This window comes from Amblyomma maculatum, chromosome 6 (assembly GCF_055883805.1).
Source record: "Amblyomma maculatum isolate TAMU_Amacu chromosome 6, ASM5588380v1, whole genome shotgun sequence".
Lineage (NCBI taxonomy): Eukaryota > Metazoa > Arthropoda > Arachnida > Ixodida > Ixodidae > Amblyomma > Amblyomma maculatum.
In genome coordinates, this window is record NC_139349.1 from 131259067 (window position 1) to 131331155 (window position 72089).

At 45.8% G+C, this 72089-nt stretch overlaps 1 protein-coding gene and 1 pseudogene across 1 annotated transcript; one reads left to right on the plus strand and one right to left on the minus strand.

Moving 5' to 3' along the window:
* Nucleotides 1-11464: 11464 nt before the first annotated feature.
* LOC146186750 (glycine receptor subunit alpha-2-like) lies at nucleotides 11465-39207 on the plus strand. The gene is made up of 7 exons (XM_084608110.1): nucleotides 11465-11539; nucleotides 15364-15593; nucleotides 16590-16672; nucleotides 17297-17431; nucleotides 25935-26056; nucleotides 35913-36164; nucleotides 38862-39207. The coding sequence occupies exons 1-7, from the start codon at nucleotides 11465-11467 to the stop codon at nucleotides 39057-39059; spliced, it is 1095 nt and encodes a 364-aa protein (XP_084464236.1). The 3' UTR covers nucleotides 39060-39207.
* A 12578-nt stretch (nucleotides 39208-51785) lies between these two features.
* LOC146186751 (putative ATP-dependent RNA helicase DDX5 pseudogene) lies at nucleotides 51786-53384 on the minus strand (annotated as a pseudogene).
* Nucleotides 53385-72089: the final 18705 nt, after the last annotated feature.

A 72089-nucleotide genomic window follows, 5' to 3' on the forward strand; every position in this document is an offset into this window, starting at 1 on the left:
GGTCCTCCTAGGAGTGTTTATATTTTTTTTTATTTAAAGAAAGTTTTTTTTCCTCCTCTTTCTCCTCCTCACGATTCCCCACGATCAAGTGGTGCCGCACGCCCAGCGATGAATCACATCGCTCGCTTCATACCTTATCACGCGAGGACGCCCTCCCTCTGAGTCCGTGAGTTGCCTCGAGCATCGGGCCGATGCTTTCTCACCGGGTGAGGTAATGATGCCAGTGTGAAGAAGACAACGAAGCGAAGCAGACCCATCTCCAAGCTAACAGCATAACTCCTTTACAGCAGATTTCACGTGTGGCCAATTCCCCTCGTGGGTATGTGCCATTATCTGAGGGCACAACAACAGCAATAACAACAAATCTCGCGCTCGGACCGGACGTCCCTGGACTACGCCAACACCGGCTTTCTGTGCCACCGGCTCTGCGGCCTTCACACGCCTTTGTGTCAACGTGACACTAGGATGACCAACACCGTTGGGAAGCTACCGGAGTTCCAGCCGGACTGCGGCGACTTCGAAGTGTACTTGGAGCGCTTCGAGTTACTCGCTGTTGCCAACGGCATCAAAGATGACAAGAAACTGCAAGTTTTCTAAAAGCTATCGGTGAGAAAGCTTATGTGGCACTCCGGAGTTTACTGCTGCCAACGACGCCGGCAACGTCTTTATTCAAGGAAGTGGTAAGTGCGCTTAAGAAGCACTACGCCCCTAAATGCTGCTTGTCACCCAACGATATCGGTTCAACCAGCGCAGACAGGATACACATGAGAACATAGCGAGTTTTATAGTCGAATTTAAGAGGCTAGCGCCAACCTAAGCAACGCTCTGCGGGACCGGCTCATCCCGGGATTACGTTCCGAAGTCATACGATGCCGACTGCTGACGATGAAATAAAATGTGGACCGAGAGTGTAGTGTGGCCATAGCCATGAAAGCTGCGAGATAGAACACTAAGGACATACTGCAATCATCGAGAAACCAAGCAGCATCTTCGGACTGTACAGAAGTATACTGGAAGCAGGAGACAGTGTAAGAATGTAAAGCGTATAACGGAGAAATGCCTGTCAAGCCAGGAGCCAAATCAAGCTCGCATAGGGAGGCGTAACAAGGGACGAAAGCACCCTGTCCCCAATGCGGAGGCCAACACGCACCTGTGAGTTGCCCTTTTGTAAACTGCAGCTGCTACAAATGTTAAAAAAAGGCCACGTTGATAAAGTATGCAGAACTAAAGTAGTGCACTCTGTAGTGTCGGGTGATAACAGTAAAGAGCTGCTGACTTTGTGCCACGCTAACCAGACGGCTGGCGCGCCTGTCATTGTCATTGCGGTTACAATAAATGGCAGAGCGATTCAAATGGAAATAGATACGGGTGCAGCTGTATCAATTATGTCAGAAACAGAGGGGGCCAAAACACTTTCGTAATGCCTGGTTGTGGAAACCAAATGTGAAATTGGTCACATACAACGGCATGACTGTGCTTATTGCTGGAGTCATGGACGCCAAAGTGCAGTATCAAGATCAATATTTTGAGCGGCCTCAGGTTATTTCTAGAGAAATAAAGGGTCCGAGAATGGCCACTTTATTCAGTCGAGACCGGCTTCCAGAATTAAGCTCAACTGACACGAGATATTGACTGTGCAGACAGTGGAAAGTGACAATCCCCTCACAAAAAAAAACAAACAATAACATCGCCATGTGTTTGACTCGGGTTTTGGCGTTATGAAAGGCTTCAAAGCAAGCATTGTTTTGAAAGAAAATACGCGCCCAGTGTTTGCAAATGCAAGACCAGTTTCGTATGTTGTATCCGAGCAAGTAACGCACGAGTTAGCGAATTTAGAGAAAGAAGCTGATATCGTGTATTGGGTCAGGCATAGTAGTTGGGCAACGCCCTCGTCATAGTCCCCCCCCCCCCCCCCCCCACTACGAATTCCTTTACAGAGAGCAGTCAGATGCCTGCAGACAAGCATGCACCCCAATTTGACTTTACCAAGCAAAACCTACCTAATTATTCTGAATAAAGAATTGTTTTGCAGGGAACACCACCTTACGTTTAATAATATAAGACGGGGCTCTCAGAAAATAGAGGTAGCGCTGATAAACCCCACAAAACCAGAGCAATGGGATTGGAGGTGGCGCCATCCTGTTCGACGCCTGCTGACCAGCGCCAACAAATGTAACTGACGACCTAGAGGGAGACCCCAACCCACACCGGGATAATGATTGGTATGATTGGCTCGCAGCTTCGGCTGAGCGAGCCAATCATACCGTACCAGGCGCACAACTCAAGCCACCCGCCGCCTCGCTTTCAAGTTTGCTGTGAGACTCCTTTCGCGGCCCTTATGCGGAAATAAGCCACTTATGTTAAAGGTGCCGTGTCGGTCGGCCCTCATACCTCATGGTATATAAGATACCATAAGCGCGCGTTAAGGTTCGAGTCCTAGCAAAAGCTATCCCGCTGCCACCTCTCCAGTCCCTTGTTGAATGTTGCTGGAGCAAATTCAATATAAAAGAGCCTCCGATAAGTCGAAACCAGAAGCCCTTCGCAGGATGCAGCTTGTAAGGTTAGGGAGCATGTGTTGGTATCAAGATGGTGGTCGGGTAGGGACTGTCTCATAGTGAGAGCTCAATCGCCCTGCTAGTTGAAAAGCTTTCAATCGATCAGTTAGTATCAAGCAGAGCCTTGCTCAGGCCCCAAGCTATGAAAGATACATATGTGGGATCATGTTACTTTGCATTCTCTACATTTCACTTCCGACGTCTTGATTTTGCCAACATGGCACATGTTGTGCCCTGCACCAATATCGGAAAGCTACCACCGCGTACTGACGACATGCCAGCAGATTATATTTAGCTCTGAGACGGCAATTTGCGCGTCATAGCTATCAATTTTATGTCGAACTGAGTTGAATTTCTCATTTTGATGATAACCTTCTCTTGTTGACCGATTAAAAGTAGACTCATGCAATGCATCACCTGAATCGTCTTGTGTATATTTTATCTTCAGTAAACGTTAACCCCCCTTGGGTTTAGTAAACGCCCCCGCCTACTCATGTCTCTTTGTGTCCTCCGTACGTTTTTGTAGTCCGCCCGTAGGGATCGGAAACCTGCTACGCTTCATCTTAGCGGCAGTCAACGCAAGCATTTTCATAATTTTACAGAGTAATTGGATGCCATTTATCCCCGCACCTCCTTCCCCTCTTACTAATGAGCTGTCCGCCCAAGAGCACTGTACCCGGTACAGTTACAACGTCCCGCACCCCTCAGTGACATCACTGCCAGTTAAATTGCCGAAATGAATTCGGAGTCCAGTAGTCTTTTCCACCGAATCCGGACCTCGCAGCACACGCAGGGCGTGACTGAGGCACTGGAAGTTCTACTGAGCGCAATATTTGGGAAGAAATGAAACACAATGTCCGCTTGTCTATGCTTAAATTGAAGAGAGTAGTACATTATTTTTCTTTGCGAAAATGTGGGGTTCAACGTTACACACAAAATTTAACACCATAGTGAATACATCCTCAAAAATGTATGCAACTCAGCGATATGAATGCCTCCAACAAACAACAATAAAACAAATAAATACGGCATCGCCTTTTGTTGTCACGTCTGGGCAGTGCGAAGGACGATTTCGACATCTTTTTCCGGTGTTTGTTCGTGCACCGTCAGTCGTCTCTAGCACATCCGTTTCATAAAATCTTCTGCAGAGAATGATTCGTTGAACAACGGCGCATTTGAATGCGTGAGCCTTGTGGAGTCCAGAGCTCGCCATGGAGCGATACAACACAGACAACGGGAAGATTTTCGCGTGGTTATTAATTTTAATTAGTTCAGGAGTTTTGAACGTGGACGCCGGCAAGTAAGCGCACTTAATTTTTTATTATAGAAGCAAATATGAGATCAGGCTTCAGAGAAGTACATTTTGAGGAAATGTACAGTGTGAACAGAGACCATGGACGAGGACAACACAAGCGCTTGTGTTGTGTACTTCCTCGTCTGTCGTCTCTGTTCGCGCTGTATATTTCCTCAAGAGGAACATAATCAAACTAGCCCAACTTGCCATCCTACTGCAACAAATTTTAGGGAAGTAACCTAAATGCAGCTCAATATGCTATACTATCCAGCTAACCTAAATATAATATTCAAGCCTTCACACCCTGCGGAGGCTGTTAAAGGCCGAAGAAAATCCCTCCAGGAGGCTGATGGACATTTAGCGCTGTGATCCAGAAAACCAGCATGGCCTGAATAGCCAAGCAGAATCCATAATTAGCAGCGACCACACTTCGTTGTTTGTTCCAAGAGCACATGTGTTACGCTGTTAACGCATTTTTTCATCAATGTTTTTGGTAGTCCGTTTTCCGGCGGAATCATAGCAGAGATTCTACTCATACCTCCGAGAACGCCGAGCAAAAACATGAGCTTCATTGATGACATCTTTGCCGACTACGATAAGAGGCTCTGGCCGACGTACGGAAAGGGTGAGTTTACAAAAATAATGCATGGGCTTTCAGCGCCTTTCTTTATTTAGTTATTCTTTACTTTTAAACTGTTGCATATAGGAGTACTAGCTACGACGCAGGTGGAAAACAGGGCATTATTTGCTCATGCAGAAAAACAAATAGAAGGCAGTGATTTTCCACAGATTGAAATGAAAAAGTTCATGTCTCTATGTACAGACACTGTAATTCTCCGAACAGCGCTGTCTTGTTTTTCTGTGCGTTCACTCTCTAGGAAACTATCAAAATGAAAAAAAAAAAAACAGAAAGAATATGCAATCAAGTTGAGGAAAGAAACGCTGTTAAAATGCATGAACCATGGATAAAAAGATGCAAAAAAAAAAAAAACGGAAGGGAGCGACATGGACGCTCAGGTCAACCCAAGCAGTGCAAAGTAAAAGCATTGTGGCAGTAGCACTTGAGATAGAATCATGTTCAGCACATACTGAAATACAGGCTCTTATATTTGGGACCGAGACACCTGTCGCTTAGAATGCACTGAAGCTAATATCTTTGTAAGAGCTACGAAATACAAAACAATGAATAGGCATTCTTCGGTCTGATCGATGCATATCTGAAGTCCCAAAAGCCGTTACTCGCGATTTGACCTTTTATCCACTGCACAGAATAACCGATGGTTAAGGTATCGATTATGCGCGTCAACGTATGAGTATTTATGACTCATTCAATATTAATTATGAGATACACCTTTCCTGCATTCCAAAAACTACAGCTCTGCAACAAAAGTATATATTTCCAAAATTTGTGCACTGGAAAAAGTGTCTCCTACGTATTATCAATGTCAATTACTAAGCCTTTGCAGATCATCTATTTTAACGCTACTGTAATACACCAGTTTTTGGCTTGCACAAATGATACTCAGGAACAATTGTGCTAAAGAATTCATGCGGTTTTCGAGACCTAACTTGCTTCAGGAAAACACACGCACATGCACGTCCCGTTAAAACAGGATTCATTCCCTTTTGTCTAAACAAATACGGCGATAGATGGTACGGTTCATTATTTATAACTTATGCTTACATAAATTATATATATGTTGAGTGGAATGTGTATGGAATCTTTCTTTTTCATACGGTGTGTAGGCAGTAGGCCCTGCTTTCTGTTGGATGTATTGTAATTAAGGTTTTGAGGTCGTGAACTTTTGTTTCTTTTTTTTTTTTCACTTTGGCCTCGTGCCAGTTACATCAAAAGCATCAATAAATATTTCGAATCATAAAAATAATTTTTCGTGGATGTCTTTCTCGCAGAAAACGTTCTGTCCCCTTTTTTACAACTGCAACTACATTCCCTTCTGCCACTTTGCCAAAATAAAGAACATTTTACGGTTACATCCATCATCTGAAATATTTCATTTGCAATAATGTGGCCACTCAGTAATGCAGAATATGAGCAAGTGAGTACGATTTTTCATCTGACATTCTACTGCAAATCTCAGACGAGCCAACCCTGGTTGAAGTTGAACTCTGGGTCAAGAGCTTCGGACCACTGGATAGCTCCAACATGGTATGTATCATTTAAACTTTGCGTATATGGTTGCATAGGATGTCGTGCCTAACAGGTTACTATCATTTAAAGGCCTCTGAAACAATCACTTCGTTGATATCCCAGAGTGATAGATCCAATAAACTAGTATTACTGGGTATTCGATAGAAGTTTAAAAGCTGTGCTCAGAGCCGATCATTTAAAAACAGTGCTGCTGAAGACCGCTCGCAACCTATTAGGACGACACTTCACCACGTACCCGCTTCCCTTTGATGAGATCTGGGTTTTCCGGGCGCGCCCGATCATTGCAGGCTCAAAAGTTACGCGGTCGCAGTGAGAGGCAGCCGCGATTTGTTTTCTTGATCCGTTCTTGCACGTCGACGTGTACTGATTTTAGGAAGAGAGAAGGAGTATGATTTTTGATCACCCATATGTTTGCAGTTGTTGAAGCTAGCTTAAAAATTATTTCGCTGCGGTGAGCACTGATGGAATACTTATTGCTCGTGTGCTTTTTGTAGTTGCTTTTCATGGTCTCTTTAGTATGTTTCGTTGAGATATTTCTCATAATTACTCTGTTATTGCATATAGGCCGAAAATTGTCGAAATGACTGGACAATGTTAGCTTCGTTTTAGCACTTGGCCTAACCATTCTTGTTTGTTTTATTTTTGTTTTGCCGCCCTCTGACCGGCCCACTCAAGTGATGTTGAGATGTCTAGGAACCACTGAGATTGGCACAAAATGAGACCTGGCACCAAAACGTCAGGCATCCTTCCTTCTTTCGCTCTTACTTTAATTGCGAGGCTGAAGGAAATCTCCGCCTGGTTTAGTCTGAAGACTGAATTAGTCTCCTTTGCACTTCTGATTGGAAGACATGAATGACGAGACAGAGGACTGTAAAAGTTCACTCTCGTTCACTGCCGGCACATCGACACGTCGCCTTCAGGTCGCACGGATTCTAAAGTGGAGCACTCAAACCTAATGGTATCACTATTACTTTATGAACATAATGTAAGATGGAGTCCAAGGACAGACTCCTCCCGCACCACTAACTTCTTCTGAATGCGCGGGAGTGCCGTGACAATATTGTTTTGCTCTTGAACCGTTTTTTATCTTTCGGAAGGCCGCCTTTTCAATAGTATTCAAACTATTTTAGGACAGATTTGCCGATTAGCACGTCTCTCATTTATATCCCTATTTGTTGAAGCCTGCAAGAAATAGAAGCACTGAAGCACTGTCGTCGCGAAGGGCTGGCAACATACTTGAGCGACGACTTGTCGAGCTCATGTTGGGCGGGCGCGACGCAAATTATGTGAACAACCGCGATAGTAGAATACAAATTTAAATAAAAAATACAGCTGTTACAAACTATGAGCAATGGTACGTGGACCTGGCGTTACTCCGCTGAACACGGAACAAAATCAGTTTTGAATATTTGACAATACCAAACGGGAAGGAGAATTAAAATTCTTGAGCTTATAATATGATGTCATGGCCTGATAGCGTTTTCTTTAGTTTAACCAGAAAAGCCTTAACAGCAGACTGTCACGGAGCACTTCTGTGTGGTGGTTACTGCATAATTGAGTTATATCCGACGATAATCTTCTTCGGCAGGAAAAAGATAAAGGCTTTCTTTTTAAAGACATCGATCAAAGCATCCATTCATTTGTAGCAGCGCATTGCACAGTAAATGGTAAAATAAGCGCTCTCAGCGCTCTTTCTCCTTTCATACGTTGAGCTCCGTCGGCCTTCTGGTGCTGTTAGATATTATGATAGGCGACAGGTAAAGCAAAAACGGTATAGGCCCCTAAAGGAGGAGCTTCAGGCAATTGCGTCAACAATTTTGATGATTCTTCGGTAGCTTCAATTATACTGTGGTGGACTCCCTTTGATCTGCATTACCCTGTGTTGCCACGCTAGCAGGCCTGAGGGGATAACCCGTTACGTTATGAGAATCGGTCGACGCCATTGATTGCAGGGGGTCCTTTGAGGTGCAGAAGCCGCACTTTCATTGAGTTGTACCTTGTTATAGGGGTTAGGAAGAGGTGAGCAGCCGTACACGAGACACCATCGCGAGTTTCATGACATGCGTGCCGTATAAGACTGCACTACAATTTAAACCCGATACTTGCGACGAGGAAAATGGGCTCTTGTTTTTTTAAAACCATTTTTAGTTGAGATCAGAAGTTAGGTGTATTCACAGAGTTACTTTACGAGTAATGATCCTAGTATTTTTTTCTCCTCATGGTAATGAGAACGACAACCTTTTAAACGTATTGGTCACGCGTGAGAATGTTCTTATTAATAATGAATTTTAACCGTTACATCACGCGCCTTTTCAGCACGGCGCACACCTCTGTCACGCTAGCAGATATCAATCAATGCGTCGAACGCCATTCAGCATCTCTGGGTGCTACGCAGTAAAATATAATGCCATTCTCAAATAGTGGCCATACAATCAGTAATATAAAATACTGCAGTTAAGGAACATTAGTGTGCATAAAAGACATTTGTAATCATTGTGTAGCGTTTTAAAGAGGAATAATACATTTCTGTACGATACTTCACACAAACAAACAAAAAAAAAAAACATTATTTCTGGCTATGCTGTAGCACTTTAGCCTTCAAAATCCAAACCAAGTATCGAGCCACCCACAAATCCGATAAATGTAAACAAAAGATATGGCTGACACAGCAGAGCGCATATACAGAGTGCGGAGGCGCACGTAGACACGTAGAGCAGGCAGTTGACGTCCAAAAGGTTAGGCGCTCAGTTGCAGCTTTATAAAGGTAATGGAAGAAGCAGTCATGAAGGAGCACAGAACCCAAAATAATCGCGAGTCGCGTGCATGACTGAGCCGCTGCTATACCCGAGAGTAATGGCGTTCCACAAGAGCCTGCAGTACAAATAGATTTACAACTAAATTAACAGTTTTAAAAACAAAACTCAAAGAATATAATTTTTACCTTTCACTGTGCACAGAATATTTTGTCGCGTTGCTTGTTCCTGCTGCTTATCTGGCGTCGAGAGTACACATTCGGTTCGCGATCGAATGCGAAGTTTTCTAAACTCAATCGATGGCGAATTTGATTCAAACCTAATGAGATTAAATGTTCTCTTGCAGCACACGAATATTTGATGGCATTAGATGCTAGTGTCATACGAGTCGAATGACATTAAATTCGCTAGTTGAGATGTGTATTATTCGACAATGCACGCTGCTTTGAGGGCCGGGTTACCGTGAGAGTAGAAGGAAATGAAGTTCTCTCCTACCAACAGCTCTAATCGAAGAGATATGTGTTCAAAAGTGATTCAAGAGTATTCCCCAAATACTGGAGCCATGATCTTTGCAGCATTAAATGAGGCTAGTTTGAAAGTAATTAAAGAAGGAACGATATTAGAAGAAATGATAGGCTTTCAACATAACTAAAATAAGCAGGACGTGGGTTAGTTTTTGCGCACAGATATAGAACGACTTTAAATATTGTTGAATTGACGATAATTCGTAATTCATAAGTTCTATATTACGACTATACAGTTTATCCAGTTTATATAGTTATACAGTTAAAGTCAGGATCATGTATTCAATTCCTGTACCTGTAGTGACACGTTGCCATTCCTCCTCGGTGGGTATACGGCATATGTACTGAGCCGAGAAGATGAATGTGTGTGTTGCAGTCTACTCCCCTCTGTAATGCACCCTGGCCAATTCCCTGGCGTGGGTATGTGCCATTACAACTGAGAACATCATCATCATCATGGTGTACACGCCGGGTGATCGGTTGCGGTGATAGCTATGATGATGGGATAGCTGAAGTCAGGGAAGAAGTAGTGAGTCGTTTGGGACGGCCCTATTCTGCTCTGGGCTGGAAACAGCGCATCGGCCGTTGGCTAATCTTTTGTTCCTTCTGAAGACGTCGTGGACGTGAACAAGGTTGTGCTGCCTCATCTGCCATCCCGTAAGGCAGTGATCAATACTGTATTTTTGTATGGTAACTTAAATGGCCGTCCATATGTAGCGCCTTACCTCAGGGATGCCCTTGATCGTGTCATGAACCTTCGGGGTATCGTCGCCATTGGACAATATCAAGTCAGTCATGTTTGGATGGTGACCAGTGAGAATAATGTCTTAAAATAGACACTCGCGGAATTGGTGGAGATACAGTTTAAATGGCTGAAATGCATCGCGTTTGATCAGGAAACAAGAAATATTATATTCAAGCTGCTTTGGCTCCCGCACCACACGGAGCATCACCGAACGGGGGAAGCTTTGGAGCAGGACGTCACTGTTCAGTCCGTGAAACGTGAAAAGTGGCAGTGCCGAGGGATGGACCACATTAACACGTGAAGACGGGAAATGCCTATGACGCTAAATGACGTGGTTTAATCTTCCAGCATTCCTCACGTCTTGGGTGTATTCGGGACACACCCCTTGGTAGTCGTACAGGGCAGACCTCCACTCTGTCTTCGGCGAAACAGAGTTAGACACGTCCAATGGCAGTGTCATACCTTCTCAGTGCAACCAGGGCGGGTTCGGTCACTGAGTTGATACTTGTATCCTGACTTATGCTGTGCTGTGAAACAGACGGAAACACCGAACACAGACACATGTAACGGCTGAAGGCTCCGTCTTCCCAGCCAGCAGCGAGCGACCTTCTGAGAAGAAGCGAAGCCGAAAGGGAGCCTCGAACACGAAAAGGGCGTTCCCGGTCGTAGGAAGCAACGGGAGCGCTTTCCACGAAGGCTACTCACCAACGCCGCTCTGTAAACAGCCGCGCTCATAATTTGTGAGGCCGCGGCGCCGGCGCAGGGCTGTCGGAGCTCAAGAGGAGAGCGCCAGGGAAATGAGGAGGAAGGCGGCCAAGCGTTTCAAGTCGGCGACACAAGCCAGAAGCTCTTTGTACCCCGTCCTTTTCGGACGTACCATGTATTCGACTGTAATGTAGTCCTTTGTTTTCCTCAAAAAAAAAAAACGTAGTTGTCTCTTCACTTTGGTCTAATGTCGAACCCAAGCTCAAAAGTTATCTCGCATGTCGATAGGTCAAGTCAGGCCTGCTGGACCAAAGAAGACAATGTAGCGTGAGAGCAGATCATGGACATTCGGACATTGTGGACACTTCAGGATAGCTAAACACTGCGGTACCAGGTGAAGAAATTTTATTTCACAGGACACACTGCCGCCGCCTATTGACCCTCCCGTCTCTAAGTCTCCGGATTTAGATCAATTTGAGAATGGTACATTAGACCTTCAGCTGGATAAAAAGCCGTATTCAACCGAAGAAGCATCTCGAGATCTGACACCGACGACTGCTGAGGAGCCAGCGGATGTGCGCCCAGGCTACTCCATTAGTGAGTCACTGGGTTGTACTGCGTCGCGTCTAAAGTAAACCACCAGCGTCATCAAAGAGCTGCGAGTGAGGGTAGGCTCTAGACATCATGAGCGCAAACCATAGCCACCTCAGTGGTCTGCATGGTCAGCAGCGGGCCTCTGAAGCATCCCACAGATGAGCTCACTGTCAGCGAAGATGCGAACATAGTATCAAAGGCAAAGGGGACAGGAAGGTTGTTTTCTGTAAATGGGCTATGACAGCTAAAAAGGCCGCGAATCAGCCAGCGGCTCTCCCCAATGCGATGATGGAGTTGAATAATGTAAGTACGAAAAATGGCCGAGGTTACAGCTTTTGAGGTCGCTACCTTTAACGTTGTGGTCTTGCTGAATCGGCGCCGCTAAGACTAGTTATTTCATCTGCTCTTGAAAGCTGCAGCGTGAAGGTAGCTGCATATCACGAAACTAAGTTGACTACCGATAAGGATACAAGCACTTGAAATGTTTGTGTCGCAACTTAATGCAGCAGTCAGTCATTCGAAAGCTTTGCCTCTATAGGATTCATGCTTTCTAAGCAATTGACTGACCTTGACTGACCTGTTGTATTGCGATGATGGTGAGGGGCGACTCATATGCCGTGACCGCGGCATTTTGGATCAACAGTGGCGAATTATTTGTATGCATGCGTCTATACAGCAGCAAGAAAGGAAAGTGCTTTTCTTAAGCCCGAAAATTTGAATGCTTAGAGATTTCAGTTGTCTATGTAACAACGAGGATCGATCAGTCTTGCTGTTCTCACTGGCCTATATAGCTTGTGAACATAACCTTTTTGAGATTTGCCGACTAAAAACCGATGGTATACATTTCCCGCATTTAAAATCCTCTTCAAATTCCCGACTAGACAGGATCTACATTTCTGATAGCACATTGCCTGCTGTCCATGGATATTGCCGCGAAACCTTCAAAACAGTATTTGTTGTTTTTTAACAGCCGCCGGCATACAGGCTTATCACTCTGATTCTGGACCGCGTATCAGTTCCGTGATCTTTGTTTGTTAATGCTCGATGTCGCGAGTCACACCTTTATCAGTTTTGTTGTAGCGCAAGATGCACCGAGATCTGTTTCGAAGGTTCCGGCCACTCGGGTGTCTTTCCACAATGTTCCAGCCCGTGCTGGTAGCTGTTTGACACGTTATCTAGATTGTTCTGTGCAGCCTTTAAATTGAGCGTTAACGAATGTGACGAGCATTCTTTGTTCGACGATCGACGAGCACGTTTGTTTCTATCGCCGCCGCCTAGTTGCTTAGTTCTTTTGCGGGCGCAAGTGAGCCCAAATAAAGAGTTTATTTAGTGCAATCATCGACCCTTCAGTTCTGTCGTCGACCTCGTCCCCACTACGTGACAATATTGTGTGAGACTGATATTTTCCAGCTACTGGTGTATGATGTATGTTGAGATAGGAAAGTACAGTCGTGATCAAAAATGGTATATTCCATGCGCTGCGAGAAAACTGCCCGCCAGGGTTTTCCGACAGATAAGCAGTTACGTTTGAGATATGCATAAGGTATCCTCTTTGATATACTTGCCATCTTATCCAAGGAATTTTGTCTGGCACATCTTTTTATGACCTAAATGAATCATTACCTCATCTTGAGAATGAACAGCAAGCAATTATTGGGAGGGCTACAACATTAGCTAAGATCAACACAGCCATATCGTCCCTAAAAGGTCAGATGTCATCTGGCGCGGACGGTCTAAGTAGTGAGTTCTATAAAGCCTTTATGTCTATATATCTTAGAAGCTAGCTGCCATATTGGAGGTTTTCAGTGCTGCTTACGACATCATATATTTGCCTAGCTCTCACGTTCTACACTGGTCACAACATTCCACGTGAAAAGCAAAAAGCAGATCAGTTGAAAACGGTTAGAGAGTACCGTTCCCTATCTTTATTCAACGCGGATTATAAGATATTTACGAAGGGGTATTTCTTCTCGTCTGCAGCTAGTGGCATTAGATTTATTAGATCCATACCAAGAACGCAGGATGAGAAGCCGTAGTATCCAGAACGGTATCCCTATCGCACGTTCCGTATTAGAGACAGTGTCAGCAGATGTCAACCAAGTAGCCCTCATACAGAGTGATCTGGCAAAGCATTTTGACGAAGTGTGTCATGATTTCTGTTTTCTGTATTGGAGAGTGCGAACAATGGTTATTTCATTCTTATATAAAGGCTTCAAACTGTTATAGAGCGGCCACTGCAAGACTTATTTTTAATCATAACTTTACTAGACCTATTCTACTTAAATCATCTTTTCGACATGGGTTACCTATATCACCTTTTTTGTTCGCTTTATATCATGAGCCCTTGTGTCGTAGTATAATAAAGAGCACACCAGTTCGTGGCTTCTTACTATCGCGATGCGAAATCGAGATATTGGCTTTTGCTGATGACATTAGCTGTTTCTGTTTTGATAAAAAGAATGTTGTGAGGGTTTTTTTGCGACTAAGCAGTTTTGTGATAGTTCGCGTGCGTCTCTCTACTTCTTAATTCATAAATCAAAGAAGTTCTGGCTAGGCAACTGGGGTACAAAAACCGGTTTTCCTTAGCGGCATAAGTTGAGGCTCTGAAGGCTTACTGTATTTTGAGTTCTCTTGCATCAGTATCGCAAGAGTCGGTCTTACTGAGATTCCCACAGATTCGCAGCAAAAATTTGCAACATCGTCGATGTTTCGAAGTTTATCTATGTCATGCAGGTGTCACATTTCGACAGCAAACATCATTTTTTGTCTACTTGTGTTCTTTCTCCCTCTGAAAGCTAGCGAGGCTGATCTTCAGCACTTGTTTGACCTTCAGCTTGTTTCAACGTTTATCGTTTTAAAAACAGCAACCATCTCTTCCTCCTAGCTATGGTTAGCTCCTAGATAACTACACGTTTATGTTTCCATTTGCCTATTATGTCTGCGTCCACAGGAAATAGGAGATACTCTCCTTTATGGAGCTTTCTTAAGGAAGTTGCCAACACATTCCATTTCCTCCATGTACAGTTTTTCTTAGAATACATATACTGTCCATCTGGAAGACAGATGACAAAAGTTCTGATTGACATAATATTGTCTGTTCCGATGTATCACCTCTCCTTTCTAGACAACGTCTTACATCTATTTTCGAGACAACAGTTTATTAAAGCGGTTGCAGCTTTGTATATCAATCGGCCGCGAAGATTTTCTTTTTTAAACTTCACATGTAACCTCACCTGTCAAAACGTGGCTTCGTGCAAAAGTGACTTTAGTGTTATGGTCAATGGAGTGTCGCATGTGTTAGTAGTCAGGAAATAAGAATCATTGCTTTGTATATTGCCGTGATGCCATGTTTTTTTAGGCGGGGGGGGGGAGGGGGGGGGGGGAGTCACAAAAAAGGACATTGTTATTATGCCCTATACTCTAAGATGTTCGCCTGCAGTTACCGGTTCTAAGGTTTCATGTGGTCTCTTTGTGCTCGTAGGACTGTTTAACCTATAGAGGAGCCGCATGATAGGTTATGCGATCCGGTTTAAGTCGGGCTTGCATCCCGCCAGGGTTGGTGTGTTTCCGCGCAGTAAAGAAAAAAAGCAGCGATTGCTAGGAGATTTTGTACTCTCTTCATACGATAAATTCCTCAGTTCAAATTCGGTCTGCTCCTGACCTTTTCTTTTTTTTTTTCATCGGAGCTGGACAGCGGCAAACCTTTACATTCTTGGTTGGATTAGAATATGTGAAATAGTGGCAAAAATGGCGAAGTCGAATATCCAGGTGGTTATGTCGCACTATATTTATATTACCCGCGCCAAGACACGTGCAATGCGACGTCACGTTCTGGCGGGCCAATCACGAGTCAGGCCCGGCCCAATTATATTGCTCGGCTCAGATGCCCGTGTGAGCGAAACGAGCTACTATGTAGTTGATCACTTGCTGGAGAGCACTTTTTTTTTTCCTTCCTTACGGCGAGCATGAATTCTTGTAAGAGCTCTCTTTTAGCTTTGATTTCTGGCCACTTGCTATGCGTAGGACTACCCCGTCAACCTGTACCTGCGCGAATTCTGGTACGATCCGAGGCTCAGTCTCTTGCAACATGGAGTGAACGAAACCTTCGTGATCAACGGAGCAGACATGGCCAACCTCCTGTGGAAACCTGACCTAACTTTCGTCAACATGAAGGCGGCACGCATCCAGGAGATCACCGTACCCACCAGCCTCGTCAAGATTTTTCCAGACGGCCGAGTGCTCTACAGTGTCCGGTAGCTGCATAACACCTGTTATTCACTTCTAGTTAACTTTACGTTTTATACCTTACTGCAATCAATTGTTCAGAAAAACATCCTTCCCTGCATATTTTACGCTTCCAATTTTGTCGCTCCTATATATCACTCATTTCGCTCTCTGCTCCTTAATAGATAGATGTTTTTGATGCAATCAGTATAAAGAAAGCGTTGTAATACAAATAAGTAGAATGCACAGCAAATGCAACAGGTTTTTACTTGTTGTTATTATCAGCCTGTTGCTGTTGGAGACCATTTTCTTCTTTTCTTTTAAAGAATTAGCATTCTGCATAGCCCAGGAAAAGAATTTGCCCTGTACATAGGAACTATTCCTCTGAAGTCATAAGGCAGGCCTGCAAGTGTATGTTCACACATAACCTTCGCCCGTTACCAGTTTGAAAGCGGATTCTGTGTCTTCTCAGCCGGCCTGCTAGCGCGCCTGTGATAGAGCTGGCGCATTGCCAGCACTCATGCTTGAACACTTGAAAACGCTTTCGAAATTAGCTGTCTACCTCTGCATTCTAAGCAAACGCTCGTCCTTTTTATTCACAGGATAGCGCTCCCGGGACCTGAATGTACGGCGTTCTTTGCTGTGCCTTAAAGCTGTTGTTAGGAATTAAAACCATGATAAATTTTTAAGAACGACAGCAGGCAGTTCATCGCTATAGACTCGCCACCCATATTTTTTTGCCTCCCGGGTTCTATTCATAAGTCGTTCAGCATTCAGGGTCATGCCACCAATCCTCACCAACCAACCAGCTATCATACTGAAGGGTGTTAACTGGTGTTGAATTCCTTGAAAGAAAAGAACTTGCGAATGTTGAAAGCAAAGATTCCAGCGTGACCATGCAAATTTGTTTGAACTCGTGTGAAAACGTTACCCTGCAAGGCACTCGTAGTACATTAAGTCAAGCTGGTTCGATTACCTGGCTCCTTGTTGTATCGTAGGTTACCGCTTTTCTCCACCCATTTCAGGTTGAATCTGCGACTGTCTTGTGCGCTGGACTTTCAGCTTTACCCTTTCGACATTCAGAAGTGTCACATAATAATTCGATCATGTAAGTAGATGTCTCGCATTCTTTAGGTAAAAAATGCAGCTCTCCTGCACTGATCGAGTTTGCTGACCTCTTCAAATAATATACAACCGGCGACTGTCTAAGTTCACAAGATAAATAATAATAATAAAGCAACGTTGAAGAAAGAGAGGAAGGTCTGTTTATGTAATATTTTGAATTACTTAATGGACAAGGGTTATTGAATAGGGGAAGCCAAGGAAATCGCTGAAAAAACTGTGAAATATTTCAAAATGGTCTTGGTTACAAAGGGCTTGCATGGATAGTAATATGCCCATATTTATTACATTCTGGGCTATTGGTGGCTGGTTCAGAGGAAGGTAAACCCATTTTAGCGTTAGAACTGGTATACATTAAAACAGACTTGGGCTAAAACATTCAGTGAGAATTCGCGGGTCATGACGTCATAGCAATCTGCGATAAAAAAAAAAGACATTATAAAGAAATTAAAAATACATAAAAAAATCTTCAGCCTCCGAAGTACACATCACCGATAAATAAGTAATCTGTCAAATGCACATTTTTACTACGATGTGCCTGCAGAACAGAGAGCGGCTCGCATTCACTTTCGGTCTCTCAGCTGACCGTCGACAATCTCCCAACGCGCAGATGCCCACACAGTAAACGAGATCGACCTTGTCTGGAAGGATGACATCCCGGCCACGCTGGACTATCCGCTCAAGCTCTCAGAGTTCCAGCTTGTTGACGACTACAATTCGACCTACAACAAGGAGTTGCCCACAGGTTAGCCCCCATTCTAGCAACAGTAGGTATGCAACTCGGGCGCGTGTTTAACAGGTCATGGCTTATGCCGGTGTGTTAGGTAAATTCAAACTAAGAAACCTACGAAGCGTCTGCACGCGTGGCTGAAGCAGAAGCAGTGTTTAAAGGATAAGTACAAAATGTATCGTCTAAAACATGTTATATTAAGGTATGATGCGGTGGTGCAGTAATTAGGGCGCTTGAATTCTGTGTCCTAGGTGCGGGGTCAAATCCTTAATACTGCGGCCGCTTTTCGATGGATGCGCAAAGCTTGACGCCCATGTGCTGTGCGATGTCATGCGCGTTAAAGAACCCAAGGTTGTCTAAATTTCTAGAGCCCTACACTACGGCATCTCTCATAGCCTCAGTCAGTTTCGAACATCAAACCAATAAACCAAAATAACCGATTACCCACCAGCATCGACAGAAGCGCAGCCATACGGCTGCGCTTCTGTCGCAGCTAGAAGCGCAGCTAGACTTTCCTTTTACATCGCGCGAGAATTGCAACTGAAGAAATATTCTTCTTGATGTCAAAGGTTTAAATATCTTATAAAGGCGACTTATTTCGTCGTACCTTTAAAATACGACGAAGGTACAAGAACGACGGGTTTTGGAGCAAGGAAAAAAGAAAATTCCTAAATCATGACCGAAAACCAGCAAATTTGAAGGTTGGTCGTCAATTACCAGTGAAGAGCCTGTCACACTAGCACGACACGACACGACACCGATTTGGTCTGCCAACATCGTGGCTTCTTGATGTCTGCGTCTATGTCACACGGCGCCGACAGAAAGTGTCGGTCGACAGTTGGTGTCGGCGCCTCGTCGCTCTCAAGACGGCTGTCGACCGACTGCCGCCGACTGTCGCCGAACTCCTATGTTACACTGACGAGATATCGCATGGCCCATCGCAGCGTGTGAAACCTGCTCCCACCAAAATATCATCGACTCGACCCTCTCGTTCTCACTCTTTGTTTTGTCATGATACTATTCCTTTTCCTAATATTTTATTTTTTTTTCTGTTCAAGCGAAATTCTCCTTTTTATACCTACTCTTTTTTTTTTTATTCGGTTCAATCTCATAATTGGTAAGTAGCATAGGCAGGGACGCTTTATTTTTAACTTGTTTCATAAATCTGATCATGCCGAAACAATTTCCTTGATTATGGACCGAGACCCAGTATTTCACGGCTGTGGTTGCGTACTCCGAAAGGCTGTGTTCGAAAAATAAAAACAGTCTGCGGCAAATAAGAGGCAGTAGATATTTAAAAAGCAGAAATCTATGTTATGCCTTCTGCGGGATTGAACTTACGATCTCCACTTTGAAAGTGAACTCCAGTACCCACTGCGCAACGAATTTTTTTTTCTGTATTGCCAACTTGAAAACCTGATTTTATATTCACATAAAATTATGTGACAAACACACAACATGTGTTAAAAACCACGCCAGCTCGGGCTGTGTGATACATTAAAATTTGCGCATGTGTAGCAGCGCTTGTATTCTCGGAAACCACTCAGGCACTTGGTGTTGTGTCTTGAAAACAATAACGCTAGCAATGGATTCTCGATAGTACTGCCGTATTTTCATGGCATTAATGTCTGCATGCCTGAAAGCCATTCTCGATAGCCAGGTACTGTGCAGGCCCAATGCAATGATCATGTCCAGCGGTAGCCAATCATAATTTTCAATTGGTAAAAATCTAATTCAAAATGTATCCCTGGGTGGGCTTTCTTAATCGTTCGTTGCAGAATATCCCAGAAGAAAAAGACTCCTCAACAGTCTGTGAAAACGTGTTCGATAGTTTCTGGCTTGCGACATACGAGGTACAAAAAAAAAAAAAAAAACTATTTATTTCTAAATAAACCCTAACTTCTACGGAGCTGGAAAAGAAAGTTTCTGCTCACACTGGTAAAGCCATATGTTTTACTCGTTTAGGGACTGAGTTCCATGGACTTGCATAGTACAACGATCTGTACAATGGGATCGGGAGAAAGACATCGCACATGTCCTTATAAATTTCCTTTCACGATGCAGCTGGTCAATATTAAAAAAAAGAAAAATCAGGCTTGCAAGACACGACATGCCATGCACACTTCTTTAAGGATCCCAAAAATTCTTCCCTGCATGCTCGCCGAGCTTACAACTAAATTTCACAAAAAAGTCTGCTCAACCTGATCTGAAATATAGTTCGTAAAAATGGGTCCTTCGTATCACTAAAGAGCATAAAACGGTTAACCACCTGAAGCAAATACAAATGCGCAAAACCAACTCCTCCAGAGCGGACGCGATGGAACAAGTTCGTTCGACAGGTGTGCTCCAAAGTACTTCCCTACACAAAAACGGCGAGCACACGGTGCAATTTCTCCACATTCGCACGAGGAAAATTAAGTACTTGGTACGCGTACAATATCTTGGTAGCAAGAAAAAAATACATATCATAGCAAGTACAAAATAGACCAATCGAATCCTTTTGGTCTCTCGGCCTCTCACGTTCGTCCAAAACCTGCTGGCTTCAATATGGTTCACTGTCCCGGTAGGCTTTCAGATGCACTCCTAAATACTTTATTGGGGCTGTCACCCAAGGTATGTTCAAAAAACTGTTTGGGGTTGCAGGCCACTCTTTATGCCAGAACACCAGGCACTTATCCTAGTTCACAGCACTGCCGCTCTCAGAACAAAAGTCCTTCGCCAATTGGACAACATTTCGAATGCTATCGTAGTTGGCACAGAAGACGGCAATGCCATCGACATACGCGAGTATGCCTATCTTAGATGCATGCATTCGAAAACCTCGGACGATGCTGCTTTCGATAATGCTCAGACAGAATGACTCAATATACAAGCAGAAAAGCAATGGTGACAGGGGCAGCCCTGATGCAGAGAGGGTTGCACTTGGATGAGCTACTCATCCTCTTATTTACTATCAGCCGCGTCGTGCACCCTCTGTACGCCATAACGACTCCTTTAGAAATGACTGAACACATGTTCACATGTTCAAAAATGGAAAACAAGACATCATGCGGCCCCTTGTCGAACGCTTTCTCCAGATCAAGCTGGAGCATGACAACGCTATCATCAATGCGTTCCAACACTGTACCATCGACTGTGCCTGGTAGATATCAGTACATATATAAGGTTCGCCATTTAATGTCGCTGATCTGATGTGGTACTACTAAGTCTTGTATTACGGTTTGAAGCCTTTTATCCAGCATTTTCATGAAGATCTTATAATATGCATTCGTCCGAGATATTGGTAGGCAAGTGGCAACTTGAAAGTTTGGCTTCGTCAACACGTTTTGGTATTAAAAATTTATAGGCTTTTATAAATGACGAGAGAAGTATATCTTTGCCACGGACCTATTTAAACAATGTAGCAAAAACGGGACAAGTCATCTTTGAATGCCGTATAAAGACCGGCTGCAAGCCCGTCAGGTCCTGGAGACTTTTCAGGGTTGAGGTCTTCTGTAGCTTTCGTTACTTCTCCTTCGGAGATTGGCAGTTCTAAACGTTTTTCCCTTTTCATCATTCAGCCGCTGCATAAGAGAGAGGAAACTGGACTTCGGTTTTAACTTTTGTGTAACTTAATATTCTGCTGTAGTATTCATAAAAGGCCCTCTGTATATTCAATCTATCTAAGTAGACCACACTGTTCCATTCTACTTTTGATATATCATTCTTGCGGGCATGCTTCTTTTCCATTCCAAAAGCACGTTTTGTGGGTACTTCGCCCGCTACCAGGCGCTCTGCCCTCGCCAAACCTCTGCTTTCAAAGGTTAAGATATGGTTTTAGCTGATATGTTATCTTTTGCGGCGTAAACATCGCGAAAGCAGTTGGAGCGGCAGCGGTTTACTCCTTTTAAGAGTAGGCTGTCTGTCCAGCTTGCTGAAAGCAAACCGCTCACAGTTTTCGACATGTCGCGCAGTACAGTAGCAGGGAAGACCTTCTGCGAATTTTACAGGGCCCGCCGCGGAACCACGAATGCTGTTGCTTCTGCTGTAAATGCAAGTTCTGCTATTTTCGCTCACATAACTCTCGAAACAGGTTGAATTAAAGCACACAAATTTTATGCATGATGCGTACTATAGCGCTGAAATTGGACCGCGAGTAGCGGCTTAGCTACTACATGTTATGACTGTAAACACAACAATTCAATTGCAGGCGGATCGGCAGCTCTAAGCTGGCTCCAGGAAAATAATCTTTTCTTCATCATTTCGTTTTCACCTAGTTTGTTTATTCTGCACTCTTCTTTGTACTCCGAGAACGCAGAAAGGTTGCACCCATCTTTAACGCGCATTTAAAATATACACATCCAGAATTCACTCGTCCCGAATGGAAAAGGCTGCTGTTGAAATCCTGAACTCATTCCGCGGCAACGCGTTTTTTTGGGGCTCACGCTAACGTGTAGTTCAGGGATTATGCATAAATTATACTTTGTGACGCATATTAATGCTGAAAGGTATTCGCCGTCGACATGGTGATAGAGCCGGCATGCATTTCGAGAACGTTTTTGCTCGGCGGACAATCTCTCGAAGACTCGGCCACTGGCAGTCGGCAGACTGCTGAGGCTGCTCGGTCGACCTCTCGGATAATATCCCACATGTGGTTGCATAGAGACGTTTCATCGACGTAGATAGGTAAGACCTGAGCGATTGTAAGGTTCCTAAAGGGTCCTCTCCATGGTGGACGCTTCCTGAATGAAGTCGGCAGTGGTTTTCGGGGGGCCCCTAACAAGGCCGGCAAGAAGTTTATTTGACGCCCCAAAAAGTTCCCTTCCGTTACCGCAGCTGACGTCTCTTTCTTCTTCACGCTTGTGCCCTCCGTCATGGATCATTTCGTGTCAATATTAGTGATCGTGATCGTGAAATACGGTATTCAGTATTCCACAGCCATGAAATTCTGGACAGTATTCAGTCTCGGCCCATAATTAGGAGCTTGTTTTGGTATGGTCGAGTTTTTGAAACAAACTACAAATAAAGCGTCCCTGCCTATGCTGCAAAGGAATTGTGAGATTAAACGAAGTAAAATAATAAAGGGAGTAGCTATGGAAAAGAGAATTTCGCAATGCAGGAAAAAAATAAAAGGATTAAGAAAAAGAATAGCATCATGCCGAAAAAGAGCGCGAGAACGAGAGGGCCGAGTCGGTGGGAGTTTAGGTGGGAATATAGGTGGGAATTTAGTTCGAGAGAGTTTTTCTTAATCCTCCTCTGGCCTGAAAACATGTCACATTGGGAGTACATCTAGTTTTCGGTCGTGTTGGTGTCGTTGCCAGCCTAGTGTGACAGCTTGGTAGGCCACAGGTACGGTCTGCCGACGAGTTGGCCGACCGTCGGTGCCCTTGTCTGGCCTGAGTCGGCATCGTGTCGTGCTAATGTGACAGGCCCTTAAAAGGACAGGCAACCACCGCCGGTTGTCGTGGTAGTGCATTCGTTAGCATTACACCTCCCCTCGGTTGAGGCAGCAGCTGCAGGGTTCAAGAGATGCGACGGGATGGCATGAGTCCAGTCCGCCAATCACCTGTGACACGCCATAACCTCTCTCTTCTCTTCCTCACCTTACACCCATCGTCTTGCCATCTCCCGCTGCCTTCCTTCTCTCACGTGTTTTCTCCCTCTGCCCGTTGCTATTCACTCCCGCTCATTTTGTCTTCTTTCTCCTTCCCCTGACATCTGAAAGTAGGGAGGGGGCCTCCATCTCTCCACTTCGCCACTTCCCAGTCAAGACTTCAGAAAGGGACAGAAACTGATTTTTGAAGTAAGGGAGTTATAATGCTAACATATTGAAAATTGAGTCCCCCAATAGTGGCAATCTTAAACCTGCAGAGGCACGTCGTGATGCCTAGAAGGCAAGGCGCTTTGATCTCGCCGGGGCCATGTCCCAGCCTCCGCATTCCTATTTTCCTCGATCCTAGATCCACAATATTGCGCGAACCATTCAAATCATTAGCCGCCGGCATGCGATTTTATCACTGTGACTCGCATGGATTGATTCCATATACTTTGTTCGTGTTTGTTGTTGCGAGACGCAGGTTTATCATTTTCTGTGTCGCGCAAGATGCACAGTGATGTATCTCACAGGAATTCCGGCCACTCCCATGTGTTTCCGCAATGCTCCAGGTAGACCATTTTCGGCTTTATCTAGACATTTCTTTGCCGCCTTTAAACTGAGTGTTGACGGGTGCGACGAGAATTCGTTGATCAACGACCGCCGAGCACGCATACTGCTATTGCCGCCGCCAAATGCTTAGTTCTTTTGTGGGCGCAAGCCAGCCCATTAAAAAGCTTATTTGAGCGTAACTCCACTCTCCTCATTTCTCGTCAATGGCATTGCCACTACCATGTTACAATTAATACCCCGCGCTTTGCGATGCGACAGGGTTTTATAAAAATATCAAAAGCAGTCTGAATTAACCTGCAGCCCTTGATTACGTTCATCACATCCCACATGGCTCTTCAGTTTTTGAAATCTCAGATACAACGTAATAGAACTTACCCTTGGGGCCTCTGTACAGCCTTCATATGCGCTTGCATCCTCAATTTTTCATAGTGCGAGATCAAGCATTTTAGTTCTTCGCTGCTGGTAATGAACTGTTGAAGAACATATAAATATTCAACATAACCTGCAGCGCTATGCACAGAGTAACCATGTCCAGCATACTGCACACCGAGATTTATTTATTTTCCAGGAGTTACAAATTCCTTCGTTCTTGAAAAGAGTTATGCTTTAGGTAAATTTGATTGGATATGTAACTCGCTTGAATTTATGCGCGTGAACTGCTTCAAGTGAAATTTCGAGATAATTTCTCTATACATCTGGACTTCGCGCGTTGCGGTTCCCTTTTATGACGCATCCTCTGTGCTTCCTGACCGCCACAAAATGTTGCCGAAAAAGGAGTTGTTTGATCAAAACGATTTTCGTTGTTTAGAAAAACAGTGAAAGTGGTTTTCGTTTCAGTAGATTGTGTTTTTACATTTTCACCCTCTTTTGCTTCTTATGTCCAGTATACTAGTCACTGGGCCACGATGAAATATGATTCCGTGATTCTACTCTGTCTCGTCCAATAAATGTAAACGATTGCAAGTAAGTTTTATTGCACCTTATAGCGTTTACATGATACTAGCCTCTCATTTCGACTTGGTACCCTGGAACTACTTTTCTCAGCCTTATTTTACAGTGATGACAGCTGGTAATCGCTATTAAATCATTTGTTCACTTGTCCGAATGAGCTATCTCAGAGCTTAAAGTGCTCCAAAATAGCTCGAGTCGCATCACTGTAAATAAAGCACAATTACCCAGCTGCCTTGGGGTAGAGAAAAAACGAAAGCATTGATAAGTTTTGGAGATAACATGTGATTAGTGGTTTTATATTTCGCTATCCGCGAAAACCGAACAGATTAAGTGTGACGTGGCTGCGGCTTTGAAATAAGCGAGAACTCGCATATGTCACTATAAGGCAATGTGCTCGAGCCTTAAACAAAAACAGAAGTCGCTCTGTATTGTATCTTTCTCGCCATGCCGTGGAAGCTTGTTGGGTGGAGTATATGTCACTTCAACACTAAGTTTTCACGCGTTCATAGAACGACCGCACAGGTTTTACAAATGTCTCCGTGCTTTTGTGGCTTCCACTACAGGGCCCGTACTCCAAGTTTGCGTCGTTATCGAAGTGTCGCTATCTTACGTGATCACGAGTCATCTGATTGGTCGAAACGCCGGAACCGGGTGCTGCCGCTACTGTACCGGAAGAGGGTGCAACGTCATGTACCGGCATTTCCGGCATGACTCGAGGTCACGTGAGATGGAGACACACCGATGAGGACGCAAACTCAGAATACGGGCCCAGATTCAAAGAGTTGCTTAAGGGAGGTTAAAAAAAAAATGGAGCTAACACACTTGCCTCTTCTCCTTGGCAACAAATATTGTAGCGAAAGAGCTCGATCGTTGTACAAGTATGCGTTGGTGACAAGGCGCCACGAGAGTGCATTCTTTGGCATTTCAATGCGTGAGCCACAGATACATGTGGACCCGTCCGTGTGGTGGGTACCACCGACATGAACGGTGAAGCACCTTCGCCCGAATAAAGCATGAACAGACTATATAATTCAGATATTTACAATATTTCGTAAGCCAGACTGCGCATGAAAAAAAGAAACCTGGTTTGGTTTATTGGGGTTTACCGTCCTAAAGCGACCCAGGCTATGAGAGACGCCGCAGTGGAGTGCTCCGTAAATTTCGACCACTTGGGGTTTTTCAACGTGCACTGGCATCGCATAGCACACGGGCGCCTTGCTTTTCTGCCTCCATCGAAAAGCGGCAGCCTCGGCTGAGATTCGATCCCGCATGCTTGGACACATGGACACAAAAGTCGAGCGCCCTAACAATTTAACCACAGCGGCGGGGCAAAGGAAGAGTAAAATTATAGTCAAGTATTTTACTTGCTACATTGCATGCGCTGGTAATAATAGTTGTATAAAAATATTTCTTTTATTTCAGGAAACTTCACTGTTTTGCAATACACGTTTGTGCTGCGGCGCATGCGGGGCTACCATCTCATCTACGTGTACCTGCCCAGCGCTCTGATCGTGTGTGCGTCATGGGTCTGCCTGTGGCTTAAGGTATGGCCATAAGTAGGTGCCTGTCCCAGCAGACCAACCTGCTTTCAGTATAACGAAACTTACAACGTGCCAAGTTGGCCAAGGTTAGAAGCACAGTTTTCCTGTAAGCTGCTTGGGCAGCAACTTCATCATTGGCAGGATTCCTAAAAGTGAAGATCGTATATTGCATCGGTTGGCTGAAGGAAGAGGAGAGATATGGGCAACCTGCAGTGGCCAGGCGGCACTGGGTAAGTTGAGGCGGCCGGCGCGGGCGGGTTGCATTGGCGTTATACGGTGGGAAGTATGTCGGCTCTCACTTTCATCGGTTTTAAAACAATCGAATGTCTTGAGAGTTACTTCCGAATACCAATACTGGCGAAAGGACACCGCCTGTTCGAGAATGGTCATGTTTAGAACGTGAACGGTGTCAATGTGACAGCAAAGTGCGCACCGATCGTGACGGAACAACCTCGCGCACGACGATGAATTTCGCGTGAGTAAATGAAGATTTTTTTGTAACAATATTTATTGCCTCAGGGCATCAATTTCATATGCGATGAACAATTAAGAAATGGTTGTATGACTGTAAAATGCTGGTTGATGTAATCGAAACTTTTCATTTACCTACTACGTTCACACCTCATACCCAAAGATTGAAAGTGGAGAAAGAACTGAGAACAGATTATACACCTGTTTCTTGTTTGTTGTTGTAGTTATTGCTGTCTGATTACAGCAGCATAATAATACCACGGCGAATACTTCAATCATGGTGCGCAGCTTTCGACAGGGCCGCGGAGGTTACAGGAAGGCAGGTGCTGCTCGCGCTATGAATATCGAGGCGATTGCAAGCACTGTGCGGTTGTAGCGTGCGTAATTGGGCGTGCAGTTTGTACCTTCGTACATCAAGCGTTTGGAAAGCCGGTTGACAATGCTGGGACTCAATGAAGAGCTTGCATAAGTGAGGTCGTTAGAGCTGTGAATTTTTACTGTTCCTACTAATGAAGAAACAGTCTATCGTCAGGGACATGAAACTCTTGAGCAGGTTGAGTAGTCGGTACAAGAAATATTTTCCACGGAACTATGAAACGAAGTTCCTGCTCAGCGTACCGGGTATCAGGTACGGGCCTCCACACACCGCCAGGTCGACTTTTTCACCCCCTTAAAAAGTAAATTACAGATAATTATGCTTATCCAAATTTGTAATTGGAGGCGTGAACGTACGTTGGTTTCAAGGTTCTGAATAGTGACCGCATTAGAAGTCCGATTCAGAAAGCCCACGAGTATTTTGTTTTCATTTCGCCTTCGATGAAATGCGGCTGGAATTCGATGCGGAGGCTGCGCGACTTTGTTGCTTTTCTGGACGTTACATCCCGTAAAAGAAGGACAATGCCACTCGATCCTGCACAACATATACCATTACACAATACATTTTACACCCCCGCCGGGGTGGCGCAGAGGTTACGGCGCTCGACTACTGTTCCCAAGGACGCGGGATCGAATCCCGGCCTCGGCGGCCGCTTTTCGATGGAGGCGAAAAGCAAGGCGCCCGTGTGCTGTGCGATGTCAGTGCACGTTAAAGAACTCCAGGTGGTCGAAATTTCCGGAGTCCTCCACTACGGCGTCTCTCATAGCCTGAGTTGCTTTGGGACGTTAAACCCCACCAACCAACCAACCAACAATACATTTTACGGCGCGGAACGCGTACTGAGGAGAGTGCCCCAACCAGAGTGCGCCCGCCCCGAGTCAGAAGTATTATACCGTTTCCTCCGCTCAACAGGCAGTCGTCTTATTTTAACACCTTCGAGTCTGTACGCCATTGACCCCATAAGAAAACGATTTTCACTTACATTACTCTCTGACAGCCGCTATCCTTCTCTTTCATCATTTTTCCCGGGTTCTGCCCAGCAAGCGGTGAGCTTTGGTTCCCTTCGCGACTGTAGCAGTCTTCCTCGCCGACCCTGCGATTATTTTTATTCTTGTTCGCATCCGTAGTAGTCGAAGCATCGCACGAGGCGACTGAAGCCACTATATGAGTGAATCACACTCTATGGGACAAAAAAAAAACAAAAAAAAAAAACGCGAATGCAAAAGGAAAACAGCGGCCGCAACATACACGGCATTTGCTTCTGGGCCGCCTCATTGTTAGCTCCCGTCAGCCGCTGGGTGGCGCCATATGTCTCAGCAAACTCTATTGCAGGGTATTCAAAATAAAGCTCTTGGCAGGCTAGTATCTATGCAGACTGGCATACTTGCAATTATTTTTGTTTGCTCCATACATTTGCCTTCACACAGTTTATGATACATGGCGCTCTTTGTCCGCCTGAGTGGCTTTTTTATTTCCAATTTCAATCAATCAATCAATCAATCAATCAATCAATCAATCAATCAATCAATCAATCAATCAATCAATCAATCAAAGTATCTTTATTTCGCAACTTTACAAGGCGAAAACGGTGGCCGGAAAAAAAGCTACGTCCTTGCAACTTGTCTCCGCTCAAACCACCCATGAGCAGTGGAATCGTATTATATTAGAAACAAAAGAAATATATTTACACGTCACGTACCAGTACAAAAGCATATAGGCATGCAGAAATGAAAAATCACAGTGGTATTTGAATGAAAAATTAAAATGCTCGAGTTGAAGCACTGCCATCACAACATGATGAAATGTGCAATCAAAGTGTATAGGTTCCACTAGATCAACGCAACCTGCACTGAGTAACCAGCACATTAGCAGGCGCACCGATGCGACATGAAGGAGGGCAGCAAATTAGTCTCGCTGGCAGGCAAAAAATTTTCGACGATTACGTTACTTCCTAATGCGAAATTTGAGTGAAGCTCATCAGCTGTTTCGCCTTTTCGATAGATTGAGGAAAAGAATTCGAACAAGACGTGTATTTACAATTACAGACAAATAAACGCTCCACTAACAGTTTTTGACTGCCATAAAGGAAGCTTTGTGGATCGGGAGGTCGTGCGAGGCTCGCGTGGGCCCATAGAATTGTTTCGCCGCAAAGAGACAGCACCAATTGACTGATGCCGCTGACGCCGCTAGCGAGTCAAGTCAACGTGGCTCTGCGTTTCGGCTTAGAATGCATGGAGGTAAAAAAACTGAGAGAGCTTGACGTCACACGGTCAACGTTCGCAAGCCAAGTGCCGTGGTAGCCGTTCCCTCCCCATTTTTTCGCTCTCCCAGTCTGTCCCTATGTTTTGATGTCGGTATGTTTTAATGCGTGCGTCTGCCTTGCCGCGGGCGTGCTGCTGTCTTCTGTGGCGAGCATGGGTTATCGCGCCAAATATCCCCGATGCTGGGCGCGCGGCAAAACCCGCGCGGCGCTGATTCTCGCATACGCGATACGCAGTAGTAGTAGATATCATCGCACGCTATCACGTGGTCTAATCACGTGGATACCGACTCGCTCCCTTTTATTATTGCGTAAACAATACTACGCCAAGTTTCAGCCCGTCGCGTAAACCCGGCCGATAGCCACGTCTAACATTTAGAGCGACCCTCTTCAAGCCGTCGGGTAAACCCGGCTGGTAGCCACACCGCGCCGTAAAATAATAATAATAATAATAATAATAATAATAATAATAATAATAATAATAATAATAATAATAATAATAATAATAATAATAATAATAATAATAATAATAATAATAATAAGAAGAAGAAGAAGAAGAAGAAGAAGAAGAAGAAGAAGAAGGAAGAAGAAGTAGAAGCTACATCGGCTTTGCTTACGCAACCTACCGGGTTTAACTAAAGCTAAACCCCAGCTAATTTTTTATGACTAGGCTTCAAGAATATTGCCGCGCGGTTCCTCCTTATGGCGAATTCGAGTGGGAGAGCAGGCGCACTCGAGAGCGCTTCGAAAGTGCTCTCAGACAAGCCGGCGCCCTCCAGTGGGAGAGCAGGAGTAGAATCACTGGCTTCCATTGGTAGAGGAGGATGGCTTTTCCTTCACTGAGAGCACCCGAGTGCACTCCCGGCTGCTCCTTCGTTTAAAGCGAGAGTAGAGGAAGTCGCATGGCATAAAGCGTCATATCCGTGCCATCTTTTTTTTTTTTCTCCCAAGTCGGCGACGCTCAGAATGGCGGCTTCAAAGCGTCGGAGCTCGACGAGCGGAAAGCATTGCTCAGGTGCTGTATGCATGTTTGAAAGTCGCTGCTGGCGTCGAAAGGGCCAAATGAGGCAAATTGTTGCGCTGTGAGACCAAAGGCATACAAAGCAAGCGGTTCTACACTAAGCGTTTGCCTTTCCTTGGGTTGCAATTGCCGCCGCTGTCGGCAGGCGGAGAATGCAATGAAGAGAAGTGCGGTCACATGGTTGTGGCGCTCTGCTCTCGACATGCAGAGAACGTTCCCGTGGAAGGACAGTTACACTCTCGCTCGGCGTGCTCCTGTACTGCTCTATACTGTTCGGCGCCTCTGCTCTCGTCCCACCAACCGATTGCGCCATTAGTTTTTTTTTCCTGCATGTTGGGATGCACGCACCGTGATCCGCTACTCCTAGTCAGCGCTTCTGCAACCGGAGAGCACCATCGCCGCCATGCAGGAAGGTACACGCAGGAAGGTACATGCAGGAGGGTACACGCAATAGCGAACGGTGGCGGGAGGAACGCGCGCAGCAACCGGAGAACACGAGGGGGCAGGGGTACACGCAGCGGCGAGCGGTTACAGGAGCGCGCGCTGCCCCGCCTGCGGAGCTGGTTACGAGGGACAACGCGACGGCGACGCCGACGCGAAATGCAGGAACGGGCGCCCTAAGAGCTGCGGTCTAAAAGGTTCAGGGTATTTAAAGCAGGAAAATGCTGTTGAGCACTGGGCGGCATTGGTAGAAATAATGTGAACTATGTTTACTTGCTTAGGCAGAAGGCCACCGCTAGTGAGTGCTCATTGTTGTCGTGCTAAATTCTACCCGCCAAAACATCCTTGCAAACCTGAATTCCCTAAAGCGCTATTTCTTTGGTCATTTTCAAAGGGTCAGGAAGCAGCTGATAATGTCTGGTTTTCTTGCCGTGTAGTGTCTACTGAGCAGCAATGCTGGCCTGCTGCCATCAATGCTGCTCTTCACAGAGCTTCTGCACCTACCTAAAATCACTGCGCAAAGGCTCTTCTCTTCACAGTGCAAAGAGCACAAACCCAATTCCCAGCTTTAGGGACACTTTCGTATTAATAAATTCAGTTGCTTCTTGTTTTACTTCTCTTGAGAGATTTATAACAAAACAAAATAAAACAAAAGATTTCCGCCCCTCTTGGCTTCGGGTGTTGAAATCTGATGGCCCTGTGCAGCGGCCGATCGAAATTAAGAAAGACGGATCGGGCAGCGAGAATCACGAAAAAGGACAGCGATAGTGAGAGGGGACAGAGTACAATAACAAACTAGCAATTCCCTGGCATCAGCCGCTTCCACAAATCACATTTGCAGTAAATACGTGCAGACACTGCGCTGGGTCCTGCGATTCATCTCAGAAGACCACCTCAAACAGATCGAGCAAAGTAGCCCAAGAAAATGATGGAATCGCCACCCGTCCCTCTAAAGGGCCCCAAAGGCGTTTCGATCCTTAAGCATGGTGAGGCCGCAACCGAACGCACTGAGCACATTGTTGAAAAGAATTGTTGAAAAGACTTCTGTATCGGCCGTCGACTGCCGACTTAATGCACTCTGGGGGTATTTTGCTTTGACATGGCTGGTATGCCCGGTAGAAATCCATGGCCGAATATGAAAATAACGATGCCTGGAGCGTCAGCGTCACTTCGTGTGTTTTCAATAACGGCGTTTTTACAGATATGTTACTCAGTCTGGCGAAGAGTGACAGAAACGATTTGTTCGTACGATCGAGGCAATATAGCGCGGAAGTGACAACGGAAGAGTGGTCTTCATACAAGCTTTTAACTAGAGGTCCTGTTACACTTGGTTTATGTCAGGACCCCATGCGTCACATTGTGCGCGCACGATGGACAGCTTTCTAGTGTGGCGTGCTTCTAAATGAGATTGCCGCTAAGCATCATTTGATGAGAATAATTGGCGACCAGAATACATGGGAAGATAACACGGATACACAAGTGGAAGTCTTAACAAAATTAGGATGGTTTTAGCTGTATTTCGCACAGCTACTCCCAAGTTACTCTAGCTCAAACCAACTGGGAATTGCTCAGACGGCTTTATAAAACACTTAAAACATCTTCCGAATGCGGCGCATTCTGCTCAATTACTGATTTTCCAGCCAAATTCTACAAGCTGCAACGATAAATATCAGAAATAAGAAAATACTCTTTTCGGTATTTTCAGCTCTTGTGGTCGGCATAGTGCTTCAGCGCTAATTTTGCCAGAATAGGGAATTTTTAGGCACGGCAGTCTGAAATAGGATTTATAAGCACTAGCACCAGAAATAGACATTTATAGGCACTATAAAACTAGTACTGAGCGAATTTTGAATTCGTGTTCATATTTAGTTCATGCTCATATATAAACGTTGTGTGCTGTCGATACACTGATAAAAATAGGCATTTGCCTAAAATTTGGTCTCTATTCATCACATTCAGAATGAAAACACAAAATGACGTCCACACCGGTGAAGCCCAAACTATCAACTGGCGGTTTAGTGGATATGAAAATTTGATCACTATTGTATATGCCATGAGCTACGCAGCACGAGCACTTCAGAAAATCGTGTCACCAACCATAGCCTCCTTTATACTCTGTGCCTGTCAACGCGCCGCGAGAACAATAGAGCGGCGCCGTCGGGTAAAGTTGCGCGGCGCTGCCGCTCCCCTCGCTTAGGGCGCCACTGACGTAGGGGTCGAGGCGCACGGGTCGCACGGGTACGAACGTTGGGGCGGGGCGGGAGCGCTGTTATTCGCTAGCGGGATAACTGTTCCTAAGCATGAGTCGTGCATATTCAGCATATTTACTTGTGAGGCCGACATCCACTAAGCATAACAAGTGATCATGATATTTTGTAGGCAATAACACCAACGCTATATGACATTTTATGTCAGGCAGTTTCAAGAAATTGCGCATGGCTCGAAAAACTGCATGACTGCTCCGCTAGCACCAATGGTAATAAAAAAATTACAATGCTAGTCTATGCTGCAATAAAACAAAATTTAAGAAGAAAGGCACCAGCATTTATTTACACATTTCACAACAGCAATTGTACTACAAGAGTACCATGTAGAAGTGGTGTGATGAATAGCTGCCAAAAGTAGGGAAAAAAGTTCACGGTGACTGCTGTCACTGATAGCACTTCAGAAGCCAGCTTGATTTACAGATGATTGAAACAACTGCATCGCAGTATGTCATTGAGATCTGTAAAGAGAACAATTTTGGTATCAGCTGTTACTTTCAATGATTCAGCGCGTCGTACAAACGTTTTTTTTTTTTTTTTTTAACTTGAAAAACAGGGAAAACAAATATACGCGTTGCAGCTTTCTATTTCGATCACTCCAAAATAATCGTCACAATAGGCAAAGCTCGTGTTTTAATTTGTCACAGAATTGCGCAGTTAGCGAAACAAAAAATACTGCGCTGGAGCATATGTAACATACCACACAGACGGGCTAACCAGGGAGGAAGTTAGCATCGCAGTTCAGAAAATACACGTGCACATTTAATATTATTATTATTACCTTACTGACGCGTAATAAACACACTTCTGGTGCTGTCATTATTTCTCACAGGCCTTAATGCGTTTGAGTGCGAGTTTTGCTGTTTCCGATGCTCGAAAGGGAAACTAATATAGGCTTTGTAAGATTTGGTTTAACTCACTTTAAAGTAATCATCTTCCCAACAGGTAAATCTTGTGTTTCTATTTTATCACAAAATTTCGTAATTAGCGTATACTGCAAAAAAAAAAAAAAAGCTTCGCAGGAACACATCTAACACACTACGCAGACGAGCTAGGCAAGGAAGCAATTATCATTGCAGTCCAGAAAGCACAGGTGCGCATCTAACATTACTATTGCAGTATTGACGCTTACGAAAAACAGTGTTTGGTGCTGTCACTATTTTTTACAAGCCTCAAAGCAGCTGGATACTACGCAGCGATCGCCGGAAAGACAAAGCAAAGCTGGCACTTAACAGTTGATGCAATGCTGTAGTCCTGCAGCACCCGAAGGCAGAGAAAAATAGAAGCATGACCTTGCACACTGCAGAGCAGTCCACGAAACAGCGAGATAGCGGCAGCGCGTGGCTATCCGGACTGCTTTGCAACACGGCGCACCCGGCACTCGCCTGGCGAAGGTGATCCTATGTCGCTGTTGCCATCTCTCGGCAGCCAGCGGCGTAACTTGTCAACGGAGGAGGAGCGGCGGCGACGGCCGCGGAGCGCGGAGTTGCCAGGCACAGAGTGTATAAAGGAGGCTATGCACCAACTAACTAGCCAGCACACATGTCTAACTACAGTCAGCATTATGTATCTACATTGGCTAGTGGCTGTACTCGTACGAGAGGAGACTGATATAGTCCACTTTATCAGACTGTTACTCTAGATGTGGAAACTATCATGCAACGGCACCCTATATCACTTCTTAGTCAGGCGTGATAGTCATTCAGTGTCCTTGCTGTGACGAAAGCATATGCTCAGAACCTGTACCACAAATCCTTAACTGGAATACAGACTTCTTCTTATGGGCATGCTCTAATCCGGCAAATTGAAGTTTGAGTCACTAGTCACGGAGCACGTGAGTGGCCGTTTGCGTTGTTCTCACCAGCAAGAGGCTTCTGGACTCACCAACATCACCATCAGCCGGATAATACCTACTGCAGTACGATGGCCACCCCATATTCCTCCAATTTATTTATTTGAAAATACTGCAGCCCCTCAAGGGGCTGTAGCAGGAGTGGGTACAAAAATGTACTCGGTCACGCGCTAGCTGCATCCACTTGACCCCTGCGAACTTCCTAACCTCACGCACCTAACAATCTGCCATTCTGCCGCCCCCTGCAATGCTTTCCGCTTTCCTTCTCTTGGGAGGCAATTTGTTACCAAGCGACCATCGGTTATCCTCTCCGCACAACAGTCCCTGCCCAAGCCCGCTTCATCTTCTTGATTTCAACTACAATATAATTAACTCGCGATATTTCTCTGACTCACTCTGCACGCTTCCTATCTCTTAATGTTACCCCTACCATTTTTAGTTCCAACGCCCTCTGCGTTGTCCTCAACTCAAGTAGAACCCTTTTCGTTAGCCTCCACGTTTCAGCTCCACATGTGAGTACAGGTAAGATGAAACTGTTGTATACTTTCCTCTTGAGCGATGCTGGTAAGATGCTAGTCATAATCTGCGAGTAAGTACTAAATACGGGCCATCGCGGTCTTATTCTCCTCGTTATTTCCCTTCCATGGTGCGGATCTGCGGTTACTACCGCTCCTAAGTAGACATATTCTCCTACAACTCCTAATTCTTCGCTACCTATTGTAACTGCTGTCCTTTCCTGGGGGTGATGAAGATTGGCTTAATATTCTGAATATTATTTTAGGATTACCTTCCTGCTTTTACTGTCTAGGTGATCCATCATTCTTTTAAATACGAATTACTTAGCAATGCAATGTCATCACTAAATCGCAATTACTGAGGTATTCTCCATCAACCCTTACAACTAACTGATCCAATTCCATGTATATGATTACTTCCTCTAAGCAAGCTGTGAATAGCACTGGGGAGATCGTGTCTCCTTGCCTAAAATCTTTCTTTATATCCTATATTTTATTACTTTCATTATGTTGAACAATGGCTAGCCACTATATATATATATATATATATAGACATCTTCCGGCACTTTCACATATGGCTGGTCTAAACCCTGTTTCTCGACTGGATTTAACATTTATGCGCTCTCAACTACATGTGCTGTGGTCACTCGCGCACGTAGGTGGAGATTCCGCAGGCCCGAGTAGCCTTGGGCGCCGTGACGCTGCTCACGCTGGTTTCCCTGGCGAGCAGCGTCCGTACCACCATTCCACGCGTGGCGTACATCAAGGCCATCGACGTGTGGTATGCCACCTGCATCATGTTCGTCTTCGCCGTGCTCAGCGTGGCCACTGGCACGCACTACTTGGTGCGCGTACGTCTGAGGCCCCTGTGCGTGCGCCGGGTCGATCACTGGGTCGTCGACATGTATCAGGTATACGAGAGCGACGCTTTCAGTTTCGCCTCTGAAGGCCGTTTCCACTGGCATGTCATATACTTATTATTTGTGCAGATTTAAATGCAGTGGAACGTTAGCCCGCATTACTTTCTACACCAAGCCCCCGCCGGCTGTCGCATTCTTCGCTTTACGCCCATGTTGGTAGCTTTCAATGATATGAAGCGAGTAGAAAGCAAGGTAAATACCAATATGCTCGGCGCCTTTCTAAACCATGATCTACAAGATGAAGAATGGAAAGCTCTAAACGGCTTCTGTTACAGTGCTGCCCCCAATGCCGGCACTTTTATTATCTACGTACGCAATGTAAATCGAAATTAACCAAATAGGTGCATTTTTTATTTTTACTAAACGGGAACTTGAGGTTCTCAAGTTCGACGCCATAAAAGTGATCAAAGTGTGAAATTCTCTTGCGAAGCCAACGAATTCTTTTCACGATACCAATTGAAATGATCACTCATTGCTCGATTACAGCTGCAATGGCCCTCAGGCTTTTCTTTAGCGTGCTATATAACTGGTAGGGATGTGCACGGTGGTGTCATGTTAAGGGTTGGTGGCTTTCCAAGGTGAGCAAGCTCGCACGAGAGAAGCAATCAGACTGCGCCCAAGTTGTGCTGAAGCATTGCTTTGTGGCATTAGACTAGACAGGAAAATGGATAGACCACAAAGAACCTAAACTCTAAGGGATCACTAGAGATGACACCAAAACCAAGCTTATTCGCACAACAGATAAGTGTAGAGAATATTTCACATATTTCCAGGTCTAATCGCAGATTATTTAATCGCTTTAAATGCTAGTGGTAATAAAGGTTCACGCTTATATCTGAATAATTTATTTGTCATCTTTCTTGAAAAAGCGCGTCAGATTTGTTTGAGTAACTTTTTAATACTGGAGTAAGCCGGTGTAAGAATTCGATTGCACACCTTCTTATAGGAAGTTTATGCCAGTGAATGCAATAAGAATTCAGTTTATACCTAAGCAGTTTACTGCTTTTTTTCCCTCAAAATTTTTGACAAATCACGGTCCTTCATTATATTTCTGGGAACTACACATAACTTCGAACAACTAACCGCCGTACATAAACTCGTCGGAAATATATAACTGCTGCAGATTTTTTAAAATTACTGTTGACAAAAAGGAGCTCTCTTCTATATTCTCAAGCCGAAACTTGCAGATATTCTCCTGGCCTTCTTCTTCATCGATGAAACTTTCTAAGTCTGTATCCAGCAGAATAAGTGCAGCAACAGAGTGCCATAAGCTAGCGATAAATAACTCATGTCAGGCCGCAAGCGACCACTTTAAATTGTCAACACTGCTAATTAAGCACATAAAATCAAAGCCATTTAACGCAACTTCGCTGGTATACTGCCCTTGGCGGAGGATAAAAGTTCTTATAAGAAACAAGCACACATAATTAACTAGTATATATAGCAAACAAAAATAAGGTGTAGCATAGACGAAACATTGCTGAAGCATAATAAAAAAAAAATAATTGTAATAGACTTGAGATATGTTAGTCTTTTAACTGTAGTGAAGGCTAGTGTCGAACGGCTTCAAATGGGTATGCATGGGTGAGATTTGCACGCAAGGAGTCTCAAACCACTTGCGCCATTTGCCAATAATGTTTTCAATGCCATGTCACCGAGACACAGTCTGTCCTGTGCATCTAACAAAATTTCCATGAAGCAAAGCCCGCTGAATGCAGATTTGCAGCAGCTCATGGAGCAAGGCAAGACACTGTTACACTATAAATTACGTCACAAATTCCTTACAGCTATGTGAAACTAAATACCTCCTCAGCAAACAAGAAGGATGCTAGAAAAGTGCGCTTTTGCGCCTCGTCATCTCCTCATGGCATATGCAGGTAGGGTTCAAACGGGGTATAAATAAATCCTACGCACCGAACTTTAAAATATAATTCAGGTAGTTTTAAAGCGTATGCGTGCTTAATTAGTTGAACGCAAGCATGTTCCGAGGAGTGACGTTGATCGTCACATACGCACTTTAGTCTAGCCTGTGCAAACGCATGCGAAACTTAAACCTAGCGGCTCCATCGAGTTTTTGGAACAAAAATATTTTTCTGTACACACCGATATTCATTTTCGAGCCTACGTGTGGCAGTATAGTGACTCGATGGAACCAAATCAAATTGCCTCTCCTTAGAATTTGCAGTACGTGAAGTGAAACAAAATGAAAGCTCAATGCCTAATTTATGACAATGAAATAACAGCAAAGTCCTCTAATAATGACCAGTTCATAGCCAAGCTACTAATCCTACATTGTTTCTTGCGGCAAATTGGAAAAACGATTTCAACGTACGCAACAGTAGCACACACTGATATCTGAACGTACGGTGTGTAAAGCGAGCGTACGTTAAGTCGCGATAGAGAAATATCGCTTAGCGCATGCACACTTAAAAATAGGCTATCTGATATTCCCATTGACCTGATATACTCATGTTATTCCCACCTCTGTAAGTGTCGCAGCTTTCATGTGCAGAACTTAGATGACATTTAGGTGGTGAACACGTCTTATTTAACTGATTTATTTAAATCCCCTGTTCGGCTACCAGCTTGTAAATATGCTGCATGTTCCTGCAATAACACTGAGCCGGAAATAACGTTATAGTAAGACTGCCGTCAACCTTTTACCAACACGATTGCTTGTGCGCGCAGAGGCTGGTCTACGGACGCCGTACGGACCCATTCCTCTTGACCATGGACAAGGAGAACAAGCTGGAGCAGCACCGCAACGTCAAGATGTCACAGGCTTTCGAGAGGGTGGCCAGATACATGTTCCCCGTTTGCTTCGGATTCTTCAACGTCGTCTACTGGTCCTTCTACGTGGAGAGGTCCTACTATCGGGGACGTTAGGTGATTTGAAGCACCTATTTTTTTTTGTTTTCTTTTTAAATTTTGTGACGTCACACGGTCATGACTTTGTGACCAGAAAGCTGCTGATTTGACGTTTAAGAGCTGGTTGTTGAGGGATGTATACACGCAAATAAAGGCAGAATGAATTTACCAGATGAGGACTGCACCTACCTTTCTCCATTTGAAGGTTCCCGTAAGACGGATATGTGTGTTTATACGGAGCCATTTCTGCTATTGAAAATAAAATTCTGACGTATTCAAAACATGTCATAAAATTCACTCACTCAAACACTAGCCCCACTTATACCACAAAGAGTTTATAAAATCGCATAAGTGCTCTTTGTAACAGTTGCTGGGCATTGGTTGTAGTCGCATCTTGGTTAAGGAATCGGTGGGTCTATCATCATTTCGCGTGAATAAAAAGCGAGTTGTGTAGTAGAACACAAACGAGCGCGTCTTAGATGTAAATAAACTCTTCTGCACCGCTGCTGGTGTTTGCTAGCTTTATTTTAAGCCTTCCTTTGCAGTTTTGCGAGGGGTTACAGTGACTCGCTCTTTTGACCGGCAGGATATATATTCCAACGCGTCGGATATATTCAAAATAGACAGGGTTGTACACGGTTGAGAGATATTTTACGAGATGTCATTGTCCCAAACCAAATTATTTTGGTGTGGGAGCTGCATCTTTACAGGTTTAGGAGCATTCTATTTGGAAAAGCGGTCAGGTATTCAGGCAATCGAGTATCCGTAACATTCTCTGGCGAGCTGCGCATGTGCGATGACATAGTGCTTGAGATTCCGGTCTTGCCTCTATGTTTGGCAAAAATTTCAGCTCAAAACAACAGCTGCCTGAAACCTATCAAGGGCGCAGTTTCCGCACCGTTCGATGTCTGCTTGCCAGCGCAGCGTGACAGTACTTGATGCGCGCACTTTCTGTGTATATTACTCTTCGTTAGTAACGACCGAGGTGTCGCGCTGCGGTATCCGCATGACGCACAATATCACCCCTGGATTTGACACACACTATTGTGACTATGACGGAAGTTACGGACCAACCTAAGCCAGCCTAGCATTTGCAAGTTCACATCAGTCGGAATGCACTGGGAGCACGTAATCGTTCTCCTTTTTTTTTTCGTCAGGCAGATATTTCCTTCAAAGCGATTTTGTTTTGTATCTTCTCTTTTTATTGGTAGCGCAGTGTAATGACAGGCTATCTGATCGCTGCGACGACCTCTCATCTCTTTCTTCTACCGAAAGGGAAGTGTTTACAATTCCGCGTAATGGAGTAGGAGACAACGCTTCAGAATTTAGCGAGTGTTAACTTACGGACATCTAAGTAAGAGCATGTTAATAGTGCAGATTTACATGGATTTTAACACGCGTTTGTAAGTAGGGCCCATGCATTTCATAGCGCTTAAGTCCAGCTTTTCGTCTCTCCAGGCTTCAGAAAAATGGCATAAGGCACAAGAATATGACCCCGTTGAATAATTTAGGTACAGCGGCGCTGGACTGTATTCAGCTTTCGTTATTCGCTGATATTATCATCCGGAAGTTGCCATGAGTATGGTGATAAATGCAACGCACTTTATACCTTTATTGTGTGAAGAATTTCGTCTCCTTACATTTTTCGGGCCAGCTTGACTAAATGTTTGAAGATAGCATCGACTTCATTGCATTTAAGGAGATAACGTATACTGTTCTGTACTATTACCTGTTAATATACTTTAAATCAGTCGCCGCACTATCGGCGCAAAATGAAGGATAATGACTCCAACTGAAATGCTATTTAAGATGACAATGACATTTCAGGCGCCAAAATCACACTTGATATGTCATACTAGACAAGCAAGAATTTGCCATCTCCATTAAGATCCTCTGAGCTCACTCATCACGTTTCAGCAGTCCTGTTTTTGCGGCAATATTTTGGCGCGACCCACCGACGATAGGACCATTGTTGTTCAAACAGCGCTGTCACCGCTTGCGCTCAGCTAACTAGTATTGCCACAAGTACAAAGAAACGTGACTTTTCAGAAGCTGTATATTAGTAAATCACGATGCCATCTGAGTTGGGCGCATTTATTCAAGTATGCCAAGATGGTCTGCGCATAAGACGCGTTCACAAGAAAAGCATGACGGGACTAGTGACCCTTACAATCTTTGTATCTTAGCATTAGCTGAAACGAGCAGCTGAAAAGAACGCGTTGTGGCAAAACGCAAAGTGCAATTAACAGGCGACAACATCTTCATACTGAGAAACTGAAAAAAAAAAAAAAAAAAAACCTTGGATTACTATTCCAACCTGAGAACGGCAAAAGAAAATAATTATAAGTAGGTATGCCACAGCAATAAGCAAGTGCTTCATCATGACGGAGATGAGAAGTTTTTGCTACCAACTGATCAGATCATTTGCACAGCATCACGAAGGCAACGAAGGCTTCTGGTAGTACTCATATGTTATGGCTCGGCCTGTGGTGTGCTCTCCTGTTGGAATACCTCATGGGAGCTGAGTAGAATGTCCACATGACTTTGACGTTGCTACGGACTAGCTGTGATATTTAGGCTGCGGCGATGGTGAACGTTTCAGCTATGACGATTGCAGCTTATGTTTTGGGTCGTACCCATACGACTACGACTCATCATCTGTGATAACACTGTTCGGAAAGTTGGGGTACTTATTGCATTGCCCAGCATGTCATATTGCGATTTCTAGACGGCGTTGTTTCTCCCCCATTCTTAGCAACTTCGGTACGAATTTCGCAGACACTGTCATCGTGCACAGATGTTCGGTCGCGTTGAATGCGCTGATCAAACTCTTGAGCCACTCTCTTCCTCATGATCTCCTCGAACTATCAAACGAGGCTGCCTGAACCATTTTACGCTTTCAAGTGATGGCGGCCACTTGTAGAAGCCGTTGTACCACTCTTTTTTCCTATGAGTTGGGCATGCAAGACGACATGTTCTCTCCAGTACTAATCACCGCTTGCTTAAAAGAGGTATTCAGAGATTTATATTGCGAACTAATGGAAAAGGCCCATGAATAATTTAAACAGGTAAATTACAACTGTATCTGCAAAATTAAGAGGCAAAAATTAAACTAACGCTAAACAGTTTCGGAAAGGAAAGTAATTCACAGTATGTAGCGGAGGCCTGGAAGCGGTAAGAAAATACGTCTACTTATTACAGGTATTGGCTTCAGATCCCGATCACGAAAGTGAAATAACTAGAAGAATCAGATTGGGATGAAGCGCGCTTGGCAGATATTATCAGATCGTGAATGTCAGTTTACCAGTGTCCGTCGAGAAGAAAGAATATAACAACGGTATCTTACGAGTGCTCCCCTAAGAACCACGAAAGTGGAGGCTCACCAAAACGGTTAAACTCAAGTTGCAAACGGCGCACAAAGCTATGGGAGGGAAAATAATTGGTTCGAAATTAAGAGACAGGGAACGTGCAGATTTGACCAAAATAGAAAAGAGAGTAACTGCCATTCTAGTGGATACTCAGAAGAAATCGGCATGGACAAGACACTTGCTGCTAAGGAAGGACATCTAATTGTCTCTAAATGTAAGATTGGGTTAAAAGGGAAGGCAAGCCTAACAGGGGCCGCAGAAGGTAACGTGGATGGATGACAATTTGAAGCTTACGGTGATTGTATATATGCGGCTGCCACAGGACCGACTGAATTGGAAGGCTATCGGCAAAGTCTATATAGGACAAACGGAAAGATGTCTGAATGAACGTTTGAGGGAACACGAACGCCCGCTCGGAAAAAGAGCTGGGTGCAGTCTAGCGGTTCATTGCAGCAAATGTGTATGCAGGCCTCTGTTACTTGATACCGTAATTGTTGATAGAAGTCGAGACAGCGTAGCCCGTAAATTGAAGGTAACTTTCTTTATAAACCAAAAAGGCTAAGCGTGTGTGAGTGACGTGTCCAAATCGCTATATGAGAGCGAACTTGCCTTCTTATAAGCACATTGCTAGATTTTAGTTATTGATCCCGCGTACCTGACTCATTCATCCTCCATGTAACTTTTTGTTTTATACTTTATCGAAAACAACGGAAATATTTGAGTTGCATCTGCTTGCAGCTTTTAACTTGTTTTCGTTTTATCGTTTCTACGGCCCTTTACACCATGTCATGTTGACTCATCTCATTTTCCAGACACTGCTTCCGCGCATGCTTGATTCATTCATCGTCCGTGTTAGTTCGTTGACAAATACATCGTTTAGGCCAAAGGAAGGTTTTGCCACTATTTTGGCTCACACCATCTTTTAGCCTTATCACCTGTTATGAGTTTTAACGCTCTTAAGGCGCTTTACATCATATGGCGTTGACTGCCTCTGATTGTTCGTGTCACTGCTTTCCTGCCATTGCCATTACCACTTCTCTTTCCTGCCCCTTCTTTTCTCTTTTGGGCAACTTCATTTGTGCTGAATTTTTTCATATCATGAAATCTATAACTGGTAATTATTCATGACGATCATTATTTTATTAATCAAAGTCAGGGCTTGTCTTAGTCTTAGTCATGGGTACAATGTCGGACATCATACAGTGCAGTTCTTCGTTTATGACTTCATACAGTGTCAGACGTCATAATAGAAGGAAGCGCATTGAGAGAGATAATTGGGAACAAAGGTTGGTAGCTCTTCTCTCCGCTGAACCGTCGAAAAAAATCGAACGCTTAATATTAGGCGGCGACTAGAAAAATGGTTAATAACTGAAGAATTATTACTAAAAACGATATCGGCTGTCACCGAAGGAGCTTCGAGACAGGTATTGGTGCGGAAAAAAACTGTACCAAATCGTTCTTGGATTTGGCTTATCAGGTGAAAGCCTCTGTAAAACAGAATGGCTAGACATATAATATGGTGAGGATGGTTGGTCGGGCGTGCAAAAACGCTAACGCCCCCGCCAACGGCACCGCATTAACGGACCGCAAGCTGCCTCGGAATGATCATTACGTTCGAGGGCCGCCCGTCTGCGTCGTCCCAGTGATGGATTGCCGCCGCGTTCCCCGGTAAACTGCATGTTCTGCCCTGTCCTGAGCTTTCTTTCCTTTGCTGTTATGTGGACTGTTACTTTTATTCCGAAAAAGCATGTTTAACTATGTATACGTAATTCGGAGTGTTTAATTCGATTGTTTTCTTCACTCGTGTCGTTTCCGTTTAGAATGTAGAATGTCAATTGCGGTCTACTAAATGTTTTGTGTATTCCTCGTTCTGGGCCTATAAACGTCTTCTTCTCGTTTCAAATCGACACGTCTTCGTCTCATTCTCCACGCTTGCTTACCGGCTACGCCGGGCATCGAACGACCACCCCCCTTTTTGTCATCTCTCGGTAATGCCCTCCGGTAATTACCGAGCGCGTGACACTCAGCTAGGCCAAAATATACGTAGCGAAAGCATATGGGCCTCGCGCTGGGCTGCCTACTATTATCCAACCCAATCTAATCCTATCCATCCAGGGTAATTCAATCCATTTCAATCAAGCACAGTTCATTTCAGTCAAATACAATCCAATTCAATCTTGTCCAATTCAATCCAAATCAGTCTGATCTAATCTAGTCCAATCCAATCCAATCCTGTCCAATGCTGAGTACACGCTCGCCCGAAATAATGCGCCCCTGACTAGCCTATGATCCTAACTACTATTATCCTCACGCTAGAGAAGGAGAATAAAGATGTGCTACTCGCTATGTCTAGCCGTGTTGTTGTTTCACTGAAGACGACACATCTTCTTCTGGTTGCTTCTTGATTGCCAGATGTCGCGACGAGCGCGCGGCGTCCGCCAGCTGTCGCGGTTGCTAGACAACGGCTCTGTGCATCCCGTCACACGAAACTCCTCGTTCGTGGCCAAAGTAGCCGAATTCGCTACAAAATGGATGCTTGGGCCTGCTAGGAAATGCTTCATAGACATCGTTACGGGCACGTCTAGTGACAATACTGACCATATTTAGAGGAAAGTGAGAAGCTAGCCAAGTGCTAAGCAGCGACGCCAGCTGCCAGATGAGAGAGGAAAGTAAGCAACAAAGTGCTGCCGCCGCTAAGAGTGGGAAGGCAGTCAAAATAAAGAAGGGTGGCATGTAAAAGAGAGGAAACTCACTCTATCGCGAAAGGAAAAGAAGCAAAGGTCCCAACGGCAGAAAAGCGCCCGTGCTCAGAAGAAGCACGACTGGTGAGCAAAGCGTACGGAAAGGGAAAGGTCGTTCAGCAAAGCGAGTAACTCAAGTTCGTGTGTTTCTTTGTACAGAAATAGGAAGGAGAGGTTGTTCAAGAAAACGGACAGCCGGAGCCTCAATGGAAAAAGGAGGGGGCGAAATAGAATGGCCTCCTTGTTTCCTTATTTCTGTGTTTACGACCCAAGTGATTTCAAGGGGTCTGTTTTCGTTATCTTTGCTCATTATTGTAGCGAACGCTGCACTGCGCTAGGTTTTCGAGCCATCGGCGTGGCACCGTGGAATACGAGGAAGAAGACGAATAAGAATACGAAGAACAAGAAGAACGCTCGGTAACCCGCAGCTAATGCTCTCACTCCACATTCGGTTCAGCTGCGTTGAACCCTTCTCGTTTTCTATTCCCCTGATATCGTTAATGTGGCAAAGTGTTGTTTAAACCTTGTATACTGCATTCTAGATTTGTCTTTTATTGCAGTGAGAAAAGCAAAAAAGGTACATCAATGTAGTTAATTTAATTTGAATTATGCCTTACTCAGGTGTTTGACAGGTGACAAGGGTACTTGCTCGTGACGAGTGTGGCCTATTGTCGGTCGGTTTCGGAAGCTGCAGAACGACCAACCCTGACCAGTTACGAGACGCAAGGCCATTGCAGCGATGCGAGCGAAGCTGGTCGAGACACCTCCGCAACACGGCTGTGCACGGAGATCCTTGTTTGGTGAGTGAAACCCGAGACACGTGCAGCTACCTGCCCGCCTGGACACTGGACGTGGGAATAGGAGGACCTGCCGAACGAGCGGACGGGCATCTGAGCCACTTGGAAACAGCTTGTCCTCCCGGCGCATTGTCTGAAGACGGGGGTGCTGTTGTGCCCGGGCCGCGTATTTGGGTTTGCTCGGTACGGTGGCTCCGCAAGGGACAAAGCAACAGAAGAGACGAAGAAAAGGGGCTGTTCCGACTAGCATCTACCGCCCCCAGGAGCCGAGCAGCCTAGCGATTAGCGGCGCATGCGTTTTCAATGGGCGTCACGTTGGACGGGGCACTAGCTTGAGAGAGCCTATAATACTACTACTACTACTACTACTACTACTACTACTAAATAATAATAATAATAATAATAATAATACACAGTAATATTTCTCTGCTAATTATTATTAATAATATTAATATTATTATTATGATTAGTAGTAGTAGTAGTAGTAGTAGTATAGAGGAAGACTCGTTTCACGAAGCTGGCACTGAATTGTCTAGGTAACGGCCGAATGAACTGGCTAAATATCTTCACAGTTTTAATTAATAATAATAATAATAATAATAATAATTGGTTCACAGGAAGGGAAAGGCGCAGTATCTGTCACACTTGTGTCTGTGGACACCTTCACCCCTTGGTGTCCACAGACACAAGTGTGACAGATAGTGCGCCTTTCCCTTCCTGTGAACCAATTAATATAATTATCATTAATAATTAAAACTGTGAAGATAATGTTTAGGCAGTTAATTTGGCCGTTACCTACAGACAATTCAGTACCAACTTAGTGAAACGAGTCTTCCTCTATACTACTTACTACTACTACTACTACTAATAATAATAATATTATTATTATTATTATTATTATTATTATCATTATTAATAATAACAATAGTAATAGCAGTAGTGGTTGTATAGGCTTTCTCAAGCTAGTGCCGCGTCCAACATTACGCCCATTGAAAAAGCATGCGCCGCTAATCGCTAGGCTGCTTGGCTCCTGGGGGCGGTAGATGCAAGTCGGAACAGCCCGCTTTCTTCGTCTCTTCTGTCGTTTTGTCCCTTGCGGAGCCACCGTACCGAGCAAACCCAAATACGCGCCCGGGCCAGCCACCCGGATTCCGCTCAACCGAACGTCAAGTTTCACATCCTCTTTGCAAACCCCGGTGCTGCTCCGCAAGACAGCAGTGCATTGTCAGGAAGCATTGGCGAGATTCATGTTGAAACACTCCCGCAAAATCCACTGTAAACCCGAAGCCAGTCGCATAGCGGCGAGTCACCTTCACACCGCGGCAGGTTTGAAGCGAGCGATCAGCGCGCTCACTGATCGGACCTCTTGGGCCGCCGTCACGTGGTGCCTCCGAATTGAACAATTTTAGTACAATGGCTTTATAGGCTATATAAGCGAGCATACTGTTTTTGGAGACCGAAACTTTCGCCAGCGTTCGTCGATTGTAGTGCCGCTCGCAAGGAGGGGACGCATCATTGTCTCCCCGGCCGTCACTGTGCGAGTCTAGCTTGTAGTGCTCGGCCTCCATGCCGATTTGCTGTGTATACCGCCCTGTAAGTAATGAATAAAGACGCTTTTGTTCATCTCATTAGGCTGACTCGGATGCATTGCTATCGCAAAGGAAGCAGGTAACACTTGATCATAAAGCTGGTGACGTGGGCTACGGGCCACACTCCTTTGTCTCATCGCACAACCAGACCAACAACAGAAGAGAAATACTGTCTCATAGCCGCACGTAAAGAAGCGTAAGTGCCCCCCCCCCCCCCCCCCCCCCAATTTCAGTAAAACGTCGATAACTTCAAAAAATGGTAAGGTTTGAACTTAGCTAAGCCAAACAGGGCATGCGAAGGCTGTTGGGCATGGATAAAAGTTGATGGAGACGGCTTGTCAGGCATGCGTTGCAATCTTGACAAGGCTTCGCTGCCGTGATCCACCTCTAAATTTCAATATGCACAGGTCTGATCTGGCGCTTACTCACGTCTGTGCATTCTGTGGATAATAGACACCTTTAGCAGTTTCAATTGTGTTTTGCTGTTTTAGTTACTGGAGTGGCAAAACCCCTCGCACCGGCAGTGCCCTCGCACAGATTGGTCCCACACTGTGGGCATTCGCTAAGCTGACAGGCAACTGGCTCCAATGAAGCGCCTGCGCACTGGCGTTGGGAGGGATCACGCCACTCCGGCAACGCAGACAGCAATACGCAACACGGTTTGCTAAAGGTGTTTAATGGAACAATTGTTGCTGTTTTTCTGACGCTTTACTATAATGAGATGACGATTTTTGAAGACGTCATTGCAATAGCTTGCCTAAGTTTTAGTAACCCATTCTCATCGTCGTTTGGCGCCACCCTAGTTTGATGCAGCCGCAGGTCTAATTTTGTCGCCTTTAAAAATTTCTTACTTGAAAGTAAACGCCTTCCTTTCTTATATTGTGTTACTTACTTGCTCACAAATCCTACTGTGTTCATCGCCTGCGTGCGTTATGATGTCTCCTTTTCATTTCGGGGACTCACCTTTTTGTTTACTTCGTTCTTCCCCAGAATTTATTTTTAATTTGTTCATATAAGTATGCATTAAAATATCCCTCTGCACCGGAATTCTTGGCTCATCTTCGAGTGTTGGTATGTGCCATCTCTTATGAGGTTAATCACAGCAGTCTGTGCGCACGAGGCGATCGGCTTTTTGACCTTGCAAAAGCCAAACGTTTTCGGACTTAAAACTGAATTATCCGGTGATACCGTGTGAAACTGCTGTTTTAGATAGCCGCGCCAGGACATTTGAGCTGTGACGTCATCATCTAGCTTCCAATAAAGAGTCAGGCACAACATATTTGTTGAGACCATGGCTCTGCTCTGACGTCAGTATGGCAGCTTTTGCAATAAACGTCATGTTTTCAGCCTACTCCCAGTTCGGTTTCCCCGAAGGTTTTAGCGAAGAACTTGCACTGCTAACATAAAAGGAACATATCCAAAGGAAAATTTGGAGGAATTAAAGCCACTTTTGAACCTTTACCACAGGTTCTGGAAAGTTTTCGACACTATCACTCACACAGTGCTGTTAAGAAAGCTGGAACATCATAACTTTCGCGCAGGCGCCGGGGCCCCTTTGAAGCTATAGCTTCACTACGCTAGGTAAAGCCAAGATCACCATGTGCTTTCGATGACTTTCAAACAGCTTCGAGATCAAGTTGGAACTTAAGCCACAACCATTCCCCCTTAAGGTCAGTGTCTAAGAAAAAGGGTCAATTGACGTGGGAAGTAGCTTAACACGCGAGCAGCTTCATGGCGAGGCACATGATTGCTGAGGTCAATCTCGAGTATATACAGAGTCGCACCGCGAGTTTAGGCCCGAGCCGCTCCATGGATTCGGGAGAAGAGCAACTGGGCAGCCATGCTCGTTACAATCGTCAGTCGGCTGCATATGACGACTCGGATGGCATTGCTTTGGGAGCTGTGCGTTTGCGGAGAAAAGAAGCAAAAGTACGGCGGAAACGTAGGAACAACGTGAGGAGCGTCTTGCGACACGCCGCCGCGACGATGCTGCAAGCCGTGAGCAACGAGCAGTACAAATGGCCGCCGCCGCCGCTGCTGTTTCTGCGTCAACACCGACAGCAACAACAATGACCGAGAAAGAGCAACGGCGGCAACTTGCATCGATTCCATGAGTAACCATTGCGTTTCACATTAGGTTTACCCGGAGCTAAACCACAGTCAATGTTCACAAGGGGTGTCATATCGGTAGTGGTGAAAATTCGTCTGCTGCCGTTTGAAGACAAGCGTACGGGATAAGTGAAGTCCCAAACCGATTCCGCGAGAAGAAAACGATGCTTGCGAACGGTGCGAAGGTGTGTGCTGCACGGCTGCGGCCATTTGCGCATGCACCTACTTCTAACATGCGCAGTGGACACACACGTTATATTTTCGACACAAGAGCTTGAGCAAAAGAAGCGCTCATGCGTAGTGTGCCCGCGTGTGAAAAGTGACAGATGTTCACTCATGTCTCCTTACGCGCGGAAATGTGAAAGCATTGCAAATTCGTGCCAAGTTCCGCTTTGAGGGCGTTTTTGGTTTATTTCCAGCGTCTACGACTTTAATTTTACTTGTAATGTTCTCGAAATTAAACGCACAGCCTACAGTATGGACATACCAAGGATAATTCGAAGCTCGATGATCTCGAGCGTCTTCCTAGAGAGGACTGATTGATTTATGGGAAGGGAAAAGCGCGGTAACTGTCTGACTTGTTTTCTGTGGACACCTCAACCGCTCCGTAAGGGAAGAGAGGAAGGTCGGAGTGAAAGTGGAGAGGAAGAAAGAGGAGCCGTAGTGGAGGGCTACGGGGTAATTTCGACCACCTGGGGGATCTTTACCCACAGGATACTGGCTGTACGTAGGAAGAAGGAAAAGAAAATGCACGGGCTTGCTACTGGCTTCGTAGCTGAGCGTCACCTCCTTGCCTCTTGCGACAAAAGAGAAAATAGAGAAAAAAGGAAAAAGTAGAGGGAGTGAGAGACGCGTGCCGCAACAACAGCCATGGTCCACCACTGAAGCAGTGGCGGGTGCAATGACGGCCTACAACAGATAAAATTTGGTGGCTGGCTAGCCCCCGCCGCAAGCGGCATTGACCTACCGTCACAACCACGTAGTGCCAGGAACTGCTACCTTTCGCCACCTCCTCCCACAGGAGACTGCTGTGATGTGGTGTTTTATGTCAACCTCGCTAAGGGATAATTCACTCTCTTTGTTTTGTATTTAATTTTGCATGCGAATATTAGCAGATGCTTTCGTTGGCTTCCCTATCACATACTCGTGGAGAGTCTTTTAAAATATTTTTTTCGTCTTTTACCTTTTTTCTCAGTTACTGCCATTGTTGCCCTTTCCCTCAGCGCCCTCCAGTGTTGCTACGATAGGCAAGGGGAATAACCTGTGTAAGGAAGTCGTCGTGGAGTAGTAGTATGCTCGCTCGGCCGGGGAACGGAAGGATTGTGCTTCGATTGCTGGCATGGACACCACTTGTTTCTCTTACTAATAACTGACATTTCGGGCGGACACGCTCTGCCGAAACAATCTGATGACACGCTCCTGGGACACATCCTGTCCGTACCACTCATGAGACAAAAAATGCTGTCACGTTAACAGGCGGATAGTGGGAACAGATGGTCCTCTCTCTACCCCATTTCGCGTTCTCCGCAGCAGGCTGGGTCACTTTCTCTATTAATTTTTACGTGAAGGACGTGTGCAGCATTTCTTCATCATCTATATTCATGAATTGTGCACACTACAGCTGTCAATATTTACATGAGAACCAAGAAATTAGATAATAGCTTAAGCTTCTTGAATGGATACAGATAAATAATCTGAGGATAAATGCTGAAAAAAAATGCGATGTTTTCCCAATATTTGGAGCACATTTTTCGATGCAGTTCAGAAATATATAAAAACGAGACCATAACAGGTAAGCTATGCTTTTAAAAGGTCATTTTCTATGGCCAAGCACACCGCTCAAACGCTATGAATAACCTATCGTATGCCAGCGTGTTCTTATGCAGGGCACTCGCCTCAGCGTATAGGAGCAGGACAAACATTGAGAGTAAGAACAGCCTCGGAAAGAGAGCATGAAGCAGCAGTATCAATTCAACTGAATTTAAAATCAAATTTTGTGACAGGGCTTTGCGAAAACAGTGAAAGTGTAAGAAATTGATGATTTATACAATCGAATTAATGTTACAAGAGCTGTGCCGATATAGGAATTTATCAGTGCTACTGCCGAAACAGTTCCTCTTGCAGCTGTGGGAATGATGAATCATCGGGATCCGCCAAGCTCACGGGATTTTCCCAGCAGCTCCCTTCTCTTGGCAATGCGTAAAAGTTCGCGCGGAATATCCTGTTTCGCTTCGCGGAAAATAAAGAGCATCTGCTTGGCATGGCTGCTGTCGGAGGGCGCCATGAACGTGTAGGCTTTTCCTGATGAGTCGACGTGAGCGGCGTATTCCACACGCCGAGTGTAGTCCTCCAATGTGGCGGGGCGGTCGTAGTTAACAATAGAACGAACATCGTCAGCTTTGAGACCAATAGGCACGATGTCCGTCATAACTAGAACGGAGGCGCGACGATCACGAAACGCCTCCAGTGCCCAGTCGCGCTGCTTCTTTTGCTTCTTCCCGTGCACACCAACCGCGGGCCAGTTCTGGGCCTGCATCTTCACGACTAGAGAATCCACTGTCTGCGTCGATCGGGCAAACACGATGGCCTTGCTGCTCTCTTTGCTAAATACGTCCTGAAAGAGATTGATGAGTTCATCGTTTTTCTTGTCCTCTTCGCAGACCAAGACTATGTGCTCCACTAGCTGATTTTGGAAAACCTTGGGCTCCTCGATTGTCACAGTGACAGGGTCTGTAAGCATTTCTTCTGTTAGATGGTCTATGTCCATTGAACGAGAGGCTATGCACACTACAGTTTGGCGATCAGGCCGGATATTTTTCAAAATGGTGCGAAGCTGCTTCTCGAGGCCCATAGCCACCATACGGTCGGCGCCGTCTACCACCAAGTAGCTGCAATCCTGTAGATCTAGATAGGCCTCTTTCATGAAAGCCACAAGGCGACTGGGAGTGGCAATACAAACGTGCGCGCCGTCTTTCAGCTGATTCAGTTGTGGCTCCTTGCGTAGGCCTGATGAAAGACACATAACTCGAAGACCCGTATGCTTCAAGATGTCGCGAACGGCTTGTACAGTCTCCTGGGCAGATTCATGGGTGGCTGCCAGCACAAGCACTATTGGTCCCCTGCGCTCGTCAAGAGGCTTCTGGTGTCGGATGTGAACGACCGCTGGTAGCAAATAACCGATCGCCTTTCCCTCAGACTCGGAGCGAGCAACAACGAGGAGGTCCCTGCCACTGAGAGCTACTGGCCAGCACTGGGATTGGAGTCGGCTCGGCGCGTTGCACTTCATTTCCTGCACGCTCTTTATCAGATCTTCAGGAAATCCGGCTTCGTCGATGTCCAGGAGAGGTTTAGGCACGTCACGACCTGCTACCGTTACTCCGTTCGCCTCACGGAAGGCGTCGATTTCGGCGGGCGATCGCAGGGCCGTCTTTAGATGCAGCTGATAGAAGTTCTTACGCAGAGGTTTTGTTAGTAGGGGCTTCCAGTCTGGCGAGCGGAGCCTCCATTTAGCCAGTCTGTGGTCACCGGCCGGCGTGCCCCTTCCTCTTCCCATTGCCAGGTTGATGAAGTCGTCTCCAGCAGCCTCTTCAGGCTGGCCTTGTCCGCGTCCGAAGAAAGGAAGGTCCCAGTCGATAAAGCCGCCCTGTAGTGCAGCGTTTTCCATCCCTTCATTAGCCCCGCTGAGGGCCTTCATCCACCTGACTCCATTGAATCTCAGTCCAAACGCATCGTTGAGCATAATACTGGGCAATCCTCGGTTGATGTCATGTACCGCGTTCAATGCGACGTTCAACGAATGTAGCGCAGCGTTGAGGTTTTTCGCCAAGTCCACCTGATTTTGCTTTCCAAACATTTTTCTTCCTGCAGCTTGTTTTCACCCGCCGTAGTTCACTGACCGCTCGCCTGAACTGTCTTCGCCCTCGTCTTGAGGGAGCCGTGGTGCACGAGCAACCAGAAAGACATAACGACATTCTGCTGGCCGGTCAGTCGCATCTTGATGAAGCAAATTGAAGTAACCGTAGAAGACAGTACCAGCTTGACTATAAAACACTGGTGGCTTTTATGGCGATTACAGTATACGTCTAAAATATGGGGGCATGAATTTGCAGTGATGCTGTGATCGTAGCTGCGCATGTGTAAAGAAAGAAGACGAGCGCAATTGTTTTATCATTAATCTGACAAAGCAGACATTTCAAAAATTGTTTGTTTGGGCCACAACGCTTGCAGCTGTCAACAAGCTCAGCTTTTAATTTTTTTAGAGCAGGAACCCTATTCTCTGGGCTGCAACTTTCGAATTCACCGGATATCGGTGAATGACACTGAACTTTTCAAAAGGTCTCACCTCGTCCTCTGAGTCTGGACAAGGACACTTTAATATGCAAGATCTTTCACTCTACATTCCGTGCCAAGAGATCGCAAGATCCAACTACGGTTTAATAGTTTTAGTGATGATTTAGCGAGTCCGAGTGTAGTGTTTTCAGAATAAAAATACCAGTGGAGTGGATTCGAGCCATGTAGGTTGACACTTGTGTAGTCGGATTCGATTCGGTAGACAAACATCTTAACCCCTGTGCTACCGCGGCGAGGTCTTTCGCTTGTTATATATATTGCCACCTGGTGTCCCTGATGTTCTTAGGGGGCGCCTGGCAGAAAAGGACGCCGAAGTTGGCTCGCGTGTTGTGCGCGGAACTTTGCCTGCTGGTTCAGCTTCGTCCTGTCGTTTTAGTCACGTCTAGCCCTGTTGTCCGTAACATATTTTGGTGCCGGCGCTAGGTTTCGATCCCAGTACATGTCCCGTACACCACCGCATGCCCAGGACTCAACTCCTGTGCCAGTCGACACCCCTGTGCACCGTACTAGCCGAAGGAATCAAGGCCTGCCCCCTGAGCACGGGCAGTTGGAGTTCAACACCGCAGCCGCCCCTCGACCGGCTATGCAAGCTCCAACTTACTACACCCTGCAAAATCCACGACTGCCTCAGCCCTTCCACGGCAGTCAGAGCGAAGACGTCAAAGACTGACTTATCCAATTTGAACGGGTCGCCTCGTTTAATCAGTGGGACGACGCCGCCAAGCTTCGAAACGTCTTCTTCAGCCTGGAAGATGGCGCTCGTACTTGATACGAGAACCGAGAAGACGCCCTAACATCATGGCGTGAGTTCTGCCGACGCATTCGGGAGGCTATACCAGCGCGGATCGGCGAGAACGCGCAGAAAGATCTCTACAGTCTCGTATACAGATGCAAAATGAGACTGTGACCATGTATGTGGAGGACATGACCCGGCTCTTCCGACGTTCTGACCCGGCCATGACCGAAGACAAAGAGGTGCGTCACCTTATGCACGGTATTAAAGAGCAACTGTCCACTGGCCTCGTGCGTAATCCAAAAAGGACGGTTGCCGAGTTTCTTTCGGAAGCTGTCATAATAGAGAGGATGCTCCTGCAGAGGTCTACCACTTACGACAGGCCGGTGGTCGCCGCTTCGGTTGTGGAGCCGTTTTCGGCCTTCGGGGCCACCCCGAACCAATGCGACATCATCCGCTCAGTTGTACGCGAATAGCTCCAGACGCTTTTCGGTGCTCCACAGCCGATGGTCGGCACTGTAGCTAGCATTGTCCGTGAAGAGCTTGAAGCGTTGAAGCCTTCGGTACCGTCCGCTGATCCACAACCTTTCCCCACGAAGTACCTGCGTCCAACTTATGCAGATATGGCGCGACACCCTGCCCCTGCTTCGGCGTCATTACCGCCACCCGATCAATGTTCACTACATTCCGCACACACTGAGCCGTTCATCGACAACCGACAACCACCCCAGCGGAAGGCGGACCTGTGGTGCGCCCCAAATCGCCAGCGCCTGTGCTTTCATTGCGGGGAACCAGGTCATCTCTATCGCCAGAGCCCCTATCGACACCTTGGGCTTCACGGATTTCCCATCGACATGCGTCACCCTCCAATAGGCCAAAGACCCCGAGAGATTGAAGACTACTTAGCGCAGCAGCGCATGGCGCCAACTTCTCAGCGGCAGTCACGATCCACGTCCCCAAGCCGACCATCGCCATAGCCCAGGTCATCCTGAATGGCGCAGCGACAGTCGCCAAGTCCCCACCGGGAAAACTAAAGACAGCGACCTCCGGGGGGGAGGCCGCTTGCAATCGACGTGATGAAGACCCTCTGAAAATGAGACCTGTGAGCGATCTGGATTTTACGGCACCGACGACAGTTTCTACGCATGAACATCGACTCTCGCTGGACATACCCGTGGTTCTCGACGGCCATAAGGTTAGCGCATTGATGGACACTGGCGCGAATTTTTCGATTATAAGCGGGAAGCTAGCAGTGCTTCTTAAAAAAGTAATGACACCATGGTCAGGCACGCAGATTCGCACCGCTGGCGGACATGTAACTCTTAGTGGCCTGTGCATGGCACGAGTTCAAATTCGCAGCTACATGTTTATTGTAAGCTGCCTCGTTATACCTGACTGCTCCCGTGACTTTATCCTTGGGGTTGATTTTCTCCGGGAGTATGGAGCTATTATCGATCTCCGGAAGCGCACAGTGACATTTTCAACCGAGAAAGCTGCTGATATTGACACCAAGAATCGCCAACGCTGCGCCGCCCTTCGAATTGCCGCCGAGGGCGTTTGATTCCGCCACGCGCCAGTGTTTTTGTGACTGTTACTTGAGGCGAACTGTGTGACGGGCATGCGGTCGCGGAAGGCAACCAGTCACTTTTGCTCACCCACGGCATCTGTACAGCGCGCAGCCTCATCCACCTCCACATCGGCCGGTCTGAGCTCCTGGTGACTAACTTCACCAACGAACCCCGGAATCTTTTTCGTGCTACTGCCATCGCGTTTGCTGGCTCCTTAGCGGACGTTTCAGAATGTTTTACGTTTGGGGCTGTTAGCACTGTGCAGCCCCCACTTGACCGTCTTGATATTAGTCCGGATCTCTCGCACACACAGAAGCGTGAGCTACGCACCCTCCTACTAGAGTTCAGCACATGTTTTGCGTCCACATCGGAAGTACGGCAAACACCTCTCGTGAAGCACCGCATTATTACTCCTGACGACGCCCGCCCTATCCGCCAGCAGCCGTACCGTATCTCAACGACGGAACGTGAAGAGATTCAGACACAAGTTCAGGAGATGCTTTGTGATGGTGTCATACAACCATCCAACAGCCCGTGGTCATCCCCTGTCGTGCTGGTAAAGAACAAAGATGGGACCCTTCGCTTCTGTGTCGATTATCGAAAGCTGAATGCCATCACTAAAAAAGATGTCTACCCGCTGCCCCGTATCGACGATTCGCTCGACAAGCTTCGTCGCGCCCAGTACTTCTCCTCCATCGACTTGAAGAGCGGGTACTGGCAGATTGAGGTCGATGAGCGGGACCGCGAAAAAACAGCTTTTGTCACCCCAGATAGACTGTACGAGTTCAAAGTGCTGCCTTTTGGCCTATGTTCAGCGCTGGCTACGTTTCAGCGCATGATGGACACCGTTCTCGCCGGCCTCAAATGGCAAATCTGCTTAGTCTATCTCGACGACGTTGTCGTATTCTCTGAAAACTTTGAAGAACACCTCGAATGTCTGCGCGCAGTATTAGATGCCCTCCGGTCATCTGACTTGACGCTCAAGCCCGAGACGTGCCACTTTGGCTGCAAAGAGTTGAAGTTTCTTGGTCACCTGGTGAGTGCCGCAGGCGTTAGGCCAGACCCCGACAAGACTTCTGCTGTCGCCACATTTCCTGTTCCTGCAAACAAGAGAAGTTTGAAACGCTTCCTGGGTCTCTGTACGTACTACCGCCACTTCATCGCCGATTTTTCCAAAGTTGAAGCCCCCTTGACTCGCCCCACGCGCGATAATACACAGTTCGTGTGGGGCGCCGAGCAACAAGAGGCTTGTGCGGAGCTGCGCAGCCGACTGCAAACAGGCCCTGTTCTTGCGCACTTTCATGAAGACGCTGACACCGATGTCCACACCGACGCCAGCAATATCGGCCTTGGCGCTGTACTCGTTCAACACCAAGATGGCGTCGAAAAGGTAATAGCGTATGCCACCGCACTCTCTCCCGCGCCGAGACAAACTACTCCACTACGAAAAAGGAATGCCTTGCGATTGTGTGGGCAACCATGAAATTTAGGCCTTACCTCTATGGCCGCCAGTTTAAAGTGGTCACCGAATCATTCCTTGTGCTGGTTGGCTAACCTCCGCGACCCATCGGGGCGCCTAGCACGATGGAGTCTTCGCCTCCAAGAATGTGAGTACACCATTGTGTATAAATCTGGCCAGAAGCACGAAGATGCTGACGCGCTGTCGCGCGCACCCGTCGGTTTAGTCGATGAGAGCACGGACAACGAGAGTGGTTTTCTTGGACTGGTGAGTGCTTCAGACATAATGACCCGACAGCGAGCTGACCCGGACCTTCGACCGGTCATTGACCACCTGCAGGGTCGCGCTGCTGATATCCCTCGGCAATTTGCTCGGAGCCTGTTTGCTTTCTGTGTCCGGAATGGCATTCTATTCAAACAGAACTCCAGCACTGTTGACCGAGCGTACCTCCTCGTAGTGCCAGCCGACCTCCGTGCCGATATCCTTTTTGCTTGCCATGATGAGCCCACCTCTGGCCACTTGGGCTTTGCACGCACACTCGCCCGAGTACGTCAAGCCTATTATTGGCCTAAACTTGCTGACGCCGTTCATCGCTACGTCAGAGGCTGTCGTGAGTGCCAGCGTCGAAAGGCGCCGCCTCTCAAGCCAGCGGGTTTGCTCCAACCTATTGCGTCTCCCCGAACACCGTTTGACCAAATCGGTCTCGACCTTCTGGGCCCATTCCCGCTGACATCGGTCGGTAACAAATGGATTATAGTCTCGCGACCGACTATCTTACAGGGTATGCTGAAACCAAGACGGTGAAGCGTGGCACGTCATCTGAGATCGCCCACTTTTTTATGCAGCAAATCGTGTTGCGCCATGGCGCGCCGTCCCAAGTAATCCCCGATCGAGGCACGGCGTTTACGGCACAACTTATGCGCGACGTATTTGAGTTGAGTCACACCAGCCATCACAAAACCACTGCTTATCACCCACAGACGAATGGCCTCACGGAGAGACTCAATAAACCGATCGCCGACATGATTGCAATGTACATAGACTCCCGGCACAAGACCTGGGACGAGATTCTCCCGTACGTCACATATGCCTACAACACTGCCATCCAAGAGACGACGCGTTTTACGCCAATTCGCCTGCTCTATGGACGCGACGTTCAGACGATGTTAGATGCCATGCTTCCGTGCTGCATGGATAATCCTCTCATCCCAGACGCTGAACAGTTTGCTCAGCGCACCGAGGAAGCACGTCAACTTGCCCGTATCCACATTCAGCAACAGCAGGGAAAGGATACGCGTCGCTACAACCTCCGTCATCGAAACGTCACATACCAACCAGGAGAGCAAGTTTGGGTGTGGACACCGGTGTGCCGGCCGGGCTTGTCTGAAAAACTGATGTCCCGTTACTTTGGACCTTACAAGGTGCTGCGCCGTGTCACAGAAGTTACATACGAAGTCCTTCCAGACCTCGCGTCAGCAACCACGCTCAGAGGTGGTGTACGTTGTCCGCATGAAACCGTATTTCACGCGGTAATGTGCAGTGTACTATGCACTCGTTTAGTTGTGTAGGGAACCACCTCCGTTTTATATTCAGTTTCTGTACTGACTTGCATCGCCCATCGCTCGCGCCCAGTCAGTGCTTTCGTTTTTTTTATGGAGGGGGAGTAATGCCACTTGGTGTCCCTGATGTTCTTAGGTGGCGCCTGGAAGAAAAGGACGCCGAAGTTGGCTCGCGTGCAGTGCGCGGAACTTTGCCTGCTTGTTCAGCGTCCCGTCGTTTTAGTCACGTCTAGCCCGGTTGTCCGTGACAATATATATATATATATATATATATATATGGAATGGAATGGCATACGGAGTGGAATGGCATTCTACATGACAGCTCACTGCGCCTTATGGACCTAATCATAAGACATAGCCATCGAAAAGCTCTCGAACTTGAACATATGGAAGAATGCTGCCGCCGCGAACAATCATTCACGGAAAATGAACTAATTGAGCTCCGCGAATTTGAAAATCGCAAAACAACAGAAATCAACGAAAAGAAAATAAAAAAAACTCAGCCGGGATGGTGTGGTCCCTACGCCTAGCTATCCTCTAACACCGCCTGTGGCCAAGGATAAACCAGCCCCACCTGTGGCTTAAGATAAAGTAGCTCCTCGCCAGCCTTGCGGGTCTGCTGGAAACCAGTCTACCATGGCTACTGATAATGTAGTGAATGTGTCGAGTCTGCCACTCTCACCTTCGGAACGAACGTTGCTATCTAGGGGTCTAACATTCTGTCCTACGACAGGAAAATTCAATGCATTTCAGTTATTTCAAGATTTAGATAACTTTGCAAGCCATCTGCGTCTCCGTGAATACTTCAGTAACCACGAAACGAAGCGTGAAATTAACATACCGGGGATATCTGATAAATCATGGACACCAAGAGAACACAGAGACAAACATTTAGATATGTACATCGCTGCTGTTCAAAAGGATATTCTGGCTGCGTGTACAAAATCAAAACCTAATGCAGTCCGTAACAACCTGTCACCTGAAGAGCGCCAAGCCCTCGACGCTTTGAGTCAGCGGTCCGACATCATCATCAAACCTGCGGACAAAGGCGGCGCTATTGTGGTTATGGACAGGGCAGAATATTTAACAGAAGGTTTCCGACAATTGGAAGATAAACGTTTCTACACTAAATTGGATAGCGATCCCACAAAAGATTTTGAAACCAAAATCAACAATCAATTAGAGTCTCTGTTTCAAAAGCAAAAGATATCCCAGGATATGTTTAAAGCAATGAAGCCCATCAAACCGGTTCCCGGGCGATTCTACCTCCTCCCAAAAATTCACAAACCCAACCGTCCCGGCCGCCCAATTGTGTCAAGTAACAGTACACTCACCGAAAATATTTCCGCAGTCCTTGACTTCCTATTTAAGGACATTATACCAACTATCCCTGCCTACATTAAGGACACAAATCATTTCCTGAGGGTCGTGTTCAACCTCGAAATTCCGACGGAAAGCTTTTTAGTCACAATAGACGTAACATCCCTGTACACGAATATCCCCCATTCAGACGGCATACGCGCGGCAGTGGATGCATACCTTAAGACGGACCCCTCGGTGAACCTGGATGAGGAAACCCTCTCCATTATTCTTAGCCTGGTGCTTAATCACAATAACTTCGAATTTGAGGGAAGACACTACCTTCAGGTTAACGGTACGGCGATGGGAACTAAGGTGGCACCGGCCTATGCCAATATATTCATGGCGGCCCTCGAGAAGCAATTCCTGGACACTCAGTCTCTGAAACCCCTCCTCTATAAACGTTTTCTTGACGATATTTTCCTCATTTGGCCCCACGACGAAGCCAGCCTGTTAACATTTATGCAAAATTACAATTCATTTCACCCATCCATATCGTTCACTCACAGCTTTTCTAAATCCTTAATTAACTTCTTGGACGTTACAATACAGATAAAAGGCAACGTTCTTAAGACTACCCTATACCGGAAACCAACCGACCGCCAGCAGTACCTACATTTCAAAAGCAGCCACCCACACCACTGTAAAACCAGCATACCCTACTCACAGGCCCATAGATTCCGACGGATTTGCTCTGAACTAGAGGACTTTGACCGCCATGCGGAGCAACTAAAAACAAATCTTCTGCAAAAGGAATACCCCCCCTTCATTGTTGATGATGCTATTGGGAAAGCTCGAGGCTTAGACAGAAATGAAATAATCAATTTTGAAAACTCACAGCAGAACGACAGGCCAACAAACCTCGTTCTTACACATTCCTCAAACATGCCACGGGTTAATAATATCCTCTCGAAACATTTCAATATAATCCAGCAAAGCAGTCACTTGTCTTCCATTTTCAAACAGCCACCGAGAGCAGTGTATCGGCGCTCTGGAAACCTAAAGGACATGTTAGTTAAATCTAAAACGACCGCCAATACTAACCCTAACCCCGGATGTAAACCGTGCGGAAAACCACGCTGTAAAGTTTGCAATCATGTGCAGGCGACAAATATTGTAAAGGGCAACTTCTCTGATTTCACCTTTAAGATCAAAGAATCCTTGAACTGCGACAGTGCCAATGTGGTATACATGCTAAGCTGCGGTGTGTGCGGCATGGAATACGTCGGCCAGACCGAAACACCATTCAGGTTTCATTTCAATAACCACAAGGCCCACGTCCACACACTGCCAAATCTCCCTTTTTCTAAGCACCTGTGCCTTCCAAACCACACTTTCGAAAACATTCGGTCATTCTCCTTCAATCAGGCTTCCAAACAAATCAACAAAGAGAATCGTACTTCATACACAAATTTCAGACTCTAACCCATGGAATTAATGAAACATTGGGCAACTTTGCCTTTCTGAAAAGCCTACATAACTAATAGACGAGGCCTTTATCTCCCCCCATTTGCCCGCTCCTAAGAATTTCCCCCTTCTCACGCAAACTATACTGTTCGTTATTTAGCTCCTTGGCCTCCCCCCTCTGGTCGGTTTTCTATCCCGCAACAAACGTCTTCACTTAGGACACGCTCGCGGGAACCACTTGACGCGAATACTCGGCTGCGGCATTGGGTTTCGGGTTTCGGGAGAGCGCGTCTGGCCGACGGCTCTTTCGTCGCCGCGGCGGCGCGCCGCCCTGGCTCCGATCGCTGGCGTGTCGCGGGGTGGAACAACTCCGTCTAGAACACATAACTCTTATCCCAACGGTTTTCTTGAACACCTGCACCGCTGGGGAGCGGGCCGTCCTGGTGTGCATGCTCGCGTTGTCTGTTTTTCACATTTTTTTTAATTTTTTTTATTATTATTATTTTTATGTTATTCTGAACCTTTGCTCAATTTCTGGCTTCCTTCGAGGGAGACTTGCCTTGCTGTTAGTGTCGTCTTCGTGGAAGCACGGCGCGTATGTAACATTAGTCGGCTCTCCACTTTCTCTTTTTGCCCCTTTTCTCCCTCTCCCCCCCCTTTTTTTTTTTTTTTTGCTTCTTCTCTCTCCGTCTTTGTTGCATTACCAGCCAATAATCAACTGGAGCTTTTCGCCCTTTCTATCTATTCAGTAATGTTTGCTTCTCCAAAGATGGAGAGCGAGAATTCCTTCTCCCTCTCCTAACAGTGGCGTAATGTGCGGACTTATTCTCAACTCTACCTTGAAGAAGGACGGTCCACCGTCCGAAACTGTTGGAATAAAATAGATAATCGGGAAAGTTGTGTGACATCCTGTTTGAATTTAACTCTGGCCCAGTAGTAACAAGCAATATATATATATATATATATATATATAATGAGGTTTATATAGGGTTAAACATCGTGAAGTGTTGCTAAAATTGCTTAACAGGCATGATCACTGTGGTCTTACCTCTTAATTAGTTATCTCCTTTTACGTACTGATAATTTTGCGCCGCAGAAATTCGTCGTGAGCCGAGCTGACGGAAGAAAAAAAAAGCTTTGGAGCAATTATTCCATTCAACAAAAAGGATTCTGTACTCCCGTTTGTTGAATCGTTTCTTGGTATTTTTGCATTACATTTTAGCCAGGCATGGGCACGTGAGGTTGAAGGATATCAAAATCAAGCTGTTTCTCTGGCCCTGCCTGGATTCCTTCTGGATGTTCTTCGTGTGCAACTGGCTGCTATTACAAAATTACCGTAGCATACCGCTGCATGTGGTCGTTATACGGGTCATCTGCCTTTTTGCAAGGCAAGAAAAGGTTTGAAACATTGGAAAGTACCCATCAAAACAGCGTGAAACAGACTTCCTGTCTTCGCTAAAAGACGGGCAGTGTTTTTGCACACCTGTACCCGTGTCTTTCGCGACGCAGGGTGTAAAGGGAATTACGTAATTAGGTCACACGCCTGACTTCGATATGAAGTCAGCTTCGCAGAGCTGAGCAAGAACGGGGCATTTTCCGCAGATAGTGTTTCACTGTGCTCGTGCGTTGACCGTCTATGCTTAGGGTACGAGTAGCCAGCACAGAGTTTCTAACAGCCGATGTTTCTATTATTATAATAATAATTGCTTCACAGTAAGGGAAAGGCGTTGTATCTGCCACACTTCTTCTGTGGACACCTGAACCGAGCCGTAAAAGAAGGGATGAAGGTGGGAGTGAAAGCGGAAAGAGGGAAAGGGTGTCTTAGTGGAGGGCTCCGCGATAATTTAGACCACCTGGGGATCTTTAACGTGCACTGACATCGCAGAGCACACGGACGCCACTGTGTTTAGCCTCCATCGAAACGCAGCCGCCGACGCTCGGGATCAAAACCAGGTGCTCCTGTACGGTAGTCGGGCGTCTTATCACTGCACCACCGAGGCGGGGCGCGTCTCTTCCCTCGGCCACAATCGACTATCCTCTCTTCGCGCTACCATGTTCTGCCCATTCCTTTCTCTTGTTCTCGATTTCGACTGCAATGCCTTTAAATCGAGTAATATCTCAGGCCCACTCTGCGCGCTTCCTAGCCTTTAACGTTACACCTACCATTTTTCTTTCCACAGCTGTGGGTTCTACTCAACCTAAACTGAACCATTCTTATTAGACTCCACGTTTTAGCCCATGCAACTGTTGTGTACTTTCCTCTTGAGTGATACCAGTAGGCTGCTAGTCATTATCTGCGAATATTTACCAAATGCGCTCTATCCCAAACTTATTCACCTGGTTATCTCTCTTTCATGGCCGGGATCTGCAGTTACTATCTGTCCTAAGTATAGACATATTCGCCTACCCCTTCCAGTGCGTCGCTACCTGTTGTAAACTGCTGTTCCTTTCTCATGCTGTTTAACATTACCTTAGCCGTCTGCATAATAATGTTTTTACCTTTCTGAATTTTTGTCTGAATATTAGTCTTTGCATTTGGTCCCCTGAGTTACTAACAAGACAACGCCATCAGCGAATAGCAGATTATTGAGGCGTTCTCCATCTACGATGATCCATATGCGCCCATTCCGTGTTTTTAAGTAGTTCTTCGAATCGAACTCGGGGCCCTTCAAATCAGCAAGAATACATGAAATTGTCTCTAGCTGTAAACTGGTTGTCTGGTAATAACGTAATTAGTGCATTTACCTCATAAAAGTGGTACAGAATATAGAGTACAAGCAATCACCACAGGAAACTACAGTGCTATCAAAGTACGAAACAGCAATAGAAAACCTGACGTTACAACGGTGCTGCAGAATATTTGTCGTATTTTGACACGTTTTTCTTTGTTTTTCATTTCTAGAGTAAGCTACTCTACTGTAGGTTTTCAAGCCGTCGGCATGGTACCGTGGCACGAACTGCCAACTTGGGTGTCTCGTTTCACATGGGACAGTTATGTCAGAATCAGCCTGCCGGGACGCGTATTTGGGTTCGCTCGGTACGGTGGCTCCGCAAGGGACAAAACGACAGAAGAGACGAAGAAAGCGGGCTGTTCCGACTAGCATCTACCGCCCCCAGGAGCCGAGCACCCTAGCGATTAGCGGCGCATGCGTTTTCAATGGGCGTCATGTTGCACGCGGCACTAGCTTGAGAGAGCCTATAATACTACTACTACTACTACTACTACTACTACTACTACTACTACTACTACTACTACTACTACTACTACTACTACTACTACTACTAGTACTACTACTAAATAATAGTAATAATAATAATAATAATACACAGTAATATTTCTCTGCTAAATATTATTATTAATGTTATTATTATTTGTAGTAGTAGTATAGAGGAAGAGTCGTTTCACGAAGTTGGCACTGAATTGTCTGTAGGTAACGGCGGAATTAACTGGCTAAATATTAACTTCACAGTTTTAATTAATAATGATAATAATAATAATTGGTTCACAGGAAGGGAAAGGCGCAGTATCTGTCACACTTCTGTCTGTGGACACCTGAACTACTCCGTAGCCCTCCGCTACGGCTCTCCTCTCTCTTTTCCTCCCTTTTGTGTACGGACACCTTCATCCCTTGGTGTCCACAGACACGTGTGTGACAGATACTGCGCCTTTCCCTTCCTGTGAACCAATTATTATTATTATTATTATTATTAATTAAAACTGTTAAGATAATATTTAGCCAGTTAATTCGGCCGTTACCTACTGACAATTCAGTGCCAACTTAGTGAAACGAGTCTTCCTCTATACTACTACTACTACTACTACTACTACTACTACTACTACTACTACTACTACTACTACTACTACTACTACTACTACTACTAATAATAATAATAATAATAATAATAATAATAATAATAATAATAATAATAATAATAATAATAGTAGTAATAGTAGTAGTACTAGTATTATAAGCTTTCTCCAGCTAGTGCCGCGTCCAACATGAAGCCCATTGAAAAAGCATGCGCCGCTAATCGCTAGGCTGCTCGGCTCCTGGGGTGGTAGATGCTAGTCGGAACAGCCCGCTTTCTTCGTCTCTTCTGTCGTTCTGTCCCTTGCGGAGCCACCGTACCGAGCAAACCCAAATACGCTGCCGGGACACTGGTATTCACGTTACCCCTATAGGTCACTAAGGCACGTTCCTACGGCTTGGTTAAAGCGGGGCTTTATATGTGGGCTGGTAGCCTACGCTATCGCGTCATATCCTTATAGGTGGAGCTTAAGTTTCCCCCATATTTAGATGGCATAAACGCCTTTACTACCACCACCTAAGACGCCGGGGAATATCGATACGTTCAATGGAACGCTGGTTGTGTTCGATACAACGGTCGGTCGCACGCAGCCAAAGCTTTCGCTCCGCAATCGGTTCAGCAGCGTTGAACCCGCGTAATTTTTTTTTTTTTTTGACTGGGCTTGAATACTTCGTCAGACGTGCAACCTCTGGGCCAGTAGGTACGGTCGTACGTCTTGATTAAAGCGGGGCTGTTTGTCTATGTCTTGTAGCTCTTCACATCATGTGGCAGATTATGACTGTATGCTATGCACGTTTGAGATGACGTGTGATATATTAACAGTACAAAATCAGACAGCAGCAGAAAATAGCTGTTTCGTGGTACTCGTGAAAGCTATCCGAGAACTTGGTGCTTTTTTGCATTTTGTTTGAGCGAGCCAGCAAAACCGCATACCATCCGTTTGGCATGGCGGCAACTGTTGGAAACAGCACTAGCGGCTGGCGCGACTGCGATAGACTGCACTCTGTTTCCGCAGGCCAAACTCGTCAGAGTTAACTTTGAGATTGAAGCTGTTGTATCTTTCACGATACATGTATATTATATTACATATTATATGTCTATTATATTTTATAATCGCTATGGTACCTGTACACATCAATACTCAGCGATTGAACCGCACGGGCAGCTACCGAACGCGGAATACTGATACTACTAAAGATGCTTTCCAGTCGTCGCCGCATTGATCTAACGTGACGTGCGATCCATTTCGTGTTGTGTATTTTCTCTGGACAGTGCATATTTATATTCGATGTTGCACTGCTTTCATTTCGCATTAAAGGTACCGGCAGCGTTCACTGCGGTTATGCCGCTAACCGCTGCTATCGCGTACCGAGCTTGGCGAATGCATGCGTGTCTGTGGTGCGCCGGCGACCGAGTGCGAAAAGCATACGATCGAGCTGTCCTGCTGGAACAATGTATACTTTCAAAGTTGAACCACGGTTCAAGAACAGTAAATAAAAGAAGTAGTGTCTAAAGTACCATCCGTCGACGTGTTTGTGCAGCCTTGGTGTACGTCCAGCGGCGCAACAACATCGTACCTCCGTCCCGTCGTAGCAACATCATTTGCACGACGTATTGTTGAGCAAAACATCGAAAAACGTGCGCTCTCAGCTTCACCATTTACGAAGACGACAAATTCGCAGCACATACAGCAGCGCTTACGAAAGCGGCTGTGCCCGCTGGCGCGGCGGACGACGGCACTCTCGCCGAGTGCGACTTCCTAGTCGTCGCTAGGCCTAAATTGTTAACAAAACATCTTCTTTGCAACCACCGAATTTCATGCAATTTTAAACACCGTTTCATCTTCCCTTTAAGCGCCGAGTTCGTTCTTTCGAAGCGTCGCCGGCGTAGTTGTAGTATTAGAAGTAGTAGTTGCCAGCTCTACGTGTCGCAGATAATCGGGCTGCTTAAAAAAATTAACATGGTGATTTGTGGTTCTAGTGATATTTGATTGATTATTGTGTGTTAGGCGATGACAAGTTATAACAATCAGTTTAAATAATTGATAAATTAAAGAAAATAAAACAATAAAAATTTGGAAAAGAATGGTTCAAAGATGTAAAATGATCAGAAAGAAAACTAAGAGAATTCGAGCATGTATTTGATAATTTATGTTTTCGATAAAATTACAAAAATGAAAAATTAGAAAAAGGGAGGTAAATATGTGTCAGAATGCTCGGAAGGAAAACGCTGTGCTTGACGCTGCTAAGAAAATTTAGAGGTTTCAAATTTAATGGGTCAATTAATTGAAATCTAAAAATGCGTTCAAAGGTATAAAATTGCTTAGCATGGATAGCCAATGTCTGCGAATGCTACGTATTGGTGTAAAGCACGCGGTTGTACTCGTCTGTCACTCTGGCGGCAGCTTTCCCCTGAGACAAACTGAGAAATATTTTTAAAGCGCTATCAAGTTGTGACGCCGCGTCCTGAGGTATACGACGCGAACTCAAGCGGTCGCGTCTAATCTTCTCAGTCCAGCGGACGTTCGACTCAGCACCGCTGACTCGATGTGGGCAAGCGGTAGGGACGTAGCTGCCAAATTTCAACCACCTACGTTCATTCACGTAAATCGATATCGCACAATGTTGTTTTCTTATTTCGTCCACATCAAAAAAGCAGTAAGAGTGAACAGAGAGGTTCGAGTCATCAAGCTGGAGGCAAAGCCAATAAAGCACCCCGGAAACGAAGAAGGAAAAGGTAACAGAAAAATGCAACGAGGACGCCAACATGGCGGAAGCTCGGCCAGCCGAAGACCAGTGTGAAGACATAAAAAACTAAAACGCAGTCGGATGGAAAATTCCATTAGGGGTCGAAAATTCGATTAGGGTAGCCTTTGGTTAACCCTGGAGGGAAGCGAAAGCTTCATGTACATGGCTACGCTCATTCTTGGCATAAGCACATTGTGCATAAGCCGATGAAGAACGTAAAGCCAGTTCTTCATCGTCTCTTCGGCAGCCGCATTTTCAGGACCTTATTCTGACGTACTTTCTTCGCGTTCCGACGCGCTACCGTAGCGTATTCTTCTTCCTCCACCTCGGGCAGTGTTGTGCCCTAGGCAAGGAGCCTGGGGGCTCCTACTTATACATGTATCGCCTCTTAGAGCCATGGACTTCCACGTCACACTGACGTCACCTCACGTGATTTTCTCGTTGGTCACGGGCCACTTGGTGGCCTACGTGACTATGCCATAAAGTCACATGACGACCAGCAGGCTTAAACACAGAAGTTTGACCTCTAAATCTTCCTCAATCTGAAAACTGTGATTAACCAACGGGACCGCATGGGACCTTGTTCTTACCTTGACAGTGGTGACGGGCCATTTGGTGGCCTACGTGACTATGCCCCAAAGTCACATGACGACCACAAGGAAGTTTGACCTCTAAATCTCTCTCAAGGTGAAAACCGTGTATACCCGATGGCACCTTACGTGACCTTCACCTTGACACTAGTCACGGTACACTTGGTGGCCTACGTGACAAGTCTACAAGGTTCCCTTCTTTGTTAGGACTAGTATATAGAGGCCAGACCGGGTGATGTCTGCCTTAAAGAGCATAAGAATAATAGTTCGTCTGCAGTAGCTCAACACGACAGGGAATGCAATAACTGCCGACCATTATTTAAAAACAGAAGTCTTGTTTCATCACCCGCGTCCACTCACCAGAGAGGTGGATGGAAGCTTTTTACATTACCTCGTATAATAATTGTATAAACACGCCATCGATATCGCTAACAAAAACAGATATAGGGTATATCCGGAGTTCATAATGTTGACTTGGCTTTTTTGTAGTACAAGTGATTACCTTTGCATTTTTTCTTTGTTTGGTTTTTGTGTCGCTGCTTTTAAGCAAACACGCTTCTTCCCAATAAACAAGTTGTGAGGCGGGGCTCGTCCTGTGTCTTATTTTTCTTTGTGCCTACTCGTACAGTTTGTCCCACGTATTTACACCAAGAGTGCAAAAGAAATCGCGTGGATAGCAATCCTTCTCAAGGCACTGGATATTATCCGGTCCTGCTCTTGAGTGGAAGTGCTGGCAATAAGAAGGTGTGAGTGAAAGCCGAAAACGAGAAAGGAATGCAATAGGGGAGGTCCAAGAAGTGATTTCGACATGTGACGTCGCAAGAGAAATTGCGCGCACTTGGTAGTGCGTAGAGGCCTCACACTTTACGGAAAGAAGCGCCTTTGCGTTTGGCACTCCGCTGGCTTGCCCACCGATGTGCAGCACCTAACATGAAAAAAAGGAGAAGGCGATTTTGTTCGGTATTGTGAGGCAGTTTAGTCGCAATACAGACAATCTCACACCGCACTTGTTCTTCCACATAGCATGAAATATTAATTACCAGCTTTTTACTCAAAAGCCCCGGTCGCTTTGCCGAGCTAAGGCATGACGTTAGCAAGAGGATTTACAAAATTTAAATTAACAAAATCATTGCTATAGTACACTTGGCCACTAGCTGGACAGTTGGCATTCCCCTTTTAGAATTTGCGTAAGGAATGAGCAAGCATGTGCTCCGCACTATATCTCGGTACTCTCGGATCGAATAGTTTATATATTCAGTGACGATCGTTTTTATGTGAATGTTTTATGAATTACAGTCGTGTGTTAACGCGCTTGTAATAACAATTTCGCATCAAATTGTTTCGACGAGCCAATTACAGCGCTTCCCATTCCAATTCACTTCCTTGTCTGAGCAGTTTTTCCCTCGCTGATAACGATTTTCAAAATAACCTGTCCTGGTTCAATGTGATGCTGACGAAATCATAACTATAAAATGAAACAATAAATGTATAGATCGTTTGTTCACAGTTTCGTACAATTATATTTTTCAGCCAGCAGAAACTGTTTGCACAATTTTGCTCATTAACCAATCGGTACTATCACACTGCTTGCAGCTGACGCCGCAGTAGTTATCTGCGTGTAGTAGCTGTATCAGTAACTGTACAGTCATGGATGACTGTAGACAGTCATCCATGACTGCCTACAAACCTCAAGGACACTAGACGGGCCTAGACAAGACGCTGTCTGGAACGAATTGAAGGGTTAAGTCCCAGGAGGTGAGTCATATGGGCAGCGGTGGAGCTGGAGGGAAAGGATAGGTAAGAGAACTGGTAGACTGTGTGGCATTGTGGCAGGTAATGTTGTACATTTGTGGAGATATTTGCCGGCACGCATCAAGTTTGGGCTACGCCGTGGTGGTGCAGTGATTAGGGCGCTCGGCTGCAGTGCCCAAGGATACGGGATCGAATGCCCGCCTCGCCGGCCACGTTTTGACAGAGGCGAAAAGCAAGGCTCCCGTTTGCTTTGCAGTGTCAGTGCACGTTAACAAAACCCCAGGTAGTCGAAATGTGCGGTGCCCGGCGCTATGGCGTATCTCATAGCCTGAGTCGCTTTTGGGCGTTAACCCAGATTACCTAAACGCGTAATTCCGTTCTCTCAGTAGCAGGGTCCCGTAACTTATTTCTCCTCACTGGATATTCTCAGCAAGTTAAACGCCGATTGTTGCTGAGAGGTGTTTGAACACAACTTGAATGTAACATCTCACTGAAGGCGGGAAATGATTAAGGTGAAGGTAATTGTATATTGTAACCGTTGCCATGCCTTCACCTCCTGACTCTGTTCACGGCTGGTTTAGCGGCTATTAAGAATCAAAAACATCACATAATGTAACCTAAAGGGAAACTGACTTCAAGAAAGATGTTTGTAATTTATTTGAATGCTGTGAATTTAAAAAAAGTGGTGATCATTTGGGCTGGTTGGTGTGAATTGAACATATTGAACCAGCGAAAGACACAGAAACACAAGAAAGTATTAATTATTTGCGCCACAGAAGCGGTTAAAATAGCGGGCTTTACATGCGCTCCTAATCATTTTGACAATATTTTCGCTATTTGTCGCCAGGTGACGTTGCTCAGAGTACCCTACCGTTTAGAGAACTGAATCCCTCTATCCAAACCAATGAGGTTTGCAAAGCATGTAAAGCAGCAGCGACAAGTGTGTGATATAGAAGGAGCTAAACAGAAGAAGCGCGAAACCTGGTCCTCGCGCCACCACAGAGGTCAAATCCCGGCGTCAGGTGACCTTCACGAATAGCACCAGTAGCGCTAACACTCTAAAATCAGGAACATATCTTTAGGAGCTGACATGGGAGTGTCCCCTTCTGT

Coding starts and splice junctions, on each gene's coding strand:
- LOC146186750 (XM_084608110.1), top strand. CDS start 11,465: ATGGTCAGCAGCGGGCCTCTGAAGCATCCCACAGATGAGCTCACTGTC. Junction 15,594..16,589: donor CGAGTGCTCTACAGTGTCCG/GTAGCTGCATAA, acceptor CACCCATTTCAG/GTTGAATCTGCGACTGTCTT. Junction 17,432..25,934: donor CAACAAGGAGTTGCCCACAG/GTTAGCCCCCAT, acceptor CTTTTATTTCAG/GAAACTTCACTGTTTTGCAA.